General features: G+C 44.4%; 1 long non-coding RNA gene, 1 other non-coding gene and 1 pseudogene across 2 annotated transcripts; all 3 read left to right on the forward strand.

Annotated features, from left to right (window-relative positions):
* Nucleotides 1–19,729: 19,729 nt before the first annotated feature.
* On the forward strand, nt 19,730–19,802 carry TRNAK-CUU (transfer RNA lysine (anticodon CUU)). Its single transcript has one exon. It is a non-coding gene; the product is annotated as a tRNA-Lys (tRNA).
* Nucleotides 19,803–36,619: 16,817 nt separating this feature from the next.
* LOC146175147 (uncharacterized) lies at nt 36,620–44,026 on the forward strand. The gene is made up of 3 exons (XR_014701860.1): nt 36,620–36,808; nt 38,682–38,831; nt 43,678–44,026. It is a non-coding gene; the product is annotated as an uncharacterized LOC146175147 (long non-coding RNA).
* A 2,171-nt stretch (nt 44,027–46,197) lies between these two features.
* Nucleotides 46,198–48,791, forward strand: LOC146175148 (uncharacterized; annotated as a pseudogene).
* The last annotated feature ends 23,298 nt before the right edge of the window (nt 48,792–72,089 follow it).

Here is a 72,089-nt window from a genome sequence, read left to right on the forward strand (position 1 = left end):
GAGCAGCAGTGACGGTGGGGATCGGACGCCCCCTTATCTGCTTTATTTTCGTCTTACAGGTTGGTGAAAAACCTACTTTTCTAATAGACATTTTTTTTTTCACCACCGCTGCTGCTGCCGTGTTGCTCGCTGCTTCCTTTTATTTTTTTTTTTACCATGCTCTCATTTGTAGTTTTAGGAGAAAGATTTTCCCATTTTAAACCTGTATGTTGCATAAGCTATACTAAGGCTAACATGCCGGAGACATGCCCTTCCTGCAAAGAGTGTCTGCCAAGTGACGGATTCGCCATCAAGTGCGCCGAATGTGAGTACACCTACCATCTCGGCAATTGCTCTGCTGTCTCTTTGTCAACATATAAGGGAAAAGGCGAGAAAGGTCGCAAAGCGTGGCGATGTCCAGACTGTCGTAAAACAAACGCAGGAAGCTCTGACACGCCCAGTACGCAGCTAGACCTTGATAGCTGTTTAGCCGGCATATGTCAAAAACTTGATGCTCTTGCTGGGCTGCCTGATCAAGTCGATGAAGTGAAGAGGTCCATTGAACTAATGTCAAAAAAATACGATGATATACTTGAGCAACAAGTCAAACATGATAAAGAAATCTGTACCTTAAAGAAACGTGTTAGTGCCCTTGAGACCAGAGTCGACGCTGATGACGTTGAGTCGTTGAAAATGACTGTGAACGACCTTGAGTGGCGAAATAGAAAGCTGAACATTGAGGCGCATGACATACCGGTGACAAATGATGAGAATCTGATGGAAAAGGTAAATGATGGAAAATGGGTGAATTTGCCAGAGCTCGCGTTGAACGACGTCGATGTTGTGCACAGACTTCCTTCAAAGGCAGGGAAGGTGCCCGGGATCATTGTACGGTTTTCAAAGCTCTCAACTCGGGACATGTGGTTTCAGAAGCGGACAGCCTTGAGAGATGCTCAGTCGGATGTTTCAGTCACTGAAAACATGACTCGTCAAAGCCGTGAGCTGTTGCGCTATGCAAAGGCTTGGGCAGGTGAAAATGAGTACCAGTACGCTTGGCACCGGAATGGAAAAGTGTTCGTTAGAAGGAAACAATACGACTCTGCGATTGTCATCCGTTGTGCAGCAGATTTAGACCAGTTGTGAGGCCAGTAATGTGCGGTAATACGCGGCACTCTCTTTTTCAATGTCTTTTTTTACTGATCTAGTTGATATCTGTGACCTCAGTAGTTCCATTAAGCTTGATAATCCTCATTGCTGCTCTTGTATTCACGTTAATCTCAGATCTGGCCGAAATAAGCAAGAATAACTTGACTGTTTTTTCAGCGAAGTGGAAACTCGTTTCGATGTTGTTATGTTTTCGGAAACGTGGTTTACTTGTGAAGGTGACGTTTATGTTATACCGACGTACAAGTGTTTCTATATGAATCGATCCATAAGAAGGGGAGGTGGTGTTTCAATGTTAGTTTCGAATCTTAAGAAATCGGAAATGCTGCCTGAATTTTGTTGCATCACGCCCCATTACGAAGTCTTGACAGTCAAGTCTGGCACAAGGATATTTTGTGTCTGCTATCGTCCCCCGGGTAGCAGTTCTGCTGAGCTCTTTTTATTTCTTGATTCATTCCTAGAATTCTAGAATTTGTTAACATGAACCAATATCAGTTAATTTTAGGTGGCGATTTTTTTTTGTTTGTTTTTATTTCTTTCTTTTACAAGTCAGGACCGTAATGAGATTGGCGGTAGGGAAAAACAGTCAGACGTTCCACCAGTGACGAAGGACGAGGTCAAGAAAGCACTAGAAACTATGAAAAGGGGGAAATCAGTATTCAGAGACTTGGAATGGGAGCAGTTAGGGATAAGGGTAGATGGAGAATACCTCAGTAATCTGCGATTTGCTGATGACATTGCCTTGCTAAGCAACTCGGGGGATGAACTTCAAATAATGATTGATGACCTACACAGGAAAAGTAGAAAGGTAGGCTTGAAAATCAATATGCAGAAGACTAAGGTAATGTTCAACAGCCTCGGGAAGGAACAGCAGTTTACAATAGGTAGCGAAATGCTGGAAGTAGTAGGCGAATATGTCTACTTAGGACAGGTAGTAACCGCAGATCCGGACCATGAAAAGGAAATCACAAGAAGAATAAGATTGGGATGGAGCGCATTTGGCAAACACTCGCAGATTATGACTAGCAGCTTACCGGTATCGCTCAAGAGGAAAGTATACAACAGTTGCATCTTGCCTGTACTCACCTATGGGGCTGAAACGTGGAGGCTAACCAAGAGAGTTCTACTTAAGTTGAGGACAACCCAGAGGGCTATGGAACGAAAAATGGTAGGGGTAACATTAAGAGATATGAAGCGTGCAGAGTGGGTCAGAGAAATAACTCCAGTTACCGATATTCTAGTGGAAATTAAGAAGAAGAAATGGACATGGGCAGGACATGTAGTGCGAAGAGAGGATAACCGATGGTCGCTGAGGGTAACAAACTGGATTCCAAGGGAAGGAAAGCGTAGCAGGGGGCGGCAGAAAGTTAGGTGGGCGGATGAGATTAAGAAGTTCGCAGGGGTCAAGTGGATGCAGCTTGCACAGAACCGGGTTAAGTGGAGAAATATGGGAGAGGCCTTCGCCCTGCAGTGGGTATAATCAGGCTGATGATGATGATGATGATGATATTTCCGACACTCAATGTTATCAATTATTTTTTCTTTTATGGTTAACAATGCTTGTTCAGCGCACCTTCGCTTCACAAACCCATACTGAGAGCTGGTTATAATGCTGTATTTGTGAAAGAACTTTTCGAGCCTAGTATTGATTACTCCCTCGAACACTTTGGATAATACGGGCAATATGGAAATTGGACGATAATTAGAAATTTCATTCTTATTTCCACCTTTATGTACCGGGCATTCTGTAGCTATCTTTAACTGATTAGGGAACGTTCCAGTTTGAAGCATTAGGTTAATGATATACGTCAGGACATCACATATAAGCATTGATACGTGTTTTAGTGGCGATGCTTTGATATCATCATGCCCTGCTGATGCGTTATCTTTCAAGTTTTTAATTAAATCATTGACTTCTTTTGTAATTGCAGAATAAAAGTTAACAGAATTTGGTAATGGATTAATTAAATTTGAGTACGTTGTACATGAGACTGGATTATTGAAAGCTGCGTTGCCAACGTTAACAAAGAACTCATTCATAGCTGTGGCTAAGTCGGTGCCAGTCATTATCCCATTACTGGTAGTTACTTCTAAGTAATCGGAGCGTGTTTTTCTATTGAGTAAATTATTTACTTGATGCCACAATTTTCTTGCATCATTACGCAGCTGTGAAAAGCGATCAACATAGTAATTGGATTTGGCACTTTTTAGCTCCTTATTTAATTTATTCCTGTATTTCTCGTATTCAGTAAAAATATCAGCATTTTTAGTCTCAATAAATCTATGATACATCTTATTTTTTATCTTAATTTTCTCGTATAGCGCTTTAGTAATCCATGGTTTTCTAAACTTCTTACTTTTCACCTTTTTGTCTTTCAGCGGAAATGCTTCGTCATAATATGCAAGAAATTTGTGAATGAAGCCTTCATATGCCTCATTTACATCGCTCATCTCATATATATTATCCCAAGAAGCACCTTCGATGAGTAATTTGAATGTATCGAGGGATCTTTCATTTATATCTCTGACCTTATAAGAAAACGCGGAAATGTTTTGCTTATTCATTCTAAGAGGAACAAAACAAAAAACATGTAGATGGTCGCTGATGTCATTAGCCAACACACCAAACATGGCTTCAGAAACTAACACATTCGTAACGCAGATATCTAGCAAGGTAGAAGTAGTTGGAGTTATTCTTGTCGGTAAGGTTATGTTGTTAGAACACGCATATGTATGAATGATACTGTTTAGCTCCCGTGAAATGTTATCATCGGAACTTATATTTATGTTAACATCACCCATAAGAGCAAAAGGAAGCTTGGTGGAACTCAGGAATTCCATTAGATTTTCCAAGAACCGGAAAAAGTGGGATCTGCTGCCAGCAGGTGGTCTGTATACTGTAGCAACCATAATGTGGGGCAATGCTATTACCAAACATTCAACATTTGACGTCATGATTGAAAAATCTATTATGCTGTGCGCATAACAGTTTTTTACATAGATTGCAACACCACCACCTCTGCCACTTGACCTACGTAAACCGTTGTAATTATAACCAGGAAACGAAACATGATCGTCATTACAAGTCAGCCAGGTCTCAGTAAACAAAAGTGCATCAAACCTTACATTTAAAGATTCCAAAAACAACGTGAGGCAATCGCTTTTATTCTTCATACTACGAGCATTGATATCAATTGCAGAAAATCTAGTTTTGTCTGGGCCAAACAGTAGGTTGAAAGCATCATTATTATAATACTGACATGAGGGTTCAAAGTCCATGGAAAAAGATCAACAACGATATATCTCTACAGATGCACAGATTATTCAGTCTTCTCCAAATCAGACAGATCACGGATCCTCAGCACATCCCCCGTCTCATTCTGGCGTGCAAGAACCTTACATCCAGAGGTCCAAACAAATTTCCATCCTACTTGCCTTTTGCGCGCAATAGCAGCTCCGAGCAACTTTTTGTTGGTTTGTGTGAGGTGCTCATTAACAAACACTGGCTCTTTCCCAGAAAAACCAAGTTTATCGTTTGAAATCCTTTGTTTCCTGGCTTTGTAAAGAAAGGCATGTCGCTTGTCCCTTTTCACAAATCGAACCAGAATATTGGTCTCGGAATTTTGTGTCGGAACCGTGTGGCACGTGTCGATGTCCGCTTCAGAGACAGGCTCGTCAATTAGTTCCCCAATTTTCATTACAATGTCCACTGGGCTTTCATCTGAGTCCACACCTTTTATCTCCAAGTTGTTCAGGCGGCTATATTGTTCAAGCTCATTTACTCTTTCGGTCAAGCGCTTGTTTTCCTTTCTGAGGTCTTCATTACATTTCAAAAGCTCAGCAATTTCGTTTCTGAGTGCTTTAACGTCTGTGCTAATTACTTTTGTTTCATCACGTATCGCTACAGAACTTGACACTATCCTTGACACTGCGCAGTTCATGCCTCATTTCTCGTTTAAAATCATCAAGTGCTTTCATGAACTCTTTAGACATGTTTGAAGATTTCACTTCAGTACAAGTCTTAAACAAGGTTCAAGTTTGGCACGCAAAAAGCAGCATGAAAAGGCGCTATAAATGAATAACTCGCTTACCTGCAAAGCAGGAAAAGTTGGGTGTGATGCATGCAACGTGCGCACCACTGCCAAACTGAAGAGCAGATCGATGCGGTGTCCGTTTTAAAGGCAGCTGACAGCGGAAGTCCCACGCAGACAGGTCGCCGCAGCCAGAACTGCGATACGCTTATCACTGCGGTGACACGGTGGTGCCCACCCGTAGACGATATCCCGGTCTCGACCTTGTTCCACGATGTAGGAGCAGCGTCGTAACAATGCTAAGTTAGGTGTGATGCATGCAACGTGCGCACTGCTGCCAAACTGAAGAGCAGATCGATGCGGTGTCCGTTTTAAAGGCAGCTGACAGCGGAAGTCCCACGCAGACAGGTCGCCGCAGCCAGAACTGCGATACGCTTATCACTGCGGTGACACGGTGGTGCCCACCCGTAGACGATATCCCGGTCTCGACCTTGTTCCACGATGTAGGAGCAGCGTCGTAACAATGCTAAGTTAGGTGTGATGCATGCAACGTGCGCACTGCTGCCAAACTGAAGAGCAGATCGATGCGGTGTCCGTTTTAAAGGCAGCTGACAGCGGAAGTCCCACGCAGACAGGTCGCCGCAGCCAGAACTGCGATACGCTTATCACTGCGGTGACACGGTGGTGCCCACCCGTAGACGATATCCCGGTCTCGACCTTGTTCCACGATGTAGGAGCAGCGTCGTAACAATGCTAAGTTAGGTGCGATGCATGCAACGTGCGCACTGCTGCCAAACTTGACATGCTGGCCAATAATAACACATCAATCGAGTTTAATACTTTACTTAACGTTCACTCCTGTGTAAATGTCATCATGTCACCTACACGGATTACAACAGAATCAGAAACACTTTTAGACCTTTTCATAATAAACTTCAAAACAGATGCCTTGAAATCTGGCACTATCGCTTATGCTCTGAGTGATCATATGCCAATATTCATATCTTCCAATCTCACTTCGAATTCCCATCGACAACCGCACCAAACGTCATTTTATCGAGTTATAAATGATCGCACGTTATGCGAGTTCAAGGAACGCTTATCTATTGTTAACTGGGAACATGTTTTTGAGGAAAGTGACCCTGATGAAGCGTACGCAAAATTTTTAGAGATATTTACTGACATTTATTATGCTTCCTTTCCACTGAAGAAATTCTCCCAATCAAAGAAAAGTAGAAAAACATGGGTCGACAAAGACATGTTGCAGTTGATAAGAAAACGAGATAAACTTTACAGACAGTTTTTACAAAGTAGGTGTCCTGAAGCGCTAAAAACGTTCAAAAAATTTAGGAACTTTGTCACAAAGCAACTTCGCGTCGCTAAAAAGCAATATATTTATAACCGATTTAATTCAACTGGTGGACAATCTTATAAGGTTTGGAAGGTTTTGAAATATATCCTTGATAATTCTTCCGAACCGACCACAAAAATTATTCATGAAGGGATTGAATTAAAGGGAGCCAACCTAGCAGATTCCTTTAATGACTACTTTCTTTCCTTTGCTGATACATCAAACGGCGACGTAAATCTGTCTAATATGAGTGCCCGAAATAGTGAAACAATATTTCTAACACCAGTTACAGTAAATGAAGTCATTACAGAATTTTTATCACTTAATAATAGTAAAGCTACAGATGCGTCAGGTTTCCTGATACAGCCCATAAAATTTACTATCGACATTCTTGCACCTTGCCTAGCCCATATCTTCAACCTATCTTTGGTGTCCGGCGTTTTCCCGCGTCTTATGCAAACTGCAAAAGTCACAGTAGTATATAAAAAAGGAAACAAAGATGAAGTGGCAAACTATCGCTCGATATCAATCTTACCTGTGTTTTCAAAAGGCCTCGAAAAAGTCACTCTTAAACGGCTATCCTGCTTCACTGAAAGATATAACATTATCACTACCGCTCAATATGGCTTTCGTAAAAACAGATCGACTGAGTTAGCTCTCCTTGCTCAGAAAGAGTTCATACTAAAAAATTTTGAATCAAAAAACATGGTACTTGGATTATTTTTACATTTTTCAAAGGCGTTCGACCTTGTTAATCACTCTGTGCTGCTTAAGAAACTGGATCACTACGGCATCAGAGGCATAGCTCATATGCTAATTTCCTCATACTTGCGACATAGGTCTCAGTTTGTTAGTATTGCCGGTGAATGCTCCCAGTTGTAAGCGGTAGCTTCTGGCGTTCCGCAAGGGAGCATTTTGGGTCCATTTCTTTTTGTTCTTTATGTTAATGATATTGTAAACATCGACAGCACTGCTAAGTACATAATTTACGCAGATGACACTAGCCTGTTTTTTTCGGGTACTTCAACAGCTGAACTCTCAAATCGAACTAATAAAACCTTAAAAGAAATAAATACTTGGGCGGCTGATAATCACTTAAGGATTAACGTTAGAAAAACTGCAGCTGTTATGTTTCACCCACGTCATAAACATTTTGAACCCCTTCTAACTGAATTAAACAATGCCAGAATAGAATTTGTACAGTCTGTGAAAACTCTCGGCGTTTACTTTGCAGCAGATATGTCGTGGAATGATCATAATAATTACGTAGTTCAGAAACTTTCCAGAACAGTTGGTATCATGCGCCGAAATTGCTTTAATTTTCCTACGTCAGTTAACAGGTTACTTTATCACTCATTGTTCTCTTTCATAGCCAACTACGGATGTATGGTATGGGCAACAACAACAGCTGAATATATTAACAAACTCACTGTCTTACAAAAGCGCATTATACGCATTGCATGCAAAGTGCCGTATTTCTTCCCCACTACAAGCCTTTTCCATCAACACAACGTTCTACAAATGAAGTCCATGTATCACTATAGGCTGTGCTCTAAATATAAACTCGCCATAATGAAAAAGGATGACTTCTTACTTACACTTGCTGGGTTAGAGCAAAGCAGAACTGTGTATGATACCCGCGCAGCAGAACCTTAGCATGTTAAGAAATGCCGCACAAACCATGGCAAACAAATGTTGCAGCATACCTTACCGACCCTTCTGAACCAGTTGTACTGCTCCGAAAATATAGATTTAGCCAATACTTCTTTGAAAGAATTGCCCCAAATGTTCATGTAGTTTTGTACTGTACAAGTACTATGCACTGCGTACTAAAAGTACCTCTCTTTCTTTGTACCGACGATGTTTTTTTTTTTTCCTCACATCTTGTTTGATGTCTTGTACTCCGCCGCCGTCAATGCTGCTCTGTAAGAGGAAGCCAGGACCTCTCAAGCTGTTTATACAGCTTTTTCCCTGGCTGTCCTCGCAACACCAGTTGCGGAAATAAACCTTCAACCTTCAACCTTTGCATACTTTGACATCCTCCGTACTTCTTATCCCTTCCCACGTAATTTCTACTTTGTTATCCCGGTATATTTCCTGTAGGAACTCTATTATCTCATAACCGATACCTTCTTTTAATATGTTCAACAGGAGTTCCCTGCTTACGTTGTCGTACGCCCCGTTTATGTCCAGGAAGGCCAAATACAAAGGTCTATTTTCCACTCTAGATATTTCGATGCATTGGGTAAGCACGAACAGGCTATCATCTAAGCGCCTACGATTTCTAAAGCCGTTCTGAAGCTCTCCGAGTATCTTGTTACTTTCAACCCATGCTTGCACCTTTAATTTCACCGCCTGCATGGCTAACCTGTACATTACAGATGTTATGGCAATCGGCCTGTAGGATTTTATGTGCATCCTTTCTCCTTTCCCTTTATAAATCAAATTCATTTTACTCTGCCGTCAGCTGTCCGGAATTTGCTTATTCGCTATGACTGTTTCCAAAGCTTTTAACAACGTTTCCTTACTTTACAAAGGCTTTACAAGAGGCTTTACAAAAGTTAGCGCCATCTAGTGAAAGACACAGAAACTGTGGGCGGCGGCCATGTTTTGCTCAGGCCGCCCGCGCCTCCCATCGAGTACGCTGTCAACGTGTGCCTTTCCTAGATCCCGTGCATGCACCGAAAGGGGCATTGGAATGCACACAAGCGATTGTTTTATTTTTTAACATCACAGCAGTCGCTGTTAGCTCCAAGCTCTATTCGGAATGATGCCAGCATGTTGTTGCGTGTCCTTTTGCAGTTAGCGCACCGTCATAAACGCGCACGGAATCATGGTATACGCGTGTATGCGACCGTTCGTTTGCAGTCCTAATTGGCTTTACAAGGGTCACTTGCATCATGTAAAGCATTACTGCACGTCCCTCTGACTGGGAGCTAGCTTACAGAATGTGCTATCACCTAAAACAGCTAGGTTAATTGTTTTTCGCGCTATGGAGCCATGTGCACTTGAAGGATAAACTTATGCTGCGATGGAGGACACAGAAGAAGGAGCAATGCATGCATACGTAACGAATGCTATTGTGCAAATACGTTCTTTGAAACATTTTGTACGTACGTTACATTTACCATTGTGTATTTGATTTAAGACACGGGCATGATTACCGAAACTTCTTTTTACAGTCGTACGAAATTGTAGTGCTTGGTGCAGAGAGCAACACGGTTGTCTAGTGCGCCCGAGGTGCGTGTTTCACGCTGCCAAAGCAAGCGGCTGCCAAACCCGCGGCGTCTAGGAAAGCTGGAAAAGATGACATTCTACTAGTGTGTTGTAACATGTTCACGTACAGCCCGTTTCGACCGGTCCACGTCCAGAGCGCGCAGCTCAGGTTTTATACCTGCCAGCGTGGCCGATAAAATAACGAAGCGTGCGCTTCACTTTTGTGTTTTTTCGAGTAACCCGATGGTTCGTTAATTCACAGCTACCTGAAATTCACTGGAATTTTTAAATATGTCGATTTCTTGTTTATTCCCTCTGTCAGAAAGTAAACATTTGAGCCGTAATCTCATATGAAAGCGCTGACATTGGAAGCTTCGCGGGGGATGAAGAGCTCGGCTGAAGCGGAAAGAAATATGAAAAGTCAACTCACATTACTGCGAAGTGTTTGTGCTTTGTGCAACTGGCTGTGTTCATAAAATCAGATTTATATCATATCATATCGTTATAGAAAAATTAGGGGGTCACTTAAGCTCCGCCGTTAAAGGTATAACGCGATAATGTCTCTCTCTCATACAGACACACGCACGATGTTGTTCTTCTTCGCGTGTTATATTTTAGCTCTTTTATTTATTTATTTATTTTACCAAATACTGTAGGCCCTAACTGGGCCCTAGCAGGAGGGGCGAAAAGGATACAATGCAGTGAAATATGAATTCATCAAAAGTAACTTACTACACACAAGTGTAGTATATTATATATTATGTATGTTATATTTCTATGTTATGTATGTTATGTTATATTTCTATCATTTCTTTTTCTTTAATTTCATTTGACGATTCATATTTTATACACCAATCGCATGCGTCATCAACAATCGGCTTTCTATTCTGAACAATTTGACACTTTTGAACAGATTCTTCAATTATTTCAATTAATCAATTACACATTCTGAATTTTCATCCTTAGCATCATCAAGCACTGGTTTTTCATTCTGACACATTTAAACCCTTACTTTCCAATTGTTCCTTTTTTCGTTTCTTTATTTAATCAATTGATCAATTACAAAGATTTTATTAACTCGTCACCGCCTATCGCACACCAATCAATATTCAATCACTGGAAGCACAAATTACCATGGCACTTTTTTTTTACGCAGCCCCCGATTATTTCCGAGACTAATGCCAACTACTGCGTCGACGGCATGGGCAGGAAAGTGCTAAGCGCCAGTCCAACTTACGTCAAATGACGCATGATCCTTTTATCATAAAATAAAATGCATCCTCGCTCATTTCACCAACCAAGTATCTTCCAGTGGGATGAGCGACGGTGATTGCGCAAACCAAGCAAACAAACTCGCGATGATCTCTCATAAGCATTTAAGTGAACAGCAAAGGCTCACAGACGAAAAAAAATCCACATTACAGAACTCTGGATACTGTACCTGGATAGGGATGACGCTGCGGATTACCGAGGGGGGGGGGGGCATGCACGACTCGTAGAGCAATTTGTAACTGCGCTTGGCAGCGCAGCCGGTGGGCCCCGCCACGTCTCGGCTGTCAAAATACGCTTCTAGGCGTCTCCAACAGAAACCGCTAGGGACCGAACAGAGGTCCAAGCACAGCGCACCAGGTTAAAACGTGAAAAGCGCGAACAGAACGGCGAGCGCTGACGGACGGTCACGAAGCGAACGGATGGAGCGAACAAAATATGGCGGCCAGCGCGGGATCAAGGTGCCGCTCACGGTTGCCAGACGTACTTTTGCAAACCCTCTATTCAATCATAATTGAAAAAAAAAGTATGGTAGATCCCTTTTGACTCACAGGCCGTCAAACTGCCTATGTTACACAAGCCTGAAATGCCTGTACGGCCCTGAGAGTAAAGACAAATAAATAAATAAATAAATAAATAAATAAATAAATAAATAAATAAATAAATAAATAAATAAATAAATAAATAAATAAATAAGGAGACTGTGCTCCCCGATATTGCCATGCACAGGTGCAGACAAAAAAAAACATGCTATTTCCTTCTAAACTTTTTTACATGTTACCTAATTTAAACTCACAGCCACTGTATGTGTAGACTGGTAGTAGACGCCAGTGTGCATTTGTAATAGAACATAAATAACATAACAGAATACAGAACATAATAGAACATAAACAATCTTCTATTATGTCCAATACAGGAGTGACTGACTAGAATGGAAAAATGTGCTTATATATGTCCGCGCCTCTACATACAGAAAGTTAATGACAGCCTCACCAAAAAGGGAGTGGTTTGAAGGTTTGAAGAAAAAGCAGCCAGATGAAGGCAAAAAAAGCACCAGTGGAAGAACAGTAGTAGCCTGGAATACAAATTTCAGCTGTGGTAAATATTGTTACGGACGGTTTAAAGCTCAGGCATAATAGCCTTAGCTTTAAACCAACACAATTCATGCTAAAAACAAACCAGCAAGCAGCTGCAGCAGGCATTTCAAGCAGGACTGTATGAGACACCAGCTTCAGAAATCATGCCTGGCAGAGCTAGAAACAATCAGATATCGCTGATCAAATTTATCGTTTTCCTAACTTAGAAGGCTACCAAAATCAATCGCACGTCGATTCGTACTTACAGCATAAATGTTTCCTAGACATTGATATATAAACACAGGCAATTACATCAGTCAGTACATATGCATGCGGTGGCCATTTTTTCTCGATATTAGGAAATGGTTCCCCTAATTTTTCTTTTCTTTTCTTGCGATTTTTTGCCATTCCTCAATAGCTTTAAATAATGCTAACAAAACGCAAAGAGAATTCGGAAATATGCTGAACAGTCTCCTTTGCAGTGCACAGCTTCATTTCTCATTTCAAATACAGAAAGATGACATTGGCCTTAACAGGTTTGAATGCTGTAAGTAGGGACTGATCATGTTTCCAGCAGCAACTAAGTTGGCAGTGAGATTAGAAATCAGGCGCCACTACAGCAATAAAAGATATTAGGTTTCCCTAATATGTATCAACAGGTGCATCTCGACAGTACGTGACTCAGCAAGGCACTTGGATAATTTGAGATTTCTGTGCTCACCAATCTTCTCAAGAAGGGTAGCTGTGAGCTGCTCTTTTATCTTACGGCTTTCCTGCAGCTCCTTCCGAAGGCATTTATTTTCTTTTTCCTTCCTCCTTAGGGCTTCTTTCAACTGTTCTGTAGTCATCACTTCCTGAAAATTAGAAAAAAAATCACACAATATTTATTAAACGTTTACACGAGTGAAGCATTCTGCATATGTGCACATACGAAAAAAGCACGAACCTCCTGTCCTTGGTCTTCACAATCATGCTGGTGTAATATCTTTTCGTGCAAGTCTTTCAAATACTCAGCTCTTTTTTTCTTCAATTCCCTTGCACTCGTCAAGCGCTGCAATACTAAGAAAGGTAACAGTAACCATTAAACCACAACTAAACATGAACTTTAGAACTTAGACTGAACAAAAATACCTCGACCGCATTTTTACATCAGCAGAGTACAGGCACAAAAATTGAAGATTATGGCAAGGTCAGTTGTTGGGCGAGTTGGTGACAATGTTTCATATCTACAGTGCGATAAACAGGACAAGAGATAAAAATAAACGGAACAAGAAAGGGATATATACCGGCTGGACAAGCAATAAAAAATCAGTTGTCACTCAGCATTGTGTTTGTCGTTATATGTTTTCTCTAAGCAAAGCAGCAACGGGGGCTAGTTGGTTTACCATTTCAAAAATGTTTTGCGCTACGATATACACAGATACACAAGAAAGCAGGAACCACGTACACAGAAGAGGCGCGCTTGTCCTGTTTATGCTCTTGAAATGTTTTCTCTCTTGTACCGTTTATCATGCTGTAGATATGAAGAATATAACATGCGTTTTCAAAGACAAGGCTGTATATGCACAATTATTCAATGGTTTTTCCATATAAAGAGGTGAGCATACTTGTGGAAAGAAGAGAGGCATGAATGTGCACACGTAAAACAAATACTCACCCTCTTCTTGGATGGCACAATATCGCTGTCCACCTCAATAAGTCTAGGAAAATGCTCCCTTAAGGCTTTTGCCTTCTGTCAAAGCCCTGCTAGATCATCTGAAATGAATACAAGGTCGCTAAATACAGTTTTACTCAATTCTTCAACAGTAACATGTGACCATCAACTGCTCAGTGCAGAAGCGCCGAGCTGAAGCAAAGCGTAAATCGGCAGAGGGAGCAGATGTAGGCGGTGGAATCATGCGCCATGAGAGAGCATCATCTGCTTGGCTCTTCTGTTTCATGGGAAGCAACCACTCTAAGTAGGTTTTATGAGCTCCGCGAACGTTTGTTCTATCTACTGTGTGCTTGTGGCTTTGATTGGTACAAACTTGTAAAGTTTCATGTACTACACATGTCCCCAGTTCTATTTGCGGTTGAAATTATGTAATGTCAGGTATTTAATGTCTTCCATAAAAATTTCTGCCAAATAGTGCAAATAGTTGTCATGCATGCTCAGATGGATGTCTTGCAAATGTGTGTTCTCATTACTGATATTATCCGGACTACATGCAGCGGTAAAAAGCAGTAATGGCACTCAGTGGCGTCGATAGGGTCACCCGCAACCGGTGCAGAGGCGCCCCCTCCCCTACCCCCCCCCCCCTCCCGTCCCCGCTTTTAAGCATCCGATCGCAACTTCTCTTTTACTTCCTCTGTAGTGACCAGACTTTCCATTCCACTGAGCAAAAGACAATCAGTGCCTCTCGGCGCGTTGAAAGTGTGAGGTGGATGTGTGATTATGTCGAGGAGAGAGAAAGACAGGCGAATGAACAAGACAAAAAGACTGCTGGAAAGAGATACTGCCAGCGGTCCTCGCATGGGAAAGGAGAATGAACTACACATACACAAACAGAGGTGATGCAGCGGCACGGCTGCCGTCGGGTGTCTTATTACACGCTCCCGCGCGGGCGCGGGGGTTTCCGATGGGTATCGGGTTAATGCAGGTGTTTCCAGGTGCACGTACGTGAGCAATATGAGCAGAAACACGCGAGCGCATGGTCCTCGAAACCCACTTGGGAACAAAGTAAAAGGGCGCCGCGGTTCCGCTAACTGTTGGAACTCCCGCCTTGCTATAGCGTTGCTGCAAAGCGACAGCTGATTGCAGGGCGCCGGCCGCTAGATATGATAAGGCGATTATGGAGCGCAGATCGCGGACCGTGCTGTCTGTAGTTCTGCGAAAAATGCAGGTTAAACATTTATTTTCTATGTGGGCAAATTTAAAAAGTTGACCAGAAAATATTCGTTTGGAGCATGCGTGACACACGCACACCCACATAGCAAAAGAAAAAAAAAATACAATAAACAGCGGTAATAAGCGCAGAACTAGACACCACGTTCCGCAATCTGCGCTCCGTAAGCGCCTACACTTGCGCGCTTATGGAGCGCACGTCTTTTACACAATAATTTTACACAATTTTACACGATTTACACAATGCGCGTCTTTTACACAATAATTCATTTCACTCTCCACCCCTTCCTCCCTCCAACTATTTCGCCATGTGGTGCCAAGTGCAACGATTGTACTAGTGACCACAGTTAGCGCTGTCAAAGCGCAAACATAACCGCGAGCTAGCACTAAAAAGTGTGAAATCTGCTCACACAGCTACATAGACCTAAAACCACTTCGAGACTAGCAAGCAGGTTTTAAATAAGCCCCACGTAACCATTATCGTAGTAACCATGACCACTGAAAACTGTACGAAAAACACCCACCTGAAAGGGCAATAACAAAGGCGGGATAATATCCTGCAACCTCTCCGTCTTCGCTACGCCAAAAGGCGTCCACCTTCTTAGTCGGGTTGCAGTCATCCACGTCTGACGGTCTGAAATTTTTAATCAAACTTACAGGCAATACCGTCTTTACTTTATCTACGTATTTAAGAAATGCAAGCATCAAAGTGGAAATACTGAACGTCTTTGTCACGATGCACAAACGTCAAAATGCAGCGACGCAGCCAACGCAGATACAGTCAAAAATCGCTCGGTCTGGCTACAACTTCGTCTGCAAACGGCTATTTTTGTTGTTCTTCTTCTCTAATTTAGTGGCCCATACCCACGCAGGGGGATCGGCCAAGAATTGGAGTGCAGAGATATTAGGTTTTGAGATTTATAACTACATCGCAAAAAAAAAATATAATTGCTAGGGAATAGAAAAGGAAATGTAAATATGAAAAACCAAAATAAAAAGGGTAAATACTTACGCACGCATGAAACAATACTAAGATTTATATGTACAGATTAAAAATTCAAAGCATATTAGCAAGGCAGACGTTTTGTTTCTATTAAGAAGTTTTGAATGGCGTTAAAAACAGACCTGTGGCTGTACCCAAGCATGGTGGCACCGAACGATAATAAAATCTGGCTGCTCAAATTAAGACCCAGCTTTTGTAACGGCTTCTCCAATTACCGTTTTCTCATCATGGTAAACCGGCGGCAAAATATCAAGAAATGATCTATTGTTTCCGGTTCCCCGCACCCGCAGAATGCGCAGACGGGAGAAAGCGCCAAACCAGACCTGTGCATATAGAAATTTAGAGGCGGAATTCGACAGCGTAGCCTGGTTAGAGAGACCTCAGTCTGCCTTGAACCTATTCCAGGAATACTTGAGATGCAGGTAGTCGTCCGATGATAAAACAGATCCAGACTGCGTGCTTAATAAGGAACGCCTACGAAATTGTGCTGCTGTTATGTACGAGGATGGGCAGCACAGGCCCATTCAGAGATTCTTTAGCTATTCTATCAGCAACCTCATTGGCTGTCACATTACTGTGGCCTGGTACCCACAATATATGTATGAGGCTAAAATGTGAGGGGAACAATGAAAGAAAAGTGTTTAATAGTGGCGAATCCATATTCGAAGAAAGCGACAAGCACAAGAAATAAGAGTCTGTAATTACAGCCACTGTTGAGCATATGGTGTGTCTAAATTGCGCAGAGTAAGCACAACCGCCAGCAATTCCGCCAGGAAAATTGGGGTAAAGTCCGGAAGACGGACTGACAAATCCCAGTCTAAAAGTAGACAGTATATTCCAACGACGGCCTTTTCATGAAGTTGAGAAGCATCAGTTTCTATCATTATCCTAACAGGAAAACTTTGTAAATCATCTTGTAATAATCCATTTACTATTTAAGGTGATAAGAGTTTTGCATTATTTGGGAAAATGTCATCATACACAGTTTGAACCGAAGATGAACTTACTTTTGTTGGAAGGATGTTAGAAAGGACTACGTGCAAAGGTTGTAACAGATTTTGCACTAGTATTACCTGCGGGCCGGGTATGAAACCGAGGCCACCTGACTCCAAAAAAGGAGTTTGCCTCGCAACAAAAAATTGATATGGAGCGGTGGAATTGTGATTCATACATTTTTAGGCACGTCATGGACAGTCACGAATTGTAATCTAGCTAACAAAGGTGGTACTCTGGCTTCAAGGTATAATACATTTGAAGTTTATTTTCCTCATCGCTGCCTTGTCCCCTTCCCAGCACTCTAGGCTAGGCGCTGTCTGTAGTCACTCACGTCCGAAAGGTGAGAAAAAACAGACATTAGAATATTGCACTATGAATATTACAATATATTACATTCGTATGGTATAAGTAGTCGTAGTAATCTGTGAAAATGAGAAATGTCATTCCATGGTCGAGAGCGAGTTCATATGCTCAATGTAGTAGGCCGCAATACTTCAGCACCTTTATTAATGTTGATATTATCCGGCTCCTCCCGTAGAAGAGTTAATGGTTGATAATAAAGGGGTTGAACTGCTTTCTTGCGAATAGGAGCATAAAGAAATAGAGGAGGGTATGAAAGGAGACAAAGCTGGCCCGGTCAGCCCAACGCAACTAATCAAGCACAGTCCCAAAATCAGTGTTATTAATCAGACCTGCATTAACCAAATATAAATTGTATGTCAATAATTCCAGACACAATATATGGAAAAAAGGAAATTGTCTTGACCTCAGAAATTTATTGAGGTATGAAATAAAACAACCCTCATGAAAACGATATGCGGTACCCGAGGTATGGCTGTCCTAAGCAGCCACACTACGCAAAAAAGTGATTCTGAGAAAAACGCGGCCCTAGAATGTTGTGAGAACGCTAACTTTTTGTTTGTCAAGATATATTAATGAAATTTTTAGGGTATGCTCATAGCATGGACATTTGAATAACTATTAAGCGTCATAAAGTTGTGTACGCTGGTTCTTAATTTAGAGAAGTATATAATATATGGGTCACATGGGTCCAGGCCTGTAGAATTCGCGTAATCTGCTGGCATTGCGAAATTCATTGAGGTAATTTCTGGATAGGTATCGCGGGGAAAGACTAGGGGCTTTTTTTTCCTTGTTTTCTACGTTCCACTATTGCAGATGCTAGGACGCTGCAGGCGTCGATACAGTCGTCGTCGGCGCGCCTCGCCATGAGGACAGCCTTCGCTTCCGTGCACGGAACGCATGTCGCATCTCGATGCACCGTGAGCAACCACACAACGTTTAACACGTTGCTCGAAACTGTTCAGAGGGCACGACGAGGGATCGTAAATCCGGCAATCGCAAAAATGGCGAAAGGCGAACAGAACGCACAAAGCACGAAGACAGCCAACGACAGCCAAGAGCCGGAGCAGACGACGCGGGGAGGTAGCCAGCGGAGACCAACGCGTCAGCGGGCGCAGCAGCCAATAGCAGCCGCCCGATCCTCCGCGTTTTTGTGGAGCGCGGGCTTTACCCAATTGCAGCCTTGAATTTGTGCGTTGGAAACTAGAAAGTTGTCGCGAGGCTCACCATTAGAAGCAAGCCACGCCTCGACCGCGCCGCTGTCGACGCCGCCGAGGGTGGCAAAAGAAAGTGCAAAAATTCACAAACAAAACACGACCACAATGGCGGCGCTCAGTTTGGCGGGAAAGGAATGGTGCGCGCGAAGTTTGGGAATTTTCGGCGCTTGCTCGCTGCTCCGCGGCTGCCGCCGCTTGTCATATAATTATTTCGAGTATTTCTACAGCAAGTTGGGCATTGACAATTACAGGAAGGGTAGCTTATAAGACATACTACCGACTATGTCGCGATTTTTCGGTTTTCAAAGGTCACGTCCACCCTTAAAAGCGGAGACAAAAGGGGGGGGGCCACGCACCGGTCGGTTTTATGAAATAAATAAACTTCACGGAAACGTAAGAAACTAGCATAGAGAAAGAAATTCTTTCTCTATAAAACAAGTGGTACTCGACTTTCACCCTTGAAAACAATTATATATGTTTGGCGCTTTGAGAGCCCCTCTTTCTTCTCCACCCATAACTAATTTCGTATTTGTCGCAGTTTTTATTTTTATTATTACTCCGAATAATTTTTTTATTATATTATTAAAGCTGAATTAATATTAGCGCTAAGGCAAGGCGTACGCACGACCACGGCCGGTCTCAAGGGAGAGCGAGAAGCGCGCTCTCCCTCGACACCGGCCGTGGCACGACGTAGCGATCGAGGCACGCCGGGCGTGGCGGCTGCGCAAGATGTAGGCTGCCTGTATATATATATATATATATATATATATATATATATATATATATATATATATATATATATATAAACCTAGGCGAACTTTTTCGAGTCTTGCAGTCAGAGCAAAAGGTGTAGCGTGGTTTTTCGCTTTGAAAAACGAGGAAACTCGCATATATTGCATACCACAGGCACCACAAAGCATTGGGCCAATGTTGTAAGTACGACGGCAAACAGTGGCCCTACACTGGGTCAGCCTAACCAGCATGCGCCCAACATAGTGTTGGCTATTGGCCCTGCCAATAGCCAACACTGGCTAGCTTGGGCCAAGATGTACAGTGAGTTCCCGATATTGGCACTGCCGTACATACAAAATGTCTATATTGGACCGAGATTGCCGTTGTTCCTCCAATAATAGTTCGTATACAGACAACATAAATACCCAAGAAAGTAGCAGGGGGGACAGCGGCCGATGTAGTTCAGTTGGAAGAGCACCGGACGCTTTATTCGGAGGTCGTGGGTTCGGTTCCCACCATCGGCACGTTGTTTTTTCTTCTACTTTGTGTTTGATTATATTTCCCCTAAACAGATTACATTAGTAATCTCTGTGATTATCCAAGTAAACATTAAAAAATAATCAGTCGTAAAGTACCATCCCCAACGCTTTCCTTGGCCTCGCCGACTGTTGGCTTCTTTCCTTCATGTATTATAACGAGCACCCTCATTTCCCCTTAATTGATCTGCTTGTAGCTTACGGGGGCGTCAGTTCTGGCAGTCTTGAAGCCATAGGTAGCGTAAGAGGGTTCTAGCACAGCTTTCGCCCTCGCTCTTGATCACGTTCTACGTGACGCTGGCGGTAACAAAGGACCTTCCACGTCCGCAGCCTTGGCTGAGGGTGGCGCTGGTGAACACTCTCAAGGTTCGTATACAGACAACATAAATACCCAAGAAAGTAGCAGGGGGGACAGCGGCCGATGTTGCTCAGTTGGAAGAGCACCGGACTCGTTACTCGGAGGTCGTGGGTTTGGTTTCCGCCATCGGCACGTTGTTTTTTCTTCTACTTTTTGTTTAATTATCTTTCCCCTAAACAGATTACATTACTAATCTCTGTAATTATCCAAGTAAACATTAAAAATAAATAATAAGACGTAACGTACCATTCCCAACGCTTTCCTTGGCCTCGCCGACTGTTGGCTTCTTTCCTTCACACACACACACACACACATATGTATATATATATATATATATAGAGAGATAGAGAGAGAGAGAGAGAAAGAGCGAAGTGGTTGCTTTATTTAAAGAAACATTTCATTGGACTCGACGTTTCGACCAGAAGAAGGCCAGCTTCTGGTCGAAACGTCGAGTCAAATGAACTGTTTCTTTAAATGGAGCGTACACTTCGCTCTATAATTTTTTAAGCGGCCAAGCACGCTAAATGTTCTTGCATCCTCCTATATATATATATATATATATATATATATATATATATATATATATATATATATATATATATATATATATATATATATATATATACATATTGTAACAGTACAGAAGAAGATGAAATTTAGAATACAAGTCAAGGAGCAAGACGTTGAAAAAAGGACTCTCGTGCCGGACGCGCTGCCGTTGACCAGCTGAGCTCCCTGCCCTGTCGTCTTGTTCAGCGCTCCGACGTCTTACCCTCGTAGTAACAAATTGGTGGTCAGGTGCTAGGTACGACTATCCTCAAGACGCATCCTCAACCGCTGGAGCTTCGTCGGAGCCGTCGCCTTGCTGGTCTCCCACCCTTTTCAACAAGAATGCAGCACACTACCGAGCAGCCCCGAACATCAACACGGGACCCTCTACCCCACCTCGCGATGTGCCTCCGACCACCACGAATGCGACGCTACCGTTTCGCGAGCCTCGTTCCTTTGCCGGCCAAGCAGGGGAAAATGTTGATGACCGGCTCACTCATTATGAACATGTGAGCCGCTATAACCGCTGGGATTCAGTGGCTAAACTAGCCAATGTAGTCTTTTTTTTTACGCAAACGGCTTTGATGTGGTATAAGAACCACGAGGACTCCCTGACAACTTGGGAATGTTTTGTCGAAGCAATCAAGGAATGTTTTGGCGACCTAGCTGCAAAGAAGAAACAGGCCGGGCAGACACTTGCTGAGAGGGCCCAAGCTGCCGGAGAAACTTGCACCACCTACTTACAGGCCATACTCAAGTTGTGCAAGACCGTCGACAGCAGGATTACTGAAGAAGATAAAGTAGGCCATCTGCTCAAGGGAATTGCGGAAGATGTCTACCACTTCCTCATTGCCAAGGAAAACTTGAGTTCGGTCTCTGAGGTTATCCGGCACTGCCGAACATTCGAGGCCCTGAAGACTTGCCGCATTACACCGAAATTTGGACGGCTCGCAAATGTGACTACAGTAGCTAGTATAGAAGAATCGCCATCTCAAAGCCTCCTGTGCGTCATCCGCGGAATTGTTTGAGATGAAATGCCATGACGTGAGCAGCTTGCCCTGCCCAATGGCTTCGGAGGGGACGTATATTCTCTTCCAACCTATGGGAGTGCGTGCCCGCCGATGTCCGCGAATGTCACCGACTTTGCCTGCCGCGAGACCTATACACTCCGCGACCCATACCGGAAGAGAGTTTCCAACAATTCTATTGCCATCAGCGTAGAGAGCCTCGCCCTTACTCCAGTCATACATCGCGCCGACTGCCGGACAACTACATCGTCCCGGAACCACCATCTAGATATTCGTCGCGGCCTACCATGCAGGAACCAGCTGACACGCCACTTTTTGACCGACCTTTTCCAGTGTGCTACAGGTGTGGTGTCGCCAGTCATATTTCCCGCTACTGCAATCAGCGCGCACAGTTCAGGAACCCTCCGATGGCATCGAACCGAAAACCGTCCAGCCCTATATCGACAACTATCGGCCGGAACATCCTTCCCGGAGGGGCCGTTTTCAAAACGAAGGGCTCCGCAGCCATTCTCCAGCAGCGTCTGACCGTAGTGTGACAACGCCTCCGTCATTTCGTGTGCGCCAATCCCCGTCACCACGGCGCCGATCTCCACCACCAACGCAGGAAAACCAGCCAGCACGGCCAATGGTGGTGAGGTCGCTGGACAATGCGCTCTCCTACCTATTATTCCTCCGTCTGTGTTCATGGTAAAGAACAAGGTTAATGGGCTCGTTGATAGTTTACCTACGATGGCGTTGGTAGACACTGGTGCCACTGTCTCAGTAATGAGTTTAGATTTTAAGAAGAACAAAGTTATGGTTGTTTGGGACAAAACTGCTAATTTTTATGGAGTAAGTGGAAAGTTATTGTGTCCGGTTGGGGTATTCAGCGTTAAAGTTTCTTTGGGGGGCACAGTATTTCCGGCGAAGTTTGCAGTACTGCCTCGATCTACACACGAAGTAATCTTGGGAATTGAATTCCTGCGTATGTGCGGCGCTATAGTTGATTGTCGAACGGGAGAGCTAAGTCTTAGTGGTTCCCTTCCTCGGTAACTTTTGGAAGAGAGGTCAAGTTATGAAGACGTTTTGTGTGTGTGTGATGAAGTCGTCATACCGCCACATTCTGCAGAGTGTGTCCAGGTGTCCTGCTCCAGTGATATTAACGACTCTTTTGAGGCTACTGTGGCGCCTCTTAATTTACGGTGCGTAAAGAAAAATGCGTTAGTGCCGCATTGTTTGGTTCGCGCGAAAGAGGGCCGTACCGGACTGTGGACTATAAATTGCTCATTGGAACCAGTTATTTTTCCAGCGTGCTCCAAACTAGCTTCATGTAGCGCAACTATCCAGAATTGTGTAGCTGTCGTTACTCCTTCCCGAGACAACCCCGCTACTAACTTACCTGCTGACGAAAAGCTTCTTCCGATGATCAGCGCATCGTTGGACACCTCACAACGACAGATATTGAAGAACCTCTTGTCCCAGCATCTATCCGTCTTTGATTTCGCGCAGTCCGACGGCTCGCAACGTTTTCCGCTGTCGCGCGCACGCCACAGGATTGACACGGGATCTGCCCATCCGATCCGTCAAAAGCTGTACCGTGTGTCGCCGTCAGAGCGTATGATCATCACCGAGCAAGTCCAAGACATGTTGAACAGGGGCGTAATACAGGAATGCTGGAGTCCTCGGGCTGCTCCCGTGATATTGGTAAAGAAATAAGACGGAACATGGAGGTTCTGCATTGACTATCGTCGCCTCAACTCCATCACTAAAAAGGATGTGTATCCTATACCGCGCATCTACGATGCTATAGGTTGCCTTTTCTCCTCGTCTTATTTCTCTTCAGTTGATTTGCGATCGGGGTATTGGCAGATTCCGATGGACCCTGCTGACAAGGACAAAACTGCATTTCTTACGCCGGGCGGGCTATTTGAATTTAACGTGATACCCTTCGGCCTATGTAATGCGCCGGCCACATTTGAAAAATTTATGGACACAATACTTCGTGGCCTCAAGTGGGAAATCTGCATGTGCTATTTAGACGATGTTGTTATTTTTGGCCGGACTTTTACTGAACATAACACGCGACTCGCTGTTGTTTTAGATTGCCTACAGAAGGCTGATCTTGTCCTGAATTCCAAAAAGTGTCGTTTTGGTGAACGTCAAGCGCTGGTACTCGGGCATCTCGTCGACCGCGATGGAGTTCGGCCAGATCGACAGAAGACTGCAGCAGTTGCAGCATTCCAACGACCACAGACTCAAAAGCAGCTCCGCAGGTTTCTGGGGCTGTGTTCCTACTTTCGACGATTCATCCCAAAGTTTGCCGACGTCGCCTAGCCTCTGACATCCCTTCTACAAAAGGACGTGCCTTTCGACTGGACCTCAGATTGTGACGCGTCTTTCCGCCAACTAAAGTTTCTGCTTACGTCACATCCCATACTACAGCACTTCAACCCCTCCGCTCCGACTGAAGTCCACACCGATGCAAGTGGGATTGGTGTTGGCGCTGTGCTTGTGCAACGTTCGGCAACAGGCGAGCATGTAATTGCGTATGCAAGGCGTTCCCTCAGCAAACCTGAGTGTAACTACACTGTTACGGAGCAGGAGTGCTTCGCTGTAGTTTTCGCTGTTCAGCGGTTTCGATGCCACCTATATGGACGCCATTTCATGGTTGTGACGGACCATCATGCCCTGTGTTGGCTCGTCAACCTTCGTTATCCATCTGGTCGTCTGGCACGCTGGGCTCTTCGTCTGCAGGAGTACGACTTCACTGTTTCGTACAAGAGTGGCCGCAAACACGCCGGTGCAGACTGTTTTTCAGGTCTTCCTCTTCCTACGACCGAATGTGACTCTGGTGCTTTCGATCATTACATCGCCTCCGTCGTGCCTGAGTTTCCCGACGCCTCGGCTCTGCGCACTGTGCAAGAGACCGATATAAGCCTCGAGGATCTGCTTGCGGAGGCGCGGAATTCCACTGCTTCCAGCCCATTTTGTCTCCGTGACCGCCTTTTGTACAAAAAGGCTTACTCAGGCACCGGCACGAATTTTCTGCTTGTAGTTCCAGAGAGCTACCGCTCGTGCATCTTACGTGCGATGCACGACGACCCCAATTCCGGTCACCTGGGCTCTGCACGAACGCTCCATCGTGCCCGCGACCGGTTTTATTGGCCAAAGATGTGCCAGACGACTGAGCAATATGTGGCGAGCTGCACTGAGTGCCAACGACACAAACGTCCTACGTCCACGCCACAGGGCCTGCTACATCCTGTGACTCCATCACGTGGCGCATTTGAGAAAATCGGAATCGACCTTATGGGTCCCTTCCCGAAGTCATCCGACGGAAATCGTTGGATCGTGATTTCCGCCGACTACCTCACCCGCTACTGCGAAACGGCAGCTCTTCCTTCAGCCATCGCTCACCACGTGTCCCTGTTCTGGCTTTGTTCTGTGATCCTCCGCCATGGGCCTCCTCGAGTAATCATCAGTGACCGAGGTCGCCAGTTGATGGCAGATATTGTGGAAGAGCTTCTTCCTTTGTGTGCGTCGCATTTCCGGCATTCCTCACCATATCACCCTCAAACCAACGGCTTGACGGAGCGCACAAACCGCACACTCACAAACATGCTGTCTATGTACATCGCATCTGACCAAAAGAATTGGGATACTATACTGCCGTTTATAACGTTTGAATTCAACACTGCAACACATGAGACGACTGGCTACAGCCCGTTCTCCTCGGTATTGTCTAGACACCATTCTTCCTTTCTCCGTCCATGACGAACCGCGCATCGCGGAAACTCTTTGTCGAGCCGAAGAAGCTCGCCGTCTCGCCCGTTTGGGAATTCTCGCTTCGCAAGAGCGTTCAAAAGCTCGGTAGGACAGCCGGCATACCCATGTGTCTTACGCCCCTGGAGATTTAGTGTGGCTTTGGCGACCTCTGCGAAAGCGTGGTTTAACCCAGAAAATGTTGGCGCATTACGCTGGCCCTTACGTTGTGCTTGAACGCGTCAGTGAAGTCAACTACCAAATAGCACGTATGACTGCAAGTGGTCGTCGTTCAGCCAGAACCGAAGTAGCCCACGTCGCCCGGATGAAGTCGTGTCACTCTCGTGGAAACGAATAACTACCTCGCCCGGGGGGGCTTCGTCCGCCCAGGGGGAAAATGTAACAGTACAGAAGAAAATGAAGTTTAGAATACACGTGAAGGAGAAAGACGTTGAAAAAAGGACTCTCGTGCCGGACGCGCTGCCGTTGACCAGCTGAGCTCCCTGCCCTATCGTCTTGTTGTTCAGCGCTCCGACGTCTTACCCCCGTCGTAACAATATATATATATATATATATATATATTGTGAAAGAAGGCCAGGTCGAGACGGCAAGGCAAGGGATGCCGTGTCTGGCGTTTTACTCCGATGACAAAACCCAGGCGCGCGCCGGAGCCGGCGCCGCGGGACGATGTTGATGGTATGTACAAACGAAAGAGGAAGATCATGGCGTGTACAAATTAAAGAACGTTCACAGAAGGCTCGCAATATATATATATATATATATATATATATATATATATATATATATATATATATATATATATACAGATCAATTAGGGGAAATGTGGGTGCTCGTTATAATACATGAAGGAAAGAAGCCAACAGTCGGCGAGGCCAAGCATGCGTTGGGAATGGTACTTTTATGTCTTTTTTTTTAATGTTTGCTTCGATAATCACAGAAATTAGTAATGTAATCTGTTTAGGGAAAGCTAATTAAACACAAAGTAGAAGAAAAAACAACGTGCCGAGAATGGGAACCGAACCCACGACCTCCGAAGAGCACCGGACGCGATGTTCGGAGGTCGTGGGTTCGGTTTCCACCATCGGCACGTTGTTTTTTCTTCTACTTTGTGTTTCATTAGCTTTCCCTAAACAGATTAAATTACTAATTTCTGTGATTATCTAATCAAACATTAAAAAAAAGACATAAAAGTACCATCCCCAACGGTTTCCTTGGCCTCGCCGACTGTTGGCTTCTTTCCTTCATGTATATATATATATATATTGGGGATTGTACTTTTAATTTTTTCTTAATTTTTACTTCAATAATCACATAAATTAGTAATTCAATTCAATTCAATTTATTTTCAACTCGAGGTTAAAGGCCCTCAGGCAAAAAAAGCTGTTCTAGAACAGCTTGAAGAGTGCCTGAGGGCCCATACATGGCAGCAGTTGTCCCACAGTAAATTACAGTGTAGACTCACATCAATTTATCATCCGTTCAAACAGAATCTAACAAAAATTCAAAGTACAGTAGTTAACAAAACAGTAGTTATTCACGGAAAGTATAGGAAATTTGCGTTATGCCTCAATTCACAATAAAACTTATAAAGCCCTACAGAATTCTAACGTGTCAGTACAACTCTAATCACAAAGTGAGCATGGTTATTGAAACACAAGTAGTTCATTTGGTTACAAAATAATGTCGCATTCTTTTTTTATTGAAAGTCTCGAAATATATTGCCCTCTTTTCATATTAACTCATCTTTTCTATCGCTTCTTTAACACACAAGGGACATTACATGAAGGAGGAACACATAAGAACAGGACGGACGCTAGCGTCCTGTTCTTATGTTCTCTTATGTTCTTATGTTCTGACGCTAGCGTCTTCTTTTCATAGTCATTGAGAAGGAGTGGAAGTTGGTATCGTAAGGATTGATAGAGATATTCGGTACGCCAATGCGGAACAAACCACTTGTCACAGCTGTGGATGCGGTCGTTGCTTTTTTGTTTGCTTAAACTTGCGGAGCTCTTTAAAAACGTTTGAAGATCATTGTTTGCAAAAACGAAAGTATATATTAAGCGATATCGTAGGTAATAATGTGCTTTTATTATACGATACTTGAGAAACAGTGCTTCTGTCGGATGGTAATCCGACACACTAACAATATTACGAAGAGCTTTTTTCTGTAAAAGAAAAATTGCGTTAATGTTGCTGATCGTTGTTGTTCCCCAAACAAGCGAAAAATAGCTTAAATGTGATGTGAATAATGCGTGGTAAATGTTAACTTTTATTTTTCAGGCAGATAATAACGACATCTCGCAAGTGCTCCCACAGCTGATGACAGTGATTTGCTCAAACAATCAATGTGGTGCGACCATGTCAGGTCAGCCGAAAATGTCACTCCTAAAATCCTATGTTGGTTAACAACTTAAATAGTAGCTGTACCATGCGTTAAAGGAAGATTAATGGCAGCCTGTTTGTTTCTTGGTTTAAAAATTATGGCTTTAGATTTATTTGCGTTTATCTTAAGACCATTGGCGTTGGACCAATTGATTATCTTAGACATCTCAGTTTCCGCTTTTGCAACTACTTCCTGTATATCATGACCAGAAACAAACATGCTGGTATCACCGGCATAAAGAACATAACAGGCATCAGAATTCGGTTGAACAATATCGTTTACATATACATTGAAAAGCAGTGGCCCCAGTAGACTGCTTTGTGGCACACCAGTAGAAATACAGTTCAGAAGAGCGTGTTGTCGGGCTAGTTGGTTCTGCATAGTATATAAGAGAAATGCGCAACAACTTCAACAGGACACAGGAAGAACAGGAAGAATGCGCTCGTGAACTGTTTTGTGTGTTTCTTCCTGTGTCCTGTTGAAGTTGTTGCGCATCTCTCTTATATACTATATACCAGTAAAAATACTCTTAAAAAATCAGGAGTGGTCCCCAATACTAGCACATTGCTTCCGATTACTCAAGTACAATTCAAACAACAAATGCGATGCACCGCAGATACCGTAAGCACTCAACTTTTTCAACAAAAGCTTGTGGTTCAGGAAATCAAAGGCCTTGCTAAAATCCACAAAAATACCCAATTTAGCATTTTGCATTCAATGTTTTTGATGATAAGTTCTTTCATCGTTAACAGTGCTGTTTCAGTCGATTTTCCTCGACGAAAACCATGCTGATGCTCTCGTAGTATATAATGTTTAGTGCAGAATTTTTCTATGCGTACCAACAAGATTTTTTCTAATCCCTTTGAAAATACTGGCAGTATAGATACCGGCCTGTAGTTCGTGACGTCATTTTCTTTGCCGCATTTAAAGATAACCGATACTTTTGCTTCTTTCAGGGGACTTGGGAAGCAGCCAGTTGTGAGGACCAGGTTGAAAATATATACTAGATGAGGCGAGATAACGTCAATTACGAACTTGACAGGCTTGATCTGAATATCGTCGACATCAGTTGAGCTGGTATTTTTCGGGTTAAGGAACGTGCTACAAATTTCCTTTTCGTTCGTTGGCTCGAGGAATACGGTTGGATTTAGTTTGTACCTAGTCGTTGACCCTGTTTCGTCGCAGGTTGGTCTCATCATGTTTACAAAATGGGCATTGAAATGTTCGGCTAAATCGACACCCGAAATACATTTGCCATCTTTTGACATTTCAAGAGGGCTGCACTTGCGATGTAGTCTTTGAAGAATTTCGTTAATGACCTTCCACAATTTCTGAGGACCATTTCTTGACGCATCAGATAGGATGTTATTATAGTAAGCAAACTTTGCTTTTCTTAACTCTGCAGTCAATTTATTTCGATAATGGGCACGTGGGCACGTTGGCTGGACATTTGGCAGCGTCATGTCAAACCCGCTTCTTCTTTTCACGCAGTCGTTTCTGCTCGCCACAACAGCCAAGTCCAGCGCGTCACAAGATGGGAAAGACTACATCATTGCAGCGACGAACACCACCGCCAATGGAGCCTGCGCACAACAGCAGCCAAGCTACGACAACCGTTGGACACCATTGCATCCAGCGCCATCTATATCAACAGTCGCATATATAAGAAGCCCTCTTCCGAGGAACTTCTTCAGTGGGCACGTTGGCTGGACATCTGGCAGCGTCATGTCAAACCCGCTTCTTCTTTTCACGCAGGTTAGTAACAAAACCTCTACTGTTAAAACCAGCAACCGTTGTTTTATCCAGCTGACGTGCCCACCAAATGTTGTTGCGGTTTGTTGTGCCGCGAGAAATTTGCTCACATCCTTGCTGATGCTTTGTGGGGACATAGAATCCAACCCAGGTCCCACCATCCAGGAACAGCTAACTGAAATACTAGAAGGACAAAAGAATACACAGAAAAGACTGGCCGAAACTGAGACAAAAATAGAAAAGTTTGGAGCTACCTCAAAAGCGATAACAGAAGTCAGTGCTAGGGTCTCTGATATTGAAAGAAGCGTTCGCAACTTTCAAAGCAAGCTCACTGACTTGGAAGATCGACGGAATAATATTCTCGTTTATGGCATTACTGAAGAACCCGATGAACTTGCCTCAAAAGTAGTTGAAGGTGTGTTCAAAGACAAATTAGGCATAGCCGTGTCGTCCACAGAGAGAATACACCGTATTGGCCGCCAACAGCAACAACGACCGCGTCCTATAATTCTAAAGCTTATCGACTATCGCGAAAAAATAAGCATACTGCAGAACTGTTATAAACTGAAAGATACGGGTACTTCAATTTCTGAAGACTTTTCACTGGCAACCAGGCAAAAAAGGAAGAGACTGTGGGAGAGCACGTCCGAAATTAGGAAATCGGGAAGGAAGGTTAAGTTAGTCTGTGACAAACTTAAGGTTGATAATGAGTTCTTTGCATGGGACGACGCTACAAATAAGATGATACCCGCTGGGAAACGCCCTGAGCCAAGGAAACATGCGTCGGAAGTGCAGCATTGAATCGATACAAGTGCTCAGGAGCCTTTTCAATGTCTGAACCTCAATGCACCGAGTATACTCAATAAATTGGAGGATATTGAGAGTATTTTGTTAGCGCACAAACCTGATGCATTGATCATAACCGAAACGTGGTTACACGCTGAAATCAGTGACTTCGAAGTGACACCACCCAGCTACCGAATCTACCAAAAGGATAGAAGCTCTAGAGGCGGCGGAGTTGCCATAATGTTAAGAGATACATTGCACGCAATTAGGCTGCCTGACATATCTGGTATTGAGTCCGTCGTTATTAAAATCTGCTTGAAGGAGCTTAATCTAATTATAGGGGCATTTTTTAGGCCTCCTAGCACTGACACTACTTTCTTTGGTGAAATGAACTGCTTTTTATGCGAGTGCTCAAAACATTCCAATAACTTACTTTTAAGGGGTGATTTTAATATTCCATCAATCGATTGGACTAAAGATTTTCCTGAAGCGTTGTCAACTTTTGCAGAGCCGTTTGTCGATATCATTCTTTTCCATGACTTAGTCCAGCTAGTCAGGCAGCCTACACGTATTCAAAATGGCACCGCCTTTATTTTAGATTTACTTTTTGTATCGTGTGAATTGCTTCGTCGTGAGCCAAAACTGCAGGTTATGGACGGCGTACCAGATCATAAGATGGTATGCCTGAACTTACATCTCAACGCCATTACGAATTGCAAGAAAGAAAAGCGAGTGTTTCCGAACTTCACACGTGCTGATGACGTTGGTGTTTTAGACACACTAGATAACTCCTTTTCATATTTCAGATCTTGTTATGAGTCTGATTTATGCTGTGTCAACAGTTTATGGTTAATGTTTAAAAATCTTGCATTGAAATGTTTGAATGAGTACGTGCCACGTAGTTGCAAATTTGTACACAACACTAATCCCTGGATCATAAAGAAATTGTATGTCTAAAACAGAAAACGAAAAAGATGAGAAAAAAAATCCGGCAGTGCCCCTCTGCGGCCAATGTTCTGAAACTTACCGGCATGCGCCAACAGCTCAAGAGTTCAATAAAAACAGCAAAATATAACTACCACAATATAACACTGAAAAACTTTCATCTCCTGCTAACTTTTGGCGACATTTTTCATCTAGAGAAGACCCATTCCCCGCTATGTCCATTGCAAATGTACCTGTCACTGACGAATATCAAATAGCGAATTCTTTTAATCAGTTTTTCTGCTTCATATATACAGATGATGATGGCAAGATACCGCAGTTGGCAGTCAGTGACACGAACCCCCCGATAAATAATATATGTATATCTGAAGAAAGCGTTCTATCGCTCTTGATATTGATATTAAGAAGTCACAGGGAATTGATGGGATACCCAATGCCTTTCTGTTCAGGTATGCAGAATGGTGTGCTGAGTATCTATGGCTCATATTTAGGAAATCTCTGTCAGAAGCAGCACTTCCTAACGATTGGAAGTATGCTAAAATCACACCGATACCCAAATCAGAAAACAAATCGCTTCTTTCGTCTTACAGACCAATTTAACTTTTGTGCACTTGCGGAAAAATTGTGGAACATATAATCTTTAAACACATATCGACTTATCTTGAAAAACACAATTACATAGATCCTCGGCAGCACGGTTTTAGCAGGGGGGTGTCAACGGTCACACAACTACTTGAGGCAGTAGATGATTTTGCAGCAGCTATAGATAGACAGAGCCAAATAGATATTATCTTTTTAGATTTTCAGAAAGCGTTCGACTGCGTTTCCCACCAAAAGCTGTTATTAAAACTGGAACCAATACTTAGAAATGACACAATGCTTTCCTGGATAGCGGCGTATCTTTCGTCGCGGCACCAGTTCGTGTCGATTGAAGGAGCGTGTTCCAGTTATGGGCAGGTCCGGTCGGGCGTTCCGCAGGGGTCTCTTCTGGGGCCTCTTTTCTTTTTAGTATTTATTAACGGTATCATCAGCAATGTGTCCGTGAAAATAAAACTTTTCGCAGATGATTGGATTATTTACAATGAAATTAAACATCCGAATGACCAGTCTGAGTTAAATTCATCGCTAGCTAAACTAGAAAACTGGTGCACAACATGGCAAATGAAGATAAATAAGAAGAAAACAGTAGCAATGACAATCACGCGTAAAAAAAAGCCCCTAACCTTTCCCTACTCCATTAATAGTCACCTCGTAGCATCCGTTGAAAGTTATAAATATTTAGGTGTAATTCTAACCTCTGATCTCAGATGGAATGAACATGTGTGTTACATTAAAAAAAAAGCGATGCAAAAACTTGGTTACTTGCGAAGAACCCTACGCCAGTCTACTCAAGAAATAAAACTATAGCTTACAAAACATTTATCAGGCCACTTCTTGAATACGCTTCAGTAGTATGGGATCCTTATACTAAGATGAGTATTAACAAACTCGAAAACATCCAAAAAAATTAGCAAGGTTTGTTTATACTTCGTACAGTTGGCAAACTACAGCAACCGCTCTAGTGCAAAAAGCTAATTTAGATCCTCTGCAGTTACGTCGCTTTCATGAACGACTGAAGTACATGCATCTTCTCTACTATTATAAGCTAGGAATAAACCAGAAGCTGTATATCGAACCTGTTATTCGGCGCAATACGCGTGCACATCACTCTAAAAAAATGAAAGAGTACACCTGCAAAACCAACGTGTTGAAAAATTCTTTCTTCCCTAGAACAGTCACCGAGTGGAATGCAGTTCCTGCTGATATTGCAGAATGCCCGACCATCGAGTCTATGTTATCAAAATTGAAAAATTGTTCTTGATATAATTCACGTGTAGTGCTTCTTTATTACTGTTGGCGTTTCTAGTACCCCAGGCAGCACAAAGCATTGGGCCAATGTTGTAAGTACGACGGCAAGCAGTGGCCCTACATTGGGCCAGGCTAACCAGCATGCTCCCAACATAGGACATGCCAGTCAACACAATGTCCAACAATGGCCCAGTCTAGCCAGTGCTCTCCCATTGTTGGCGCTGCCAGTAGCCAACACTGGCTAGCTTGGGCCAAGATGTACAGTGAGTTCCCGATATTGGCGCTGCCGTACGTACAGAATGTCTATGTTGGACCGAGATTGCCGTTGTTCCTCCAATAATGGTCGCACGGGTTTTAAAACTGGCTATAATGGGCCAAGCTGTCCTACCTTCCTCCGTCATTGGGTTTTCCGTTTTTTAAAACTGGCTACAATGGACCAAGTTGTCCTGTGTTCCGCCGTCGTTGGCCGTTCCTTTTTTAAAACTGGCTACAATGGACCATGTTGTCCAGTGTTCTTCCGGCGTTGCCCGTTCAGTTTTTAAAACTGGCTACAATGGACAATGTGTCCTGTGTTCTTCCGACGTTGACCGTTCCGTTGTTTTAAACTGGCTGTAATGGACCATTGCAATTTGTCTTGTGTTTTTCCAGTATTAGCTATCCCTGTATGAAAACTGCCCACGATGGACCACTTTTTCCCCTGATCTCGCAAATGTCATTGCCATCCTAAAAACGCAGCTTTAATGGGCTGCCGAAGTGAATATTTTCCGTTGACCATTCAATCAAAACAAATTCTCCATTTTTATGGTTGAATACACGTGCGCTGGACGCCAAACCACGGCATTTAATTCCGACAACATTTCAGCCGATCGTTCGGACCTCACCAAGTACCACGTACGGGACGACAATTACTATAACGCATTCAAGCACGTACCGCTGCAACTGTCTGGATTCGTCTTTTCGGTGCGCTCATATGCGGCGCAATTTTGGGGGTCAGCTATATGTGTTTATGGTTTTAGCCTATTGGCATGCATGCAGATTTCGTCGCAGGCGCATACGTTTGTCGCACAATTATATCTAATGATAGCACGACCGTGCGACCACATATGTATACCCCAGACCGGCTAGCACTCACGACCCAATATGCCTGTATTGGACGCCGATTACGTCCCTGCATCTATACGTAACCTATAGTACAAATCCAGTTGTCAGTGAGAACGCGCATAAAAACGAAATCGTGTCGCCATAGCATGTTCATGTGACATTAAATTAGTGATTAGAAGGTAGCTTTTTCATTGCCGAGAAGGAAAACGTTGCCTCAAGTTGAAGGAACAAATGACCATTTTCTCAGCGATGTTTTTGTTCTAGTGCTTTTGTATTATCCATAAGGAACTACGCGCAGCATCGTCTGTTTACCTGGAGAAAGGACCGAATACGATGTGTGTACTTTCTAGACGCAATCACTGGAAAATGAAAAGCCGGAAGACTCGCGAGGTTACCATTTTAGTTTTGGGCATTCACACGGTGGTAAAAAAAATGACAGTTTTTCGTGCAGACTGCGAGCATGAAGGCCCCGGTACATTTATATGGCGCACAACATATATATCGCCAATAAACAAAAAAAAATAGTTTTTTCCGCCTATTAGTTTAGAGTTTGACCATTCCAACCGCGCTAGGCGGTGGCAAAGGAATAAAAAAAAACTGTACAGGAATGAAAATAATGTGCGCTGTCGAGTCATTCGAAAAAACGAATGCAGCCTACAAACACTGTTTTAATGAGGCAGTTTTCCATGCCCTTTCCAATTCTTTCATTCTACTAAAATGATTTGGAATACGTTGCTTGCTCATTGAACGTTATCGTCTTTTTGTGCAATCCGCTTTAAGGTGAAGGTGATTGCGAAAAACGTCTGTGTATTGCCTGATGCCACAGCGCTTCAGGACCTCGACGCGCACAAAATTGATTCTGAATCATTCATTGCTGTGTCTGTCACCGTCGATTTGCGAAGTCGAGACAAAACATGAGCGAAGAAATATTGTTACAGCTGGAGAATGATGAGGACGAAGTGGCGCGCTCGTTTGTGGAAGATTAAGAAAAAGAAGTGCGTCGAATGGGCGGCCCTCGTAGCCTGGCTCCTTGGCTGTTCCTCAATGTATATATCTTTAATCCTCTTTTGTAAATATATTTCTCCCTGTTACAAAATTATATGCCAAAATTTAAAAACCTTGAACAATTCACAAATTCCGTAGAATGTTCAGAACAGTGCGGTGCGCTATAATTGGACAAAGGCTTTATCGATGTGGCCATAATTACTTGCGCAACAAAATTATGCAAGGTGTTTTAATGGTTTTGAAAGCTGAGGTAGTGTAGAATAGGTGGAAAAAGTTTAAACAATGTGAAAACTGTTTTTGTTTTCCTAAAAATTTTCAATGTTCGCTGTTTTCTGTAAATTAGCGCGATCGTATCTCTGTATCCAAATGTCATAAAAATATGAGCTTTAGCTGTTTGCGGATAATTATGCTGAGAACATATTGTGGGATTTTTGCGGCTCTACCATGAACCTTTTCTGAAATAAAGGACTGCAAATTAGGAAAATTTTCGTTTCAGATGTTTAGAATTTTTATAAAAACATCTACTCATACCCGAAAAGCGGACATTAACTGAATACAAATAAAAACATGTATATATTTAGTCGGATAATTTTCAGCTAGCTAACTTGAGCATATTTGTATAATCTATAACCAAAGTTGGCCAGAATAGAAGAGAAGCTCGGAACTCCGCCTCTTTAACATTATTAATCAGTCATCACGCAACAGTATATAATATTTTGAAGTAAATATAAAAGGTCGAACGACCATCCTTTGTTCGATCATAGGTGGCGAAAGGGAGGGGACGCGCGCATTTGTCGATGCACCAGCTGTATGGATTTACGCAAGAATGTGGATGGTAGATGGGGAGGCTTTCTATTTTTTTTAGAAAATGTTTGTCCGTGGTTGGCTTGAAGAAACAATGCGTTTGCGAACACACAAAACAAAACTATTTATTAGAACTCGACTCGAGCGGTGCGCGCTTACGGCCGCTCATCGGCACGGTCCGAAGTCACGGCTGGCCGGTGCAAGCAGAAGAGGGCTGGGTAAAGGAGGAATGGAATGTTGAGAGGGTCGTTGGTCCTTCGTTCCCACGCGCAGCCCTTGCGAACACAACACCGCGGCGGGAATCACGCGCTGGTTGAGCGGGTCGTTGTTCCCCCTCGCCTACGCGTCTACGTGCAAGACACAACGGACAGCATCCCCAGCTGCACTGCTGTGCGGCCTCCTCCCGAAGCGTTCATTTCAGAGCTTGTTGGAGACGCTACAAGACTTGTGACAGCTTCTTAAACCTTTCTTTAATTTCTTCCCTCATTAATTTTCTTTTTCATTGTGCTGTGCATAATTTTCTCTTGCGCCTATACATGTCCATGTGCTCCGGTTGGTGCTTGCTACATATCAGTGAATAGCTGAGCTGTGAAATGTCGCCGGAGTACGGATTACAGCAACGGCGGGATACCATCGGCATTATCAGACTCAGTGAACGCCGTCATCTTAGACCGTGAGTATATATCTTTGCAGCATGCCATTGCTTCATAATTGGTTCTATATAATCTCCTACCAGTCCCAAATGTTCTCTTTCCTTATTCTCCTCGAAACAACTGCGCGAAGCATGACTTCAAGAAATAAGCGAATTTTCGTCCGGGTTATATGCAAGCAAGTGCGTGGACTTATTTGCTGGCTGCGATATGAATAGCATTTGCGCCGAAAATAGAGGAGCCGTGCGTAACAGGTGTGTATGCCACCAACACGTGACAGAACACTGCAGGCAGCCATTTGCGCAGTTTTTTAACTGTGCAGCGCGCCGCAATCAATTAGTAACCAGATATTACGCGCCCGGCTTTGTACATATATTTTGGACAGCCTCTCTTCTGCGCGCAGGAAGCCATGTTCACACAGTTTTTAGATTTTGTTAAGAGTTAAGGGCAGTTTTTTGTTTTCAGATGTACAGACGAAGTTTTGATAACTGTTCGTGCCGTCTGTGCAAGCGAAATTTACAGTGGGGCAGACATGTGCGTGATGCCGCTTGATGACTAGGCTATAATTAAGTCATAATGAACCTCCACTTTTATAATGGTTAATATCATATTGAGGAATTGAAAGCCGTGAACAGCGCAAGTGAGCCCCTTTTCAAAATTTTCTTAATCGACGCCCCCCTTCTGAGCACGTGCCTTCAGGTGAGGGCGTTATCAGAAAGCGGCGACAATAGGAGAGCGATTTCGCAGACGCGCTTCGAGGGCGGGGGAAAATAACAATACAAGCAAAAAGGCACATCAGCCGTGTGTGCACTGCGTCCCTGTCACTGCAAAGTAAACAACGTGCACGCGGGACACAATGTACAAAACATTGACGGCCGGTATGAGGCAACCATATCGTCCGAAATATATTGCTCGCGAAGCGCTCGATGACGGCGCGCACTTTCAGGCGAAATGGGACAGGACGTCAGGTCCGCCTGTTCGGCAATTACAGCTCTTTGTACCTCACGTGCCGTACCGTATGCATGAAGTGCACGCCATAGCCATCGTGCAAGAATGTTGAAACCGAAGCAGTGATCCACGTATTCTAATTCTATAGGAAATCATTTGGGAGTAGAAAAGAGCAACTTAATATGATGTGCATGGTTCTTTAATGAACGATATGTATAAATGGACGGTTGAATAGTTACAGTAATGGAGTGTTCCGCTAGAATTGTTTACGGCCGTGACCGTAATAAACATTACTCATATTGCTCTTAGCTTTAAGCTCTGGCATTGATAAGCCTATCTAAAGAACCGACTGGCAGTGACAGGTTGTTTACAGCTGTTGATCAAAAGGTAGGCCATCATGCTATTATTGCAGGCATATTTGCTTCTTTTTTTACCTCCGTTTACTAAAACTTAATTTTGTTCCCCATTCCTAGGGACGCTGCACCTCTTACAACACTCACTGTTCAGTCGCTTTTATTCAAGTATACAAAAAGGAGGAAATGCGCATGCACTCATAGGATAGCCTGTCTTTCCGTTAACAGCTGCAAATAACACGCCACTGCTCCTCGATACCTTGGATGAAGTTTTCAATGGGGTTGCCTGAGATGCCTAGCAATTGCTGTAATATTTATACCAATCACTGCAGTGAAACAGAAAGGTAACACTGCATCATTTTAACTGCTGCATGCACCTATAAACGTGCCTTAATTTATTGCCTATTCTTATAGACGCAGGACCTCTTACTATAGGCTTTGTTCAGTAAGCAACCGTCTTTCATTGCTTCAATTTCTATCTCTCCACCACTTTCTTGTTGCTCTGGGTGTGATCATTTGATTTCATTGTTCAAATCATATTGTTTTATCATGTGTGAATGATTTAGCCTGCGCATACATGCTTTCATTTTTTTAGATGCGCATCGGGAGCGTTTTCTACGTAGAAGTGGATCGATTGAGTTGTATCACTGGTGCGAAAGCCGACAACCCCCAGAAGATATGTGTCCTGTGGTTGGAAGGGAAATAAAGAAGAAGAAAATCAGCGGAAAAGCCTGCCTAAAAAAAGGTAGCACTGCATCACTGTAACTGCTGCATGCACCTTTAAATATGCCTTATTTTTATTGCCTATTCTTATAGACGGTGGACCTCTTGCTATTGGCTTTTTGCAGAAAGCAACCGCCTTTCATTGCTTCAATTCCTATCTCTCCACCACTTTTTTGTTACTTCGAGTGTGATCCTTTGATTTTATTGTTCAAATCATATTATTAAATCGCCGGTGAATGATTTGGCCTACACATACATGCTTTCATTTTTTTTAGGTGCGCATCGAGAGTGTTTTCTACGTATAAATGGATCGATTAAGTTGTATCACTGGTGCGAAAACCAACAGTTCGGTACCCCCAGAAGATCTGTGTCTTGTGGGTGGCAGGGGTATAAAGAAGAGGAAAATCAGTGGAAAAGCCTGCCTAAAAACTTACAAAGATGGCGCAAAAGCGAAATGCTGATCAGGGTTAGAGTCTGATTACTTCTGTTATCCCATTTCACTTGCTAGGTGATGTGACATATATGAAGCACCTTAGTATAATTTGTGGTATACTCACTGAAAATTGTGTAGACATTAACTTTTTTCTCGTTCAATTATTTTGAGTGACGCACGAATTGGAATAAAACGAAGTCATCCACACGTCTAATGCCCATAGACATTAGATGCGTGGATGAGCTCATTAATTGTGTTCCTATGTGAGCATGCAATAGTTTGTCGAATATATTAATATGTTAAAAGTTGATTTTTTTACTGTTAACCGGAGTAATACATATGCTCCATATCATAGCATTATTCGCCTGTAGTTTGTATCTGCTTTTTCCTAAATTGTATTCTACAAAGTATACGTGTGTCATCTCGTACGTCTATTTACCTAGCGAACAATTTGCAATCGAATCCCTTTTGTGATGTTTCAGCTACAAATAATGTATGACAGTTGTGACAATATAGGTAGCTTTAGGTATAACATATAGCGCGAAAATCTTTAATATATGCGATGATATTTTTATTCACCGCATTGGCTAAACCAGCCTGTTGAAGAGACGAAATGAAAACAAATATGGATCTCTTCGGACAGGAACAGTAATCGTGGTGCCATGACCATTTTTTTAATTAAATTTTCATATGTCGTGGGCTAATGTCTCGACACAAATGAATGACCCTTAGGTTTGCCAGATGCGGCGTAGTATTCTCGAAAAAAAAAAAACGCCTATCACTAAAGCTGGAAAACGCCGTTTTTGTCGTTTCAAAAAGTTGCACGTTTGGAGGCCGGCTGGTTGCGTAAAATTTTGTCATCCACTGTTTTTTACTCACCGCATTTGAGTAACGTTTACTTGTATAAGAAGTATTAAAAGTGTGTTTTATTGATGCAGTTGATTTAGTAAAAAATCGCAAACTTTGCTTCAAGAACAGCGCGCTACAAAAATGTTAATGTTCAACCTTACATACTGGCGTGACGCATTGCGTTGTTCGCACTAAAATATTCTGCGTTTATTACGCAGGTCATATTGTTAATTTAAGGCAGAATTTGGAGACTCTAAGCTGCTATGTGTGTTCTCTGTAACGCCACCAAAAGTATTATGCTGGAAAGCGATTTGCTTAAGATTGTAATTATAAAAATTACACAGTGAAAAATCATCTTCAAAAATATAGTATTGTTAGTGGTGGTCAAAGCTGACAAATGGAATAATATATTAATAACCTGGATTGAATACTATTGCACCTAGCAATAAAAAAGAATGCAGGACAGAGAAAAAGTTCAGCCTTCACTTGCGTTCTGCCATGAAATTGACAGAAATAGTGAATTAATACCATTTTAAGCTATATTAAGTATTTGTCCCAGAAGCAGAAAAACGATGTTAAGCGCTGACAATGTTTTAAATTTTACTTAAGGTAAAATGTAACTAAATTAAGCAAATACTAAATTGAAGTTTTGATGCCTATTCCATAAGGGGGAGCCATATAAGCACATCTATAGAACAAAAACAAGCATTTTTATATTTCTAATATTACATTTTGCAGATTCAATATATTTACTGACTCAAATTAACAAAGTACTTTGCATTGTTTCCACAGATTTTGATAAAAATTGATGTTGCGGCCGTTTCTTCAATTCTAATCAGTTTTCCTTATTTTACCATTTTCTTACTTTTATCCAATTTCAAAATAATATGCAGATACACACACAAATCTAGAGCTTCAAATTTTTTCAGAAATAAAGAATGGAACCTAGATAATGTAGAAAAATAGTTTCTGTGCCAAGATATTATTGGATCTTTCAAGAATGCAGGCTGAGTTTGGCCATTATCAGCACAAGCACTCGGTTTAATATTTAATGTTATTTAAACAGTATAACGCAACACTTTTTAGTCCGTGATATTTTTGAGGTACTGAAGATTTCTGAGAGGGATTTGAATGAAAATCGAAGATGATCTTTTTTTAATTGCAGCAAATTTGCCCTTTACTGCTGTTTTCGAATTCTGAGCAATTTTGATGCGTTGTGGAGAATACACCTAGTGGTCTGGAGCTCCAGATACTGCCTGGGATTAAGAACATGCGTCAGGAAGTGAAAACATATTTAGTGCAACCAACCTAATGCATCATATGTCAGTACATAAGGTTAAAAATGAATATTTTTGCAGCGTATCGCTCCTGAAGAAAAGTTTGCGATTTTTTAATAACACAACTGCAAAAACAAAATAGGTTTCTAATAGTGTTTGTAAATATAAAACCTGCATATATTTAGTGAGTAAAAAAGAGCAGATGACAAAATCATGGTATCCAAACTTGCAACATTTTGAAATGGCAAAAACAGCGTTTTCTACCTCTAGAGATATACCATACAATTGTTTTTTTTCGAGGAAACTACGCGTATCTTGAAAAACTAAGGTTAATTCTTTTGTGTCTAGATACTTGCCCACCACATATAAGAATTTCATTGGAAACGAAAGATGGCCATGGGACATCGATTATGTTTCTTATCTAGGGCACCCATAATACGCTGTGAGAAAGCCAATATCAAGGGCTTTTTTTAATATTCCATATTTCGAACGGTAGTGCCATCTAAGAAAATTAGAAAGCTAGGCACACCTTAGGTGTAGCCAGCCCTCACTTTCTGTTACAGCTGCATTTGCTAAGCTGAATTAATGCGTTGATTACTTTATTTTAGCCACGAATATAGCGCTATTACGTGTCAATTTTAAAGAAAGGCCGCAGTGACGCGATTCCTGTAGAATTTGTAAGTGAAATCTGTAAACCTTACAAATCTACCCATATATATGATCTCTTGCAGGTTTTATTCAAGCTACATTACACCTGCTGCGCCCCATAGCTTGAGCCAAGGGTTATAAATAAACCATTAGAAACAGACGATGGAAACCGGTGGTGCATTGCTGGCAGCCACTTAGGACAGCGCAGAAAATTTTTATTTTGTACGTGGGGAAGTGAGGTTATTCGCTTCAAGTACTAAATATTCACTTTAGACAATAAATAGGACTTACAGAGTCGGTGAGCACGTTCGGAAACCCCTGTTTCAATATTTGCGGTTAGAAACCTCATTTGTACCTTTTTTTCTAGCTGTAGATAAATTCCGGGTTATGTAGATACCGAAACCGTTACCAGCCCATTCGCGCACCTCAACTGTGCTGCTCACAACATGATTTTGAGCGGACAAAACAACCTGCCGCTAAGATTGCTAGCCCCATGCATGAGTAAGGGTGATATGCTGGCGATGGTTGCTTCGCGTCGGCCCTTTGGCGCACATGAAGGCTCGAGTCACAATGAGCGCGCCGAACTTTGCAATGCGGATAATGACTACAAAGCGGTAAGGATATAAATGAGTTTAACAGTATTTTTCAGCTGTAAAATACAAATACAGTCTTGTTGGACGATGTGCTGGCGCGGACGAAGAAACCATAGGCAACTTGTAGGTCTAACACTACACAGGGCTGTCGAGCCAAGCCAAGTCCTCAATTGTATTGTCCGGGAATCAGATTTCTGTATTTTCGTGGTTTCCTATTGTATCTGGCGTTCAAAATGCAGACGTGAGGGTTCTTTATCACAAATAATCAAACGTGGATTGTGCCGGTACTCTTCAAAGTAGCAACACCATTTATTGTGTAAGTCATTAATCAGTAATTTAGGTAAATAATGTCAATAAGGATTTCAAACAAAACCTTTTCTGTGGCGCTCAAGGTAGCTTCCAGCAATATATATCTGGTTTCCTTTGCCTGCCTCCGAAATGTTTTTTTTTTTTTATCCCTTGGATCAAATTTTGCTTGGACAAGCAGTATATGTGTAAAAATGATGCACCTGTGAGCTACCCGTTTAAGTGAGCTCCCGTTTAAGTGAACTACCCACAAAACCAGTCAAAAGCGTATGTCAGCTAACCAGCGGCCAGTGCAGCAGTCGTGGGCTTAGATCGCTTGTGTATATTATATCTTGCCATTTAAAAAAAATGAAAATGGTCGCCGAACATTCTCTTGGTAACGATTATTAGTATAAACTGTTTGCACATCGCAGAAAGCGTAGGAGCGGCAAAAAACTAGCGCGCCAGTCATATGCGGAGACAGCCGATAATCAAGCACTAATTCCTAGTGTGGGATGAAACACTGGCTGTCTCAGCCGTATTGCTGTGGAGGCGATCAAAATGCAACAGGTCACATGCTATGCAATGTATGTGCGTCTTTCATCCTAATAAACCCAAGGCAGCTGAAACTAGTCTGGAACTCATCAGTATAGTGTTTCTCATTGACCATAAATTTCGGTACATGAATCCTGGAATTTTCTACATCTTCCTAAAATAATGCGTGCGATTTTATATGCCTCGTAATAGTGTTGTAAATTTTGTTTCCTCATTGTTTTTGTGCAGGTGCCATTTGCGAAAAAGTTGGGGTGGACGATTTGGAGGCACACGCATTTATTCGCAGGTGGCTGCCTGGTTCCTGTGACAGGGGGGGTGGAAGAAAAAGGCGTTATGCTGAAACCTCACCTGGCGAACCAGGCATGCCACCTGTGAATGCAATTGCAGGGTCAGCCCCCTCACTACGCCTATGAGTGTGCCCTCCAGCTCCCTGGCCCCTTCCACTTCCCGAGAGCCCGCCCTGCCCTGACCAACCCTGCCACTGCCCCGCTAACTGCTGCTGTGTGTGCCCTCAGCGCTGGCTAGTAACAACTGCCGTCTATAGTAACAATTGCAATAAATATTATCTTTTTGTGAACCATGCCCTTGTTTTGTGAATATCTACTGGTTGCTCATGAGCAACAATTTGAATTTATATGGCCACTCCTATTTGAAAGGCCATTATTGTCCCAGCAAGTTCGATGTGCTGTCACGAATATGGCTAGAATGAAAAAGGCTGCATTTTATGGCCTGCACAGGCAGTGCCACAAAATGTGTAATCTTGACATCATCAATGGCACATGAATGGAGTAGCCGGTGTACCCATAAACCATTGGATTAATATTGGTATCGACAATATGCGGCATGAATGGAGTAGCCAGTGCACCTGCAATGGCTAACCATTGGTATGATATTGGCATTGACAATGGGCCATCAATGGAATAGCTGGTATTAAACAAATATTGGTAATACAATGATGGTATAATGCTGGACAGTATTGGCAAGAATCATGGTGCATGAATGGAAAGTCTAATATTGTGCCTACATTGGTGGCTCCAGCTTGGTTGAACGCTGGACCAATCTTGGAACGAAAGATGGGCCAATAATGGAGAATGTAGTAAAATGCCCAAATGCCAATATCAGTCCAATATTGATGCCATTCTTTTCCAGTGATGCACCATTGTTGGACCAATGCTGGTGTGCTGCTTGGGACACGTGGTTTGCCGTTGGTTATCTGTTCGGGTATTTTGCTCCTGTATTGCTCCTACCATTTCCTTGCGCATGTGGTTTCAATGTCTGCTCTTAATGTATCTTTTTGTTTTGTTTTTGTGGTCAATTTCGCTGTACGAACAGCGTGTTGATGTGTTAGTATTTTAATCCATTTTTTGGTGGCAGGTCGACACCGGGATGATATTTTATTTCTTAGGTGTTTCCTCTTGTTAGGCTGTTTTTTATTTTCTTCTGTGTATTTTAGCAATGCATGTAATCCCACTCCTGCCTAAGGCCTTCTGTGAAGGCTGGCAGTATTTCTGAAATAAATAAATAAATAATAATACTTCTTGAAGATTGTTAGTGCTGTCGTTTCTCTGGTACGCAAGAAGTCTTGGAACAGTTTTTGTTTCTTCTTATTCATCTTCAAATGATCGGGTGGTATCCACGGCTTTCTTATTTTATTCTTTAGTTTTGCTTTCCTATATGGAAAACATTTATTGTAATGGTCACAGAAAAAGACTAGGAATTTGTTGTAAGCTTCAGAGGCATTATTCGCATTGTAAACAGGAGACCAGTCGTTGTATAGTAGGCGTGCCCGGAAAGATTCCAGATTACTTTTCGATATGCTCCTATACATGGGTTCGTCCTTGCTCGTTTTTTTTTTTTGTGACCTAAAGCTGGAATACACAATAAATATTGGATAGTGGTCACTTAAGTCATAGCATATGGAGCCAGCGGAGTGTACGACGATATCCAGGTTGACAAGAAAAGGTCAAGGACGGATTCGCCTGTCTCGGTTACTCGCGTTGGTGTGTTGATGACAGAATGAAAGCCAGACGCCAACAGTTTGTTACAGAAATCAAGAGAATGACAGTCATTTCCAGCTAAGTTAATAATAAAGTCACCTCCTAATAGCAGACGGTATTCATGAAAGGAAGCATGCTCCAACAGTTCTTCGATGAATGTAAAAAAATGATTTTTGTTTCCAGATGGAGGGAGATGTACCACTGCGAATATATCTTTCCCGCTAGAAACACACAACGCCTCCAGGTCAGTATTACTATAGTCAACTAGAATAGGTGTAGTGGGACGAGGGAAGCGCCGCGCCAGCGGAGCGCGTGAAGCAGGCGGCGCCGAAATCTCGGGCCACCGCGCGGCGGCGCTGCTGCGCCGTTCACTTGGTAGCCTCCTCATACTCCGAAGCTCGCTGCGATAGGCGCCGGCTTGTTACATGGGGAGCGCGCTCTGCCTTGGCGTGCTTTTTCAGTGTGTCGTCCTCTGTTATGCTGGTTAACATAGGCGTAATTCCCCAAATCCCATTGTCAGAAGACAATTCAGTGTACCCCGTGACTTTCTCCAGGTAACAGGTAGGGGTCATCCACTGACCGTAGGAGAAACGGAACACTTTGTGCGACAATCTTAGCACGTGCACGCACCTCCTTAGGGTACGCGCGCTGGTTTCAACAAGATCGTCGTGGGCAAGCCTTTTTCCGTACGTTAATTCATATGCGTCTTGATTTCATCTCTGCTGCGCTGTGCTGCCCATGATATTACGAGATGAGCAAACCTCGGCGGAGAAACTATTGTTTTGCTCCTGGATGTAGGACGGGCTACAGTGGAGTGAAGGATGCTCCGAAGTTATTATTATTCGGGGTTCCTGAAGACGAAGCAAGGCGCCGCACATGGCAGCGCAACTTGCACCGTGCGGACAAGCCCCTGGAAATGACGGATGCCGTGTGTGAGCTGCATTTTGAAGAGAAGTATATATTAAGCGACTATGTGCATATGATCAAGAGCAAAGAGGTGCGCATGCCACGTGGCAAGCCATCTCTTTCACCAGATGCAGAACCAACAATTCTGCCCAACCTTCCCTTGTATCTCTCCAAAAATCCCTCTCGCGAGAGGCCAGCCAGAAAAAGAACGTCTTCGCAAGTGCCTAGCGACCTGTCGGCCAATAGGCAATGCACACAAGGGGATATATCACTGATTACTACGTCCCAGAATGACGAAGCAGCGGAGTTATGTGAGCCTCGCGAGAGTTATGCGTTTCAGCTAAGCGAAGTCCCTAAACCAACTGAGCTGTGGGCACTGCACAAGTTTTGGAACTACGATGGTGTTGCTTTCGTCCACGGCTCTCTCAACTGTGAAACACACGCTATCAGCATAGAGAAATCTGTGTTCTTGTACTATGGAGACAGCCCAAGTACAGTGCTTTGCCGCACGTTTGTTCGCAAGACACTGATTTCCGAAAACGTTTTAAGCTCACTGAGCGAAGGGGAGCAAGTGCTACAAGAGGCAGATTCTTTGCAAATTTGTAAAGGCGTGGGTAGACCAGAAGAGTTGGTCGGTGTGCCGCTCACAGAAAGACTCAAGCAGCAGATATGGGATGCAGATGGCCTTTTTGTGAGCACCAAATGCAACGGAACTGTACATGACAAAGGTGAGCCCTTGCATCAATGCACATTTTTTACTGGTCTAGCCAAATTCTTAATGAGCAACAGAGCTTTACTGATGCATATGTTAAAAAATTAGTTAATGAGGTTTAAAATCAATATGGTTTATCTGTTTGTTGATATAAACAAACACAGGTGTCACAATGTCAAGCAGTTATCGCTGTATCTAGAAAAGCCTATTTTTGAAAATTCTGGTTCATCTTCGCTGAAGTAGCCTTTACAGTTCATTGATATGATCTTATTGCATGTGCGGCATATCGCACTATTGCAGCTGCATGCCATAAATACAATAGAAGGATCAACATAAAAAAAAAGCATTTGATAGCGGCCGGTGTTGCCAAGCAACGCGTAGAAATATATTTTTCTTTTGAATCTATCTGCAGGCTCAACATGCATTCCACGCAAGTACCTACGGAAGGCCCCATTGACCCGAATAGGCCTGTTGAAGCGGAGGGTACAAAAGTGCACAGCTGCCACAAAGACCACAAAATTTCGACTTCTGAGCCAGAAAAATCGCCGCATTTCAACCAAGCTTCTTGGTCTAACAGCACGCCTGGAAGAAATGAGGGCCAAGAATGCAGTGATTGAAGAAGATGTGCTTGAAAAAAGCATCAGTTGCCTTCCACGAAAACAGCAGGCTAGTGTGCGGCAATATTTTCAAGCAACAAAAAGGTCAAGCAGGAGGGGTATGCGCTACAACCAGGAATGGATCCTAGAGTGCATTCTGATGAAGCTCAAAAGTCCCCGTTTGTACGAACACATACGAAAGCATGATATCCTTGTGCTACCAAGCAAGACTACTATAAAAAATATGAGGTCATACCGGTCATCGTTTGGCTTTAGTGCGACGAAAATAAATATTCTAAAGAAGAAGACATCGAGCATGTCAAATTTCCAAAGGCATGGGGGTCTACTAGTTGACGAGATCAAGCTGTCTGAGCACTTCAGCGTGACCTCGTCAGGAGAAGTTCAAGGCTTCGTCAACCTTGGTAATTTACGAAACCACAGGATAAACACCAACCTTGCGATCATGGTATGGTAATTATGTTTGTGCCCCTTGTAGGAAAATGGAGCCAAATTGTCGGTGTCTTCGCGACAAAAGGAAATGTAAAGGGCGATATTTTATTGAAGATGTTGATCGAAGCTGTTATTATTGTTGAGAACGCCGGACTTTTCGTAGATTACATACCGTGTGATGGGGCGGCCTGGAACCGAAAAATGTTGAGGCTTGCAGGGGTTGGTGCATCAGCAAAGAGTGTTACGTTCAAAGTGGATCATCCCGTTGACAGAGAGAGGAAGTTGCAATTCGTCTCGGACTTCCCTCATCTGATTAAGTGCTTACGAAATGGACTCCAGAGGGCTGACTTTATCGTCCCTGAAGGAAAGGTAATTCGCCACACTTGAAACTACGTATCGCTGTTTGTAATTGAGGAAAACTGCAATCTTGTTTTCGCATTTCTTTAGGTTTCAATGTGGCCTGTTCGAGAAGCATTCCGACGCGACTGCAGCGTGCGGACACTGAAAGTCATGCCTGGACTCACTGAAGCGCATACAGATCCCAACTGTTTTGAGAAAATGAGGGTTTCGTACGCCTTCCAACTTTTCGGGACAAACGTCTTGAGAGGAATGGCATTTTATAAGAAAGAGATTGAAAGGAAATGCGGCTCCATCGAAGCTACGCAAGAATTATTCACGTGAGATATACTACCCATGAATTACTGATTTGTCAGTTGGCATTAGTCTTGCATACAACGTTTGATTTGTGTTTATTTTTGTCTTCTTTTCAGGAAGATAAACAAACTGATAACGGCCATGACGTCAATGTTTCCTGCCGAAGCACTCATGCTAGCATCTCCAACAGCTGCCATTCTTGTGGAATTTCTGGACTATCTTGACAAGTGGGAAGCTGGCACCTCTGGAAAACGAGGCTTTCTAAGCGATTCCGCAGCGACTGGACTTAGAGTTACCCTGGCTAGCACGCTATCATTGCTGCAGTACTTGACAGAGGCGCTTCGATCTAAGTACCTAATGACTTCGCGTTTGAGCACAGACCCTGTGGAGCACTTGTTTGGAATAATCCGGCAGTCCAGTGGATGCAATTTCCATCCTTCTCCAGAGCAGTTCCTCATCACAGTGAACTGCCTATCATTTTATAACCTTGCTCGAAGCGTTGACGGGGCCAACGCCACTCCAGAAGCGATAAGTGCCCTCCTGAACGTAAGTGACAAGGAGCAAACTAAAACCCCAAAGACAGTCGATGAGCTTCTTGCTCAAGGTAAACTAGACCAGGCTGAGACTTCTCTCGTTAAGCTGCCACCTGCAAATGACCAACACTTGCCATTAGTGGTAGAAAAGAGTGACTCAAGACTTATTTATTATGTGGCAGGGTACGTGGCCAGAAAATGTGTCTTGAAACTTAACTGTGCGTCTTGTAAAAACATTCTTCTCGTGGAACCAAGTGAGGCAGCAGTGCACCATCTCCCATCCGAGTATACAAAACATTGTGACTGGGGTGGACTTTTATACCCCTCGAAAGATTTGTACTGCTTCGTCGCTGAATTGGAAAATTTATTTACAGAATGCTTCAGCACTGGAGAATTGCACGCCAACAGCATCTCCGACGTGATATCGCTTGTGAGGCAAACATTCATTCATTCTAATGCTGTTGGGTGCAGTGTACACAAGGAAGAGATTAGCATGAAGGTGGTCTCTTTCTATGTCCTTACTCGATTGCACTTTCTCGTCAAAGGACTGAACAGCGAAAATAGCGCAAAGCGAAACAGAGCAAACTTGCTAAGCTAAGCAAGAGTGTGTAAAATTCGCGGCAGTCAGTTCCAGCAATGCTGCTTTGCATTTTCTCGGAAATATTTGCTTATTATTGCAAATAAAGCCTTTTTGTATATATTTCCAACGCAATCAGACTTTTCACATGCCTATGGGAGCTACATGCAGTGAACGCACGCCAGCCATACAACGTTTATGACTTTATAAGAGAGGACTATCTGCCTTTCTGCCATAAATGTCTGATGTAAGACTAAACCTCTTAGAGCCCGAATAACTTCAGGAGCATACCTGCCTGATCACCAGGTACTCGCCGAGCTGCTGCGAGCGAGCGCTTGCTTGCCAGGTGAAGGGAGCGGCAGCGCCATCTGTCGGCGTCGGCGCAAACAGCTTCAGCCCGACGCCTTCCCTCGACCCACTACTCCTATTCTAGTTCACTATAGTATTACTACTATGAGTGAAATGGTGCATCACCTCGCAGCACACATAATCTTGATCAAAGGAGCTGTCGGGGTCTTCACAGGGGGCAGTAAGCCAGATGGAGTTGCAGTTGGACGTTTGTGGCGTTGACATTTCTTGCAGCTGGCAACGTATTGTTCAATTGTCGAGCGCATTCTGGGCCAGTAAAATCTTTCTTGAGCACGGTGGAGTGTTCGAACCGTTCCCAAAAGCCCAGAAGTTGGATCATCATGCATAACACGCAATACGTCCGCGCACAGCGTCTTGGGAACTACGAGTAGGTATTGCTGGCCGACAGGTGAGTAACTCTTTTTCCATAGGAGGCCATCACGCACAGAAAAACGGCTTGTAGGTACGCTGGGTTGGACGGCGGCAAAGGGAGGCGGCAGACTGCTATCATTTTGCTGTTCCGTTTTGAAAACATTTGTGTCGGCGAACGCTGGCTCGAGGGTCGATATATAATTGTCGAAATCGTCACTGTCAAGTTCAGTCGTGGCCACTGGCATCCTAGAAAGACAATCTGCGTCTGCATGACGCCTCCCGCTTTTGTACACCACGACAAAGTCATATTCCTGTAACCGGGGGCCCAGCGTGCGAGGCGACCACATGGGTCTCGAAGGTTCCGCAGCCAATAGAGTGAATGAGTGAATGATGGTCAGTTATGATAGTAAACGACCGTCCGTACAAATATGAACGGAAACGCTGCACAGCGAAAACTACAGCCATGCATTCCTGCTCGGTGACTGTGTTGTTTCGCTCTGGCTTGCACAGGGTACAACTTGCGTATGCGATAACATGCTCTCGTTAATCGTACCGTTGGACAAGGACTGCCCCGAGACCGATTCCACTAGCGTCCGTATGAACTTCTGTCACTGCAGCAGGATCGAAGTGACGTAGGATGGGTTTCGATATTAAAAGAAAGTTCAGTTGACGAAATGACACGTCGCAGTCTGGTGCCCAGTCAAAAGGGGAGTTTTTGTTGAGAAGGCACGTCAATAGGTAAGCAACGTCAGCAAAGTGGAAGCGTCTTAGATACGAACACAACCCTAGAAAACTGCGCAACTCCTTCACTGTCTGCGGGGGTTTAAAAGACCCTACAGCGGCAGTTTTCTGGGGATCCGGCATTACACTATCACCATTGACAAGGTGTCCTAGCACCAGCGCTTGGCGCTCTCCAAAACGGCACTTTTTCGAGTTTAGAATTAGGGCGGCGTAGTGCATACAATTCAAGACTCGTACTAGAGGGTCATTGCGTTCTTGGAAGGATTTCCCAAATATGACGACGTCGTTCAGTTAGCAAAGACAAATGTCCCATTTTAAGCCGCGCAAAACTGTGCCCATAAAACGTTCAAATGTGTCTGGCGCATTACACAGCCTGAATGGCATACCATTAAACACATAAAGACCATCTGGCGTTACGAAGGCTGTTTTTTTCTTATCCGCAGGGTCCATTTAAATTTGCCAGTAGCCAGATCTGAGATCAAGACAAGAAAAATAAGACGCACCAGAGAGGTAGTCAAGGGCATCATCTATGCGAGGAAGAGGATAGACGTCCTTTTTTGTAACAGACTTTAGACGCCGATAATCGACGCAGAATCGCCACGAACCGTCTTTCTTGCGTACAAGAATAACAGGGGCAGCCCAGGGGCTAGATGACTCCTGTATCACCTTAAGAGAGCACGTTGTTGGGCTAGTCGGTCATACATACTTAAAAAAGTGATTTGACGGAGAAACACAAAACAAAAGAAAGGGCCCACAGCAGAAGAAACGTAATTTAAGAGAGCACGTTGTTGGGCTAGTCGGTCATACATACTTCTTTTAACGCAATTCCCACTTGCTCATGAATGACTTTGCGCTCAGATGGGGACACGCGATATGCCTTTTGACGAATGGGACGAGCCGAACCAGTATCGATAGTATGATGAGTGCGAGGTGCAGGGCGAGAGGTCGGTCCATCTGTTTGAGAAAGGTCAAACAGGCGAAAAGGGTAGACGAATGTCCACAAGAGTACGGCGTTGAGGTGAGCTGAGATCTGCGCTGATTATGCGGAAGATCGAAGTTTCATCAGCAGGCAGAGGTACGGTGGCTCTCGTAGCATCTGTGACCAAAGCAACGAAGTGGGGCGCATTGGCTCCACAGAAGGTAAGCTTCAATCCCGTTGGTAAAACTGCGAGCTCGGACGGTGGATTGATTGTCCATAACGAGGCACTACCGTGACGCACGGAGATCATACAGTGAGGGATAATAGCATTTTTCTTCGGGCATGCTGAGTGAACTGGGTGCACCACGGCCTGAATTGAAACCTGGTCAAGAAGTGGAGCGGACACGGGGACGAACATGGCAGACAAAGGTAGAACTACTCTGTCTTCGGTAAAACTAAAAACTATTTCTTCACTACGGCCACTTTCAAAAAGAGTCGGAAAATGCGAGCCGTCAAAATGAACCTCTTGACTTCAGCAGTCTACGATAGCGCCACAAAGCTTCAAGAAGTTCATTCCTAAAATAATGTCATGCGTAGAGTGGGCTCGAAACATTGCACCACCCACAGACAGTTGCGCACTACACACATCCAGTGACCGAAACGCTTCTCCTCTCACACCACAAAACGTTGAAGCACGGTCATATTCAAACAATACTTTGCGTCCCAACAAGCGTCTAAACTGATTACTCATCACAGACACAGTCGCACCCGTATCAACTAAAGCTAATGTACACACACCATCAATGAACACACGAATTTTGATTTTGAGCATTATAGTTGGAGGGATGTTTGCACACAGCACATTTCCAGCGGCCTCACCCCCATTGGTCGCGCTGGTTAGTTTTCCTGCTCAAGCGACATGGAGCGGCGCCGCGGTGGCGGAGAACGACGCAGACGGAAGGCGGGGGGAGGAGTAACACTTCTATCAGATGCAGGGGAGTGGTCGCGGAGATTCTCGTTATGGATGTTGCGGTAATACCCACGCTGAGTATTTGATTGCTGAAAAACGGAACTGTATGGCCGATTTCTGGTTACTGTTGGAAGCGCCGGACGGTTATAGCGAGGTGGGAACCTGCTGCGGCAGTACCTGGCGATGTGACCTTCGACGCCGCAGTGGTAGCATATCGGCGGGGAAGGTAGAAAATACTGTTGTGGATAAGAGCAAGGAACCGCTGTACTCATCGTAGGTCTGGCTGAATGCTCATACTGCTCAGGAATCCTGGTAGATCGAATGGAAGATCTATGTGCACTTGAGACGACGTCATACCTCGGGGCGTCAGGCATCGACGCGTTCCGGTTGGCGAAATGCATAGGAGGATAGTCAATAGAAGCTGCAACTTCAGGAGCTTGTGCGAAAGGCTGCACTGTAATCGCTTGTGGTGGTGAAGCCGGCCGTCTAGTAACCCTCTGGACAGAGACCTCAGCAGATTCGCGCAGGGGAAGTGGGTTGAGCCGCAGGAGTTCTTCCCGCAGGATTGCCCGGATCGTCGACGGAATATCTAGTTGGCCACGGTTATCAAGGCTGGCCACGGTAGGCACGTTGGCCAGCCGCCCAAATTTTGGCGCAATAGGACGAGTTTTGAGAGCTTGAAAAGCGTGGATGTGTTTAATTACATCGGAGATGGCTTCAAGGGTGTCTTTGGCGATTAAAACATTGTATACGTCAGTCGCGATGCCCTTCAAAACGTGGCCGACTATGTCTTCTTCGGGCATGTTGGAATTCACACATTTGCACAATCTGAGGATCTCTTCTGTATAAGTGGTACAAGTTTTATCCGGCAATTGACCTCTTTGAGCAAGGGTCCGCTCAGCCCGCTTTTTGCTTGGTACAGAGTCACCAAAACGCTGTTTTATCTCGGTGGCAAACCATTCCCAAGTTGTCAAATTGTTCTCGTTATTCTCGAACCAGGTCATAGCAGTGTGAGTTAGAAAGAAAACGACATTTGTGAGCATGGTGATAGGGTCCCACCGGTTGTACCGACTAACTCGTTCATAATGAAGTAGCCACTTCTCAACGTCCTCACTTTCTTCTCCTGCAGACGGTCGTGGTTCCTGGTAAGGCTGGCAGGGAATAGAGCTGGAGAGGGCAGGCCTGTCACCAGCCTGGCTTGCAGCGTCGCGGCTGGCACGGTTAGATTCGGTGTGGTCCATGATGGTTGGAAGCGGTGGCAGTCCAGCAAGGCGGCGACTACGTCGAAACTGCAGCTGGTCTTGCTGTGCCGTACTGAGGAATCGTACGGAGCACCTTCCACCAAGTTGTTACGGTGAAATAGCGGTTGGGTGTTTTTTCTACAGTGATATGGCAGTGGGATAAGGTGAAGCCTACTAGTCCCCAGGCACCAACGCTTTCTCCTATTCTTCTCCCATACCAGCACAATTCTTTCTGGTCGTCAGTGGCGTGACAATTATATATATATATATATATATATATATATATATATATATATATATATATATATATATATATATATATATATATATTTAATACAAGAGAGCCAACAGTCTACGAGTCGAATGCACACGTTGGGAATATGTTTTACGCTTTGTTGTCGCTATTGACAAGAATTAGTCTTATTATGATATTTAGGATGTAGAAATCAGAGTAGTTCTCAATACCGACAATAACACCTATAAAAGATATCCCAAACGTTTGCCTTCGACTCGTAGACTGTTGGCTCCTGTAAATTCTATAATAGCGAACCCCTCATTTCCCCTTCATTTGTCTGCTTCATCATCATCAGCATGATTATACCCACTGCAGGGCGAAGGCCTCTCCCATATTTCTCCACTTAACCCGGTTCTGTGCTAGCTGCATCCACTTGACCCCTGCGAACTTCTTAATCTCATTCGCCCACCAAACTTTCTACCGCCCCCTGCTACGCTTTCCTTCCCTTAGAATCCAGTTTGTTACCCTATGATAAGCTCCATTTGTCTGCCTAAATATATCTATATATATTTATAGGCTACCTGCCGAGCCATCTAAAGTTGCCACAGAGGACTCACTGTATATTAATTGCTAATTATGCGATATACAATGGGAGAATGTGAGCACCCGATAGGAATTTTATTTATTTATTTATTTAGAATACACCTTAAAGGCTCCATGTGTGGGGTATTGTATGAGGGATAGCGGCATGATATAAAAGTTGTACATTAGTTATCATAAATATTGTTACGATGAAATAGCAAAGGGGTGTTTATTTACAGTGATATGGCAGTGGGATAAGGTGAAGCCTACTAGCCCCAGGCACCAACGCTTCGTCTTCTTCTTCTGCCTCACCATCACCATCCCTCATCGTCGTCATTAGCGTGACATTTCCCCCCTACTCAGACGAAGCCCTCTGGGCGTGTTCGTGAGTCGTGCGAGGCTGACACGGCTTCAAGCGGGCAACATGACACAGTTCGGTTTTGGCAGACCGGCGACCCGATGCTGTCAGGCGGGCTATCCCATAAGTTAAATCACTAAGGCGTTTGATAACCACATATGGGCCGTCATAATGGGCCAAGAGTTTTTGATGTAGGCCACGGCGCCGAATTGGACGCCATAGCCAGACTAAATCACCTACAGAGTACGTGACCCGCCGGTGACTGGAATCGTATCGCACTTCGGAACGTTCTTGTGAAGCACCAGACCGTAATCGGGCGATTCTCCGAGCTTCTTCGGCGAGACAGAGGGTCTCAGCCAGGCAGGGGTCTTCACGGCTTGTGAAGGGCAGGATAGTATCCAGAGAGTAGCGTGGCGGTCTGGCGTAAAGCAGAAAAAATGGACTGTATCCAGTCGTCTCATGCGTGGCGGTATTAAACGCATACGTGATGAAGGGCAGTATGGTGTCCCAGTTCTTACGCCCTGCGTCCACATACATGGCTAGCATGTTGATAAGCGTTCTGTTGACGCGCTCAGTCAAGCCATTTGTCTGGGGATGGTATGGCGTCGAGTGTCGGAAAGTTACGGCGCATAAACGCATGAGCTCTTCAACAACATCAGCAGTGAATTGTCGGCCCCGGTCAGTGATGACAATTCGTGGCGGCCCGTGTCGTAAGATGACTGAGTGCAGCAAGAAAAGCGACACCTGATGCGCCGTAGCAGATGGAAGAGCGGCGGTTTCACAGTAACGTGTGAGATAGTCCACGCAGATTACAATCCAGCGATTTCCATCCACGGACTTCGGAAACGGACCTACGAGGTCAATGCCTACTTGATCAAACGGTGCTGTCGGGGTCTTCACAGGGTGCAGCAAGCCAGACGGAGTTGCAGTTGGGCGTTTGTGGCGTTGACATTGCTTGCAACTGGCAACGTATTGTTCAACCGTCGAGCGCATTCTGGGCCAGTAAAATCTTTCTTGAGCACGGTGGAGTGTTCTAACCGATCCCAAATGCCCAGAAGTTGGATTATCATGCATAACACGCAATACGTCCGTGCACAACGTCTTGGGAACTACGAGTAGGTATCGCTGGCCGACAGGCGAATAACTCTTTTTCCATAGGAGGCCATCATGCACACAAAAACGGCTTGTAGGTACGTTGGCTTGGGCAAAGAGAGGCTGCAGACTGGTATCATTTTGCTGTTCCGTTTTGAAAACATTCGTGTCGGGGAACGCTGGCTCGAGGGTCGATATATAATTGTCGAAATCGTCGCTTTCAGGTCCAGTCGTGGCCATTGGCATCCTAGAAAGACAATCTGCGTCTGCATGACGCCTCCCGCTTTTGTAAACCACGGCAAAGTCATATTCCTGTAACCGGAGGGCCCAGCGTGCGAGGCGACCACATGGGTCTCGAAGGTTCCGCAACCAACAGAGTGAATGATGGTCAGTTACGATAGTAAACGAACGTCCGTACAAATATGAACGGAAACGCTGCACAGCGAAAACTACAGCTAGGCATTCCTGTTCGGTGACTGTGTAGTTTCGCTCCGGCTTGCTCAGGGTACGACTTGCGTACGCGATAACATGCTCTCGTTCATTGTGCCGTTGGACAAGGACTGCACCAAGACCGATTCCACTAGCGTCCGTGTGTACTTCTGTCATTGCAGTAGGATCGAAGTGACGTAAGATGGGTTTCGATATTAAAAGAAACTTCAGTTGACGGAATGACGCGTCGCAGTCTGGTGTCCAGTTAAAAGTAGAGTTTTTGTGGAGAAGGCACGTCAATGGGTAAGCAACGTCAGCAAAGCGATGTATAAAGCGTCTAAAATACGAGCACAACCCTAGAAAACTGCGCAACTCCTTCACTGTCTGCGGGGGTTTAAAAGACTCAACAGCGGCAGTTTTCTGGGGATCCGGCATTACACCATCACCATTGACAAGGTGTCCTAGCACCAGCGCTTGGCGCTCTCCAAAGCGGCACTTTTTGGAGTTCAGAATTAGGGCGGCGTTGTGCAGGCAATTCAAGACACGTACTAGACGGTCATTGTGTTCTTGGAAGGATTTCCCAAATATCACGACATCGTCCAGATAGCAAAGACAAATGTCCCATTTTAAGCCGCGCAAAACTGTGTCCATAAAGCGTTCGAATGTAGCTGGCGCATTACACAGCCCGAATGGCATAACATTAAAATCATAAAGGCCATCTGGCGTTACGAAGGCTGTTTTTTTCTTATCTGCAGGGTCCATTGGAATTTGCCAGTAGCCAGATCTAAGATCAAGACAAGAAAAAAAGGACGCACCAGAGAGGCAGTCGAGGGCATCGTCTATGCGAGGAAGAGGATAGACGTCCTTTTTCGTAACAGAATTTAAACGCCGATAATCGACGCAGAATCGCCACGAACCGTCCTTCTTGCGTACAAGAATAACAGGGGCAGCCCAGGGGCTAGATGACTCCTGTATCACCTTTTTCTGTAGCATGTCCTCCACTTGCTCATGAATGACTTTGCGCTCAGATGGGGACACGCGATATGGCTTTTGACGAATGGGACGAGCCGAACCAGTGTCGATGCTATGATGGGTCCGATGTGCAGGGCGAGAGGTTGGTCCATCTGTTTCAGAAAAGTCAAACATAGGCGAAAAAGGTAGAAGAATATCCACAAGAGTACGGCGTTGAGGTGAGCTGAGATCGGCGCTGATCATGCGGGAGATTGAAGTTTCATCAGCAGGCAAAGGTACGATGGCACTCGTAGCATCTGTGACCAAAGCAACGACGTGGGGCGCATCGGGTCCACAAGAGGCAAGCTTCAATCCCGTTGGTAAAACTGCGGGCTCGGACGATGGGTTGATGGTCCATAACGAGGCACTACCACGATGCACGGATATCATACAGTGAGGGATAATTACATTTTTCTTCAGGCATGCTGAGTGAACTGGGTTCACCATGGCCTGGAATGAAACCTTCTCAAGAAGTGGAACGGACACGGGGACGAACATGGCAGACAAGGGTGGAACTACTGTGTCTTCGGTAATACTAAAAACTGTTTCTTCATCACGGCCACTTTCAAAAAGTGTCGGCAGATGCGAGCCATCAAAATGAACCTCTTGACTTCGGCAGTCCACGGTAGCGCCACAAAACTTCAAGAAGTCCATTCCTAAAATGATGTCATGCGTAGAGTGGGGTAAGACTACGAATTCGGCTTGAAAAATTGCACCACCCACAGACACTTGCGCACTACACACACCCAGTGGCCGCAACGCCTCTCCACTCACACCACAAAACGTTGAAGCACGGTCATATTCAAACATCACTTTGCGTCCCAACAAGCGCCTAAACTGATTACTCATCACAGACACAGTCGCACCCGTATCCACCAAAGCTAATGTATACACACCATCAATAAACACACGAATTTTGTTTTTGAGCATTATAGTTGGAGGGATGTTGGCACACAGCACATTTCCAGCGGCCTCACCCCCATTGGTCGCGCTGGTTAGTTTTCCTGCTGATGATGCTGAGGCGACATGGGGCGCCGTCGTGGTGATGGAGAACGACGCGCACGGAAGGCGGGTGGTGGAGTAACACTTCTATCAGATGCAGGGGAGTGGTCGCGGATATTCTGGTTATGGATGTTGCGGTAATACCCACGCTGAGTATTTGATTGTTGAAAAACGGGATTGTATTGCCGATTGTTGGGTACTGTTGGAAGCGCCGGACGGTTATAGCGAGGTGGGAACCTACTGCGGCAGTATCTGGGGATGTGACCTTCGACGCCGCAGCGGTAGCATATCGGCGGAGAAGGTAGAAAATGCTGTTGCGAATAAGAGCAGGGAACAGCTGGGTGCGTCGTAGGTCTGTCTGAATGCTCATACTGCTCAGGAATCCTGGTAGATCGAATGGAAGATCTATGGGCACTTGAGGCGACGTCATACCTTGGGGCGTCAGGCACCGACGCATTCCGGTTGGCGAAATGCATAGGAGGATAGTCAATGGAAGCTGCAACTTCAGGAGCTTGTGGGAAAGGCTGAACGCTAATCGCTTGTGGTGGTGAAGCCGGCCGTCTAGATACCCTCTGGACAGAGACCTCAGCAGATTCGTGCAGGGGAAGTGGGTTGAGCCGCAGGAGTTCTTCCCGCACGATTTGCCGGATCGTCGACGGAAGATCTAGTTGGGCGTGGTCATCAAGGCTGGCCACGGTAGGCACGTTGGCCAGCCGCCCAAATTTTGGCACAATACGACGCGTTCTCAGAGCTTGAAAAACGCGGATGTGTTTAATGACATCGGAGACGGTTTCAAGGCTGTCTTTGGCGATTAAAAAGTTGTATACGTCAGCCGCGATACCCTTCAAAATGTGGCCGACTCTATCTTCTTCGGGCATGTTGGAATTGACACATCTGCACAATCGGAGGATCTCTTCTGTATAAGTGGTACAAGTTTCATCCGGCAACTGAGCTCTTTGGGCAAGGGTCTGCTCAGCCCGTTTTTTGCTCGGTACAGAGTCACCAAAACGCTGTTTAATCTCGGTGGCAAACCGTTCCCAAGTTGTCAAATTGTCCTCGTTATTCTCGAACCATGTCATCGCCGTGTGAGTTAGAAAGAAGACGACATTTGTGAGCATGGTGATAGGGTCCCACCGGTTGTACCGACTAACTCGTTCATAATGAAGTAGCCACTTCTCAACGTCCTCACCTTCCTCTCCTGCAAAAGGTCGTGGTTCCCGGTAAGGCTGGCAGGGAATAGAGCTGGAGGGGGCAGGCCTGTCACCAGCCTGGCTTGCAGCGTCGCGGCCGGCGCGGTTAGAATCGCTGTGGTCCATGATGTTTGGAAGCGGTGGCAGTCCAGCAAGGCGGCGACTACGTCGAAACTCCAGTGGTTCTTGCTGCGCCGTACTTGGGGATCGAACGGAGCACCTTCCACCAAGTTGTTACGATGAAATAGCAAAGGGGTGTTTATTTACAGTGATATGGCAGTGGGATAAGGTGAAGCCTACTAGCCCCAGGCACCAACGCTTCGTCTTCTTCTTCTGCCTCACCATCACCATCCCTCATCGTCGTCATTAGCGTGACAATATAATATTTCCTCTATGGACGCTTTAAAATCTTACGGATTGGAGTGGAGCACGGCTTGAGGGGGAAGGTCATTCCAGTCTTTCGCAGTCTGAATGAAAAATGAAAAAACCAAAAGAGGCGCAATAGTGTGGGCAGATGGTGGATAAACACTGTGGTTGACACATTGCGAAGTCCGGTGAGAGGGCAGAAGAACGTAGTTGAAAAGCTGTAAATGATAAAATTTATGGAAAAGGCAAAGTCGAAAATTTTTACGTCGGTGAACGAGAAGTGGTAGGCTAACTTCAGACTTTAGATTATATACACTAGATAAAAAGTTAGGCAGAAAGTTAGGTGGGCGGATGAGATTAAGAAGTTCGCAGGGGTCAAGTGGACGCAGCTAGCACAGAACCGAGTTAAGTGGAGAAATATGGGAGAGGCCTTCGCCATGCAGTGGGTATAAGTAGGCTGATGATGATGATGATGACGATGATGATGACACTAGATAAGTGGATGTAGTTAGAGTAAACAAAGCGGATGGCTCGATCTAGTACTGATTCGAGATTGTTAGCAAGGTATTATTGGTGCGGGTCCCAAATAGCGCATGCGTATTCTGCGCTTTGGAGGGTCAAACTCTAAAGTTAAAGCTCGGCTACTTTGGTCATCTGATGAGAAAAGAGGAGTCGCTGGAGAAAGATTTGATGTTAGGAAAGGTTGAGAGACACCGGAGAAGGGGTAGGCAGCGAACGCGGTGGTTAGATGGCATCCTCGAGGCGCTGAAGATTAAGTTATGGGATGTTAAGAAGATAGTGAGAGAGTGGAAAGCGTGGCGTGATATGATCTATAGGGTCACGAAGGGTCGGACACGACTGAACGATTGAACAGAACTGAACTGATTCTCAGTTTGGTCGAATTAGGGCTATATATGCCATAAGTTTTACAGAGGGAGAGGTAAGTTTGAAATTACGGGGAAGGAAGCCAAGACTGCAGTTAGCATCATTTGTGATTGCACAAATGTGGTCATACCTGGGAAGATCATGGGTTATGCTAATGCCTAAGTATTGCAGGAGAAAGTAGAGAAAATTACTGAACCAAAAATTATGTAATTAGACGGTGGGCAGTAAAGTTGTCGATGAAAAATATGACGGATGTTTTATCAGTATTGACTGACATTAACAACTTGTCACACCAGGATTCAATGTGATTTAGATGGTTTTAAGGGAACTTCTTGTTGGGCTAGTAAAAATGTGCCAGCAGTGATTTATATGTACTTTTTCCTTCACTATAAATAAGTTCTGAGTGGCGCTCTGTCTCATTCTTCTTTTCTTATGTGTGTGCATGTTGTTTTGGCACCTTTAACTTATAATGAATAGATGGTTTTGCAAGGAGGTTTTGTACGCAGTACTGCTGATGGGGCAATAGATTACACAGGCATGCGCAAATAAGTGAATCCTAGACGATATGTTATTTGGCAAATGATTAATGTAGACCAGGAAGAGTGAGGGGCCAAGGACAGTACATTGAGGCACACCCGGAGACTACCTGGGACATTTGAAATAAACGCTTTTTGGCGTATACCAACAGCTGACGCATAGTGAGAAAGGAACGGATTCAATCCAGAAATGAGGGGCTGATATTTAGGCATGAAAGTTTCGAAAAACGTCGTTTGTGAGGAATCGTATCGAATGCCTTCTCAAGTGAATGAACTCTGCGTCTACAAGATTATTAACATCAGTGGAAGACGTTATGCCATTAGTAAATATTGCTTGTTGGTTTTCGCAGGGTAGAGCCTTTAAAAACCATGCTGGCTGGGAGTTTAAAAAATTGATGCATTTTAAGAATTTAATATGCTGGAGTATGTAACATGTTCCATTAACTTCGAGAGAACACTTGTGATCCCGATTGGACGGTAGCTTTGATACGAAGAAGACGGACCTTTTTATGGAACCGGATGATCGTGCCCACTTTCCAGTCAGCCGGCAGTATTCCAGAAGAAAAGGACTTCTGAAATATATGAAATAAAATGACACTCATGAAGTTTTTGTGTTCTGTAGTATTTGGAAATAATTTTATTGACGCCACCTGATGATGTGGGCTTGAGCATCTTTATTATATTGGTTTGAATGTACTCACCTATGGGGCTGAAACGTGGAGGATAACCAGGAGGATTTTATTTAAGTTAAGGACAACTCAGAGGGCCATGGAACTAAAAATGGTAGGGGTAACATTCAGAGACAGGAAGCGTGCAGAGTGGGTCAGAGAAATAACTCAAGTTACTGACAGTCTGGTATATATCAAGAAGAAACGGGAATGGGCAAGATGTGTAGTGCGAAGAGAGGATAACCGATGGTCGCTTAGGTTAACAAACTGGATTCCAAGGGAAGGAAAGCGTAGCAGGGGGCGGCAGAAGGTTAGGTGGGCGGATGAGGTTAAGAAGTTCGCAGGGGTTAAGTGGATGCAGCTAGCACAGAAATGGGTTAATTGGAGAAATATGGGAGAGGCCGTCGCCCTACAGTGGGTATAGCCAGGCTGCTGATGATGATAATGTATTATTTCACGGCCACAACGAAGCTTAAAAAACGGTAACAGGAAGTAGATATTGTGCAAAGAATGTTTCCACAACAAATTAAAAATTATTCAGCCTTTGAACATTCCTATTTCGATTAGGGGCTTATAAGTGGCTGTCCTAAGATTCGTCAAAAACGTCAAAGTTGTGTAATGCAGTTTTGGTTTTGAAAAAGCAGCCATAATAGCGCAACTTTAGACCAGCCTCACGTTTAAAGTGCATTGCCAGCTACCCATGTTCATACCTCGGGATAATATGAAACTTCAAATTCTTGGATTTTGTGAGTGTGTTTTTGACAAGCTCCATATTACATTACCCAGATTTGAGAAGCACTTTGTTGACGTAAATTGTCGCCTCTTTTGGACAAGACGGCTTCATACTCGAAACAAATAAATGTGTCCGAATAATTATTTCTGAGCTTTGCTATGGGGGGGGGGGGGTAGCTAAAAATGTTATTGAAAGCTGAATAATCAATACTTCAACATTTCTTCATGGACCTCTTTTGTCTCAAGAAAAGTATTGACGTCACTCTCCGTATGACAAAGTTTTTCAAGTTTTCTTTTTTCATCTGAACGGGTGCGTTCGTGATTATTGCGCATTGTAACCGCAGCCACTCTGTCAGTTGTGTGGCAATTTTGTGTCTTTGCCGCCCACGCCCTTTAGTTAATGAACTGCTGTTCTTCCCATCTATTCGCACACACCTTATAAAACCGAGACATAGACACTGCATGTCATTCATTGAAAAGTTCGCACAACTCTTGAGAGATGCATGTATAAAGTCATTGATGTATACATGTCAGATGGCGTTACACTTGCTTAAAATCCTAAATGGCCTCATATGTCATGTTCAACAAGAGAGGTTAATATAGTTGAAAGGCGAAGAACATCACATACGGAGGATGTTTACGACTCTTATAGTCGAAATTTTGCTCCTAAAGGTAGGCCAACAATTTCCTCGAATCCTCTGGTGAAGTATTAGGAAAGTGAAATGCCCAGCCGTGGCATAATTTTTAAACGTGAACCTCGCTATGGCAATATTTGCGTTGTAGATGAGAAATAGTTCTGTAATCATCATGGGGTTGAAAAATTAGATTACAAAGTAGTACACAGCAGCCACATGTCTTAGATGTGATGTGTAACAATAGCAACAATAAGTTTAAAATGGTGCTTAAATTCCCCGATTGGTTAAGCGTTGTCTCTCAATGAGTCCTAGTCTAATCTCGTCGTAAGTATAGCATAGTGCCAGCTACATTTATGCCTGTGGCGATAAAACATTATCTTTTGCCGCAGGTGGCACATGGAATAGACTGGCACCTGTGCACGACTTATGTACACCTGCCTATTGTTTGAAAATTGTCAGAAACGCGGTCGCGAGCAATGGGTATAGAGCTCTAAAATAGTATGTATCTTATTATCACATACGTAATAGAAAGCTGAAAATTTCCGCAGCACAAAAAGCGATATAGGGATGGTCAGTTTAATTGTTCTATGGGCTTCAAATTAAATGTTTGTAGGGTAGAAAATATGTAAGTACTAGAAGTTTTAAATTATAATGACATGCAAGATCAGCGAATCTACTTTATAACAAGATTGGTTCACTTCCAGGATTAAGGACCTCGTTTCATATGACGTAAGTGCGTTGAATTCCACACTAATTTTCTTCACATGTCCATCCCAATTGCATAATGTTCAGATGAGTAACAACATTTTCTCTACAGCTGCTCCAGCCCTCGTCGCGACTACTCAAAACTGGCTTTAAGTATAGTAGAATCCGGTCTAAAATATTGTTACGGGTGGAAATCACGCACCAATGGATGACACCACTCTGAATTCAATGGGAACCGCTTAGCGGCACTATTCAACACTGAGCGTCGTATTTGTACATACGCACAGACACCTCTTTCTTGACTTGCTTAATGCCAGCATTATACACCACATAACATTACCCCCCCGTAGAAGCACAGTGCCGGTGCTTTCTAGGTAAACGAAGCAGGGCGTGAATAATACGGCTTGAGTCGTGTCACGTGCACAATGTAGGAAGCTCGTGGTGCAAACGACTTTGGGTTGAAAGGTTCGAATTCGAAGGTGACGTCGGTAGGGACCTGTGTAGCGTGGTAAAAGTTATTCGCACAAGCCCACCCGGCGTGATGGGAGCCAGAGCAGAACGAGAGAGCCTGGGGCGTAGTCCACGTCGCGATGGCGAGTGTTATAACGGGATTCTTGGGAGCCTTGGGAGGGAAAGAGCCAGTAGCATGTAATGTGGCGAGCATCATTAGCGCGGAATATGGCATCACGAGCGTAAGTACTAGTGGCGACGTCAGTAGTGGGTAGCGATGTATCAAAGGGGAGTAATGGGCGTCGGCCAAAGAGCAGTTAAAAGGGAGAGTAGCCAGCGGCATCATGACAAGAACAGTTATAGACAAATGTTACAAAGGTTAGAATAATGTCCCAATCCAGGTAGTTGCCGGAGACAAACATTGATAACATATCTGTGAGCGTACGGTTGATGCGTTCTGTGAGACTGTTGGTCTGAGGATGATAGGCGGTGGTAAATTTGTTGCGGACGGTGCACACACGAAGCAGCTCGTCAGCCACTCTGGAGAGCAAGCAACGGCCACGATCCGTGAGTAGTTCACGAGGGGCACCGTGTTGTATTATCACGTCGCGGAGGAGGAAATCAGCGACGTCTGTAGCGCAGCTAGTCGGGATGGCATGGGTAGTGGCGTTACGCTTAGCATAGTCGGTGTATTCTTGCAACCTTAACGCCCAGCGTCCTAAACGTCCAGTAGGGTCTTTGATGAAGATAGTCAGCACAGGGCATGGTAATCCGTGATAACAGTAAAGGGTCGTCCAAACAAATAAGGGCGGAATTTCGCAATAGCCCAAGCAAGAGATAGGCACTCCCTCTCAGTGGTAGAGTAATTATGTTCGGCCCTAGTTAGTAGGCGGCTGGCATACGCAATCACTTTTGTGCGATCGTGGTGTCACTGAGCGAGGGTACCTCCAATGCCGTGACCACTGGCATCAATGCGGAGTTTGGTAGGGGTCGAACGGTTGAAATGGGCCAAGACGGGTGGATTAGTGAGAGCAGCGATAAGTTCGGAGAAAGCTACAGGTTGGTCGCGGCCATGAGAGAAAGGTCCACCCTTTTTCAGTAGGGCGGTTAGAGGGCGAGCAAGGGCTGCGAAGTTCTGGACGAAACGACGAAAATACTAACACAAGCCAAGAATACTTCGAACATCACTAGATGAACGTGGTGTGGAAAAAGTACGAATGGCGTGAATTTTATTGGGCTCAGGCTGAACTCCAGCATCATTCACTAAGTGGCCAAGAACTTCGATTTCCCGATGGCCAAAATTGCATTTCTTGGAGTTGAGTTGAAGGCCGGCGCGGCGGAATAGCTCAAATATTGTAGAAAAGCGACAGAGGTGGTTGTCAAACGTGGATGAGAAAACAGTGACGTCGTCTAGGTAACAAAGACAAGTCGTCCACTTGAAGCCGCGCAGCAATGAGTCCATCATCCGTTCGAAAGTTGCGGAGGCGTTGCATAGGCCAAAAGCACATGACTTTAAACTGGTAGAGGCCGTCAGTAGAGATACATATCGTTTTTTCGTGGTCTCGTTCATCGACGGAGATTTGCCAGCAGCCAGACCGAAGGTCGATGGAGGAAAAGTAGCTGGCTCCATGCAGGCAATCAAGTGCATCGTCGATGCGCGGAAGAGGGTAGACGTCTTTTCTGGTCAACTTGGGTAGGTGGCGATGGTCGACGCAGAATCTGCAGCTCCCATCTTCTGAACTAGCACAACAGGTGACGCCCAGGACTATTCGAAGGCTCACTGATGTCATCGGCCAGCATCTTGTCGACTTCACGTTGAATCATCTGGCGCTTGGAAAGAGAGGCACGTTACAGTCGCTTGTAAAGAGGAGCAGCATCGCCAGTGTCGATACGGTGTGCTACAACAGACGTTTGGCCAAGAGTTCGCGCCCTAAAATAAAAAAATGTTGCTATTTAAACGTAACAGCTTGTAGAGCGTGTCGACAGAATCGGGTTGCAGGTCGGCCGCAGTCATGCTGGAAGCAGGATCAAGGTGTAAAGCAGGCGACATTGGAGAGGTAGGGGCTGTGCAAGGTGCACAAGGAGGGTCGGTAGTTAGGGCTGAAACTTCACAGTCGGTCAGCGGGGAAAGTTCAGCTAATGAACTTCCGTCGGGGAGGACTTCGGTCGACAAAGTGAAGTTTAGGACTGGGAGAGTGGTACAATTATTAGGTAAGTGTACGATGAGGTGTTTGAGGATGATGTGATGCTGCAGAACGACGTCCGTAATTGGGTCATCGGGCACGGGCGGGAAAAGCACATAGGAATATAAACAACAGCTTCCGGAGTGAGGCGGGAAAATTTTGCTGTGCATAGGCGAGGTGGCCTGGAGAGGTCTTCAAAGTAGAGGGGAAGGTCCAGGCGTAGAATGCCGGTTGAGCAGTCATTAAGGGCTGAGTGACGGTCAAGAGGTCAAGGCCAAGGATAAGGTCATGGGGGCATTCCTGAAGCACGGTGAATAACACTGGTGTGTGACGACCTGCAATGGTTACACGGGTGCTGCACATATCAAGCACGGCAGCAGGGCTGCCATTGGCGACACGAACGGTGGGCGAAATTGCTGGCGTCAGGAATTTCTTCAGGCGACGACGAAGTGAGGAACTAAGGACAGATAATTCGGAACCAGTGTCAATAAGGACAAACACAGGAACACCATCCACAAACACTTCGATAAGATTAGATTGTGGAGCAAAGGCTAACAGAAGTTTTTCAGCCCGGGTCGCGAATGCAACAATGTTATTTCGAGGAGACTAGAGTATCCTAAGTTACATTTATGAGCATAAGCATATATATATAAATATATATATAACGCTATCTGCACTGCAGAGAAAAAGATGACATTGCTCTTACAAGAAAGGACGATTCAGTTAGAGTTCTGGGACACTTCTTGAAGTCCGCTCTTCAATCGAAAAGCGTCGTCGTCCCCTCTTTGTAAGCGAGCGCTGGGCTGCTAATGCAAGCAAATAAACAATGACGCGATTAGCTATCGGAATCACCGCTGTCAGCCGTCCGGCATCGAGACCCCGATTTCAGCGGGAAGAGCCACCAGATGTTGAAGCTTTGCCCGCCTCGTATGCGACGAAGGGTCGACCTAATCCCAGAGATGACGGTTGGAAGATATAAACACAAATTTCTAAATCAAGCAAATTTGGCACTCCATGACATTCCAAATTGTTTGCAAACCTACTTGGGTTGTCCTTAGGACAACGTTTGAGGTAGATTAAGGAATATTTAAAGCACATTACGAAGAACATTGTCGAGGACTTATTCCACACGCTTTGGGCGAAACGTCGTAGCGTCGTCGCCTCAGCCTATGTCTATGTTTCAACGATTTATGAAATCAACGACGTTGAGCTCGTTCAACACCCGCCCCATCCACCAGGTAAGGTAATCTCTGGTCTTGATCTGCGCTCACATATAAAACTCGTGCGAGACGAGGTCGCCCGTCATTGTGCGCTACTGTCTGTCCCAGGAACGGCTACATCATACCACTTCCTGCCTTTTACGTTACTCATGCTATGTTTTAGATTGTTAGCGCTACTGCTTTCACATGCTAGCTTCGCGTTCTTTGTAGATATATTACCCCATGCGTCCCACACATGCCACCACCTACTCACTGGGCACAAGTTTCTTCTCTCGCTGCGCGACAAACAGCGTCCCTTCTACCTCGCGCTCTGCAGCGAACATCTAGATCTTGATCGTTGGGCACATATACGAGTCACTATGATATCACAGCAGCCGAGCACGCCTCATATTAAATGCAGCGCACTCTCCCGCTGGGCTGTAAGCTTCGTCGGCGTTGCCAATTTCCGTTTACCAAATATTTCAACTCTGCATTGAGCAGCCTAGTGTTCATGAAGTTTCATGTTCACATAGATAAGGAAACCATATAGATACAAGTCACAACAAACACATAGACCACATGCCCGCCCCACAGGCCTCCTAGACCATCGAAGAAAGAGGCTGGACTAGCCCGCTGAAGAGAAACATATAAAGCCGTGAAGGAAGCCAAGATTGAAGCGGCATCAGTGCCTGTGGCTGCAGCTATACGCTAACGCTTGTGAAACTTGAGGATATTTTAAAAATGTCATTTTTTTTATTTTGTTACTTACGACATCTGTTTCAGAAATAACACTAGGAAATATTCTAGGGTTGACTGATTCACAGCAGCTTAGCATGCACAAAACTAAAATCAATTTTTTCCTGCCAGTTTGGCAATCTGTGCGATATGAGTCGGGTGGCAAATCATTCCATCCCGCAAGAAGTCACTAACGCGCTTTCTCGTCATCGGCTGCCAGCGCCTCCGCAACGTTACATCTGCGCCCTCCAATAAAAGCTCACCCCTTACGTTGAGCCTTCGAGCCTTTTTGCTGTGCTGGCTTTCTATGTGTCGGTACTTTTCACGTATGCTGAAGATGCCACCCCACCATGAACACCGCAGCCCTCCATGTACATTCCAACCCTGGCACCATCATCTTTCGCTAATGGGCTCTCGACAGCGCCTGCGACCTACAATACTTGCTGCACAACTCACAACCGTGATAATTTGGAAGGCCTCTGTCCTTCCTGGCCATGTCATCTTCCTTTTCCGTTCTGCTACGTACCGTGTGTCTGTCCCTACTACCGTGAACTGTTTTAATCGGTAAAGTCGCAACCACTTTATGAGCCCTATATTAAAGAGCCCCTCACAACCGCTCGCCAAGCCGTCTGCAGTGTCAGTCACTCCGAGCGCTATTCTCTGAAGGACATTTTTTTCGCCCATGCAGCTGCGTCTCATTGTCAAGCTCTATTCGGAAAACAAGATGCCGCAGTTCTTATCGCACCAACTGTGCACCGTTCGTTTACAATACGCGACGCGCATTTCCAACGGACGTTGTCAATATTTGGACGGTCTTAGGGCACTTGCCCTTGTAGACATTGCTAATTTATGTTATTAGTACAGATTCCTGCAGGCCGCTTCTTAAAGTTACCACCCTTGGTTCTGGACTCTCTTCGCATCTCAAGCGTCGATTTTATTTATCCTGCTGCTCTTGGCTGCGCCGTTATCGCGCGCGTCTATATATCGCGTTGAATTTTAAGCTCTTTGCCTTTTCTCATGCATTCATCCCTGAAACGTATTTCGTCACCCGCCGCCAGTTATTTTTTTTCAAATACTCGGCTCGCTAATACGGCACTCGATGAAACGCCGTTTTCTCTGGCGCCCAACTTGTAGCTGATAGCAATAGTCCCCACCTTAGTACAGGCTCATTCGCGTGTGTGTAGCGTGTTCCGCCAAAGCCACTATCCTCGTTCTTTCTAGGACTGTTGTTTCTCGGCGCCACGCTATTCTCCCCTTTACTTTGATGAACGCTTACCATGCTGAGCCCGACCTCCCGATTTTGAGCACCCCACCCTTTGAAGTCACGCGACTCCACGGAGAGTGTCTTGGTCATATTAAAGCCGCTTACCTGATTTCTTTATTTGACATAATGCATATCCTCCGCAGAATGTCCACATAATCAGCGTAACGCTGGTACCCAACCGGCGGCCGAACGTCCGCGAAACATTTTCAGCAGTCTGTGGACAGCTACCTGGGTGCTACTTACCGCAAGCAACCTTTAATTGTACTGAAGCTGTAGTGCTCTTCTAAATTTCAGACGACTTATTATCACTGTCGTCCACATCGGCACCACCACTACACAGGCTCCGTTTCGCCAGTGTCTTTATTATGTTCAGATATCAGCGCACCGAGTCCTCAATGAGTACCTCGAAGACATGCAGCAACGAGGAATTATTCAACACTCCAAGCTGGGTTTGTTGGTTCATAGCTACTAAAAAGATTTGCAGCGCTAAAAGACGACTGCATATATATTCTGTGTGTTTGCATGAATTAAAGCATTGTTGAAAGTGTAGCGCCGACCTGTGCATCTTTTTTTCTCTGTGTCGTCTTTTAGCGCTGCAAATCTTTTTAGGAATTATTCAACATTTTAATAATTTGTGGCCATTTTCGGTCGTGCGCGCTAAAGAAGGGTGCCTTGAGCAGATTTTGCGTTTATTACCGTCACATTACCAACATTACGTGTGAGGACGTATAACCCCAAAATATCTCCACAATGCCCTCGATTGTTTAAAAGAAGCCATTTTCTGTTCCGGGTATGCATTCCGGTAATTCTTTCGCTGTCATGGCTGAGTGAGTCTAAACGTGCCAAAACACCTTTTTTAACTCTGTTATAATTTGTGAGTTGCCCGCGATAAATTTTATCATTTGCACTGTTCCTGCCTCCTTTAATTGAATGATGGACATCTTGCGCGGCTTAAAGTAATTATATGTGCCTGCGATATTACAGAAAATGTTTTCCCATCACACCTCTTTGTAGAAGGAAATGAGCGATCTAAGAAGCGCTTGTCTCCACTTCTGTCTCAACAAATATCAATATTTGTTCTGAGGCACCCATTCCTTCATCATATCGTTTACAAAAATGGAAGTCCTGCACTCTCCGGATGATATACGTGCGGTGTGTAATTTTCCCAACCATAATTCAGCGAGCGCTATGCCGCTTCTTCTGCATATATGCTCATATTTTCTTAGCTTTTTTCACAACTACTTCATAATTGCCCCCCTTACAGAAATAATGAGTCATCTCGCCTACTTATATACATGGACACCAACCATCGATGATCATCACTTCCACCCTTCCGTCATTACTGACATTCATACCGATGCAAGAGA

The sequence above is a fragment of the Amblyomma maculatum genome, chromosome 11 (assembly GCF_055883805.1).
Source record: "Amblyomma maculatum isolate TAMU_Amacu chromosome 11, ASM5588380v1, whole genome shotgun sequence".
NCBI lineage: Eukaryota > Metazoa > Arthropoda > Arachnida > Ixodida > Ixodidae > Amblyomma > Amblyomma maculatum.